The sequence below is a fragment of the Thalassophryne amazonica genome, chromosome 23 (genome assembly GCF_902500255.1).
Source record: "Thalassophryne amazonica chromosome 23, fThaAma1.1, whole genome shotgun sequence".
Lineage (NCBI taxonomy): Eukaryota > Metazoa > Chordata > Actinopteri > Batrachoidiformes > Batrachoididae > Thalassophryne > Thalassophryne amazonica.
Genome location: NC_047125.1, coordinates 9367268 through 9425524, shown reverse-complemented (window position 1 = coordinate 9425524; position 58257 = coordinate 9367268). Strand labels below are relative to the sequence as shown.

Below are 58257 nucleotides of genomic sequence, written 5' to 3'. Positions count from 1 at the left end.
ACAAACTGAAAAAGAAACAGTGCAGGACTAAATAATGACACAAACGACAGGTGGTGTGATTAGGAAATGTGGAGTAGCTGTGTAGGGGAGACCGGTAACAATGACATGCCTACAAACACCGAAAATGACCAAGACAGAAGTGTCACAAACCTCAAGGAACCCCGGGGGGGTTAGTAGAAACTAAAACTTGCCACAATTTTTAGCTTGGGATTCCAACGAGGGCGGTCGCATCTCCTCCACTCTCCCTTATCTCTCTGCCTTTAACCTTCAAGTCCCTACTTCACCAGACTGTGAATTCCTCAAAACTATATTGGATTCTGGATCTGTTGGACTACTTTTGGATTAACCATGGAATTGATCAGCTGGTCTCTGAATGCTATTGACACCATTTTTTCTATAAGAAGATCAGGACCAAGGGATCCTACCTGCCCAGATGGAACATATCCTGCGGGCTATGTCCTAGACTCCTGGGGGTCTTGGCGTGTTGCATGCTTGGCACCTTTCTCCATTGAGGACATCGAGGATTTATTTATTTTTGGTCTCATGGCAGCAGGGCTGGTACTTTTTGGCTTATGTGCTGCCCTGATCTACCGGAAAATTGGCAAGACAGCAGCATCAAGAACCACGGGCCCTCGCTTGTCCGTCATGATTAATGAGGTTGGCAAGGCAGTGCATTCTCAGACTGCGTTGACTCTTGAACTCAGATGCAAATTGGATGACACCTTGGAGCTGATGCGTGCCTTGCAGTTGAAGCTGAAGGTTTCGGAAGCCGGTGAATATTCTTAATTCATAATTGGGATTTGGTTGTTCAAGTGGAACTGTTAAAAAGTGTTTTTCACTGCTCAGCTACAACACTCCAGGCTTATCTAGCCTCAAGGACAAATTGCCCACTGTTTACCTCCAGAGGAATTTATTCAGGCCTTGGTGAGATTATTTGGCTCCATTCTTATCTCAATCCACAAAGACAATAAACTGACTTACACATGGACTGAAGCATGCTCCTGCTTTTCCCTTACCTCCCTTCCTGCCCCCCCTGCGGCAGGCCCCCGTTCTTACCAAGCTGGCAGGCGGCGCTACTCCAGTTGCAGCGGCTACCACACACTCACATCGCCTCAATTTGGAAAATGGACTGTTTCAGGTTTAGTGCACATAAACAATGTCAAATGCATATGTGTTGTTTTAATTCTGATGTGTGCCATTACTATGGTAAACAAGTAATAATTGTGGATTAATTGCTGTTTGTCTGTGGAATGTGAGTGTGGCAATCTCATTGTTGTAATTCAATTCAAATCAACTTTTTTTTTTTATATAGCGCCAAATCACAACAAACAGTTGCCCCAAGGCGCTTTATATTGTAAGGCAAGGCCATACAATAATTATGTAAAACCCCAACGGTCAAAACGACCCCCTATGAGCAAGCACTTGGCTACAGTGGGAAGGAAAAACTCCCTTTTAACAGGAAGAAACCTCCAGCAGAACCAGGCTCAGGGAGGGGCAGTCTTCTGCTGGGACTGGTTGGGGCTGAGGGAGAGAACCAGGAAAAAGACATGCTGTGGAGGGGAGCAGAGATTGATCACTAATGATTAAATGCAGAGTGGTGCATACAGAGCAAAAAGAGAAAGAAACAGTGCATCATGGGAACCCCCCAGCAGTCTACGTCTATAGCAGCATAACTAAGGGATGGTTCAGGGTCACCTGATCCAGCCCTAACTATAAGCTTTAGCAAAAAGGAAAGTTTTAAGCCTAATCTTAAAAGTAGAGAGGGTGTCTGTCTCCCTGATCTGAATTGGGAGCTGGTTCCATAGGAGAGGAGCCTGAAAGCTGAAGGCTCTGCCTCCCATTCTACTCTTACAAACCCTAGGAACTACAAGTAAGCCTGCAGTCTGAGAGCGAAGCGCTCTATTGGGGTGATATGGTACTACGAGGTCCCTAAGATAAGATGGGACCTGATTATTCAAAACCTTATAAGTAAGAAGAAGAATTTTAAATTCTATTCTAGAATTAACAGGAAGCCAATGAAGAGAGGCCAATATGGGTGAGATATGCTCTCTCCTTCTAGTCCCCATTAGTACTCTAGCTGCAGCATTTTGAATTAACTGAAGGCTTTTTAGGGAACTTTTAGGACAACCTGATAATAATGAATTACAATAGTCCAGCCTAGAGGAAATAAATGCATGAATTAGTTTTTCAGCATCACTCTGAGACAAGACCTTTCTAATTTTAGAGATATTGCGTAAATGCAAAAAAGCAGTCCTACATATTTGTTTAATATGCGCTTTGAATGACATATCCTGATCAAAAATGACTCCAAGATTTCTCACAGTATTACTAGAGGTCAGGGTAATGCCATCCAGAGTAAGGATCTGGTTAGACACCATGTTTCTAAGATTTGTGGGGCCAAGTACAATAACTTCAGTTTTAGCTGAGTTTAAAAGCAGGAAATTAGAGGTCATCCATGTCTTTATGTCTGTAAGACAATCCTGCAGTTTAGCTAATTGGTGTGTGTCCTCTGGCTTCATGGATAGATAAAGCTGGGTATCATCTGCGTAACAATGAAAATTTGAGCAATACCGTCTAATAATACTGCCTAAGGGAAGCATGTATAAAGTGAATAAAATTGGTCCTAGCACAGAACCTTGTGGAACTCCATAATTAACTTTAGTCTGTGAAGAAGATTCCCCATTTACATGAACAAATTGTAATCTATTAGACAAATATGATTCAAACAACCGCAGCGCAGTGCCTTTAATACCTATGGCATGCTCTAATCTCTGTAATAAAATTTTATGGTCAACAGTATCAAAAGCAGCACTGAGGTCTAACAGAACAAGCACAGAGATGAGTCCACTGTCTGAGGCCATAAGAAGATCATTTGTAACCTTCACTAATGCTGTTTCTGTACTATGATGAATTCTAAAACCTGACTGAAACTCTTCAAATAGACCATTCCTCTGCAGATGATCAGTTAGCTGTTTTACAACTACCCTTTCAAGAATTTTTGAGAGAAAAGGAAGGTTGGAGATTGGCCTATAATTAGCTAAGATAGCTGGGTCAAGTGATGGCTTTTTAAGTAATGGTTTAATTACTGCCACCTTAAAAGCCTGTGGTACATAGCCAACTAACAAAGATAGATTGATCATATTTAAGATCGAAGCTGTTGTGTGGGCCGCTGAAGAGGAGGTACTGCTGGCCCACCACCACCAGAGGGCGCTCTGCCTGGAGTGCGGGCTCCAGGCACCAGAGGGCGCTGTCGCCTCACAGGAGCAGCCAGGGTGACAGCTGTCACCCATCACCTGAGACATCTGACAGCAATCATCAGAGGGGTATATCAGCAGGACGGCATCTCCACCTCATTGCCGAGATATCGTTTCTACCGAGGAGGTAACGTATCCAGCCGACTATATCAACCTTGAATACTTTTTGCCTTTATACAGAGACAGAGAAGAGCAGCAGGAGACAGTGTTGGATAAGTACTCACACTCCTGCACTTCAGTGTTTACTTGACGAGAGGGGGAGGTGGTGTTACCACCGTCCGTGTTGCTGGGTGCAGCGCACCCACCTCTGACTGTTTTTGTTCCTCGCCAGCAGTACCAGATCCGACAAGCGGAGGCAGTGGTCACCTGGGAGTTCGGGACTTGGCGGCTCCAGTATTCCCGGGGTTCGGTGGCGGTGGAAATCGAGTGGTTCCGGTTCGACTTGGACAGACGTCTCCTACCTTCGAGCCTGCCCACACGACACCATTGGAATTCGGCTTGTTCCCGAAATTGTTATCTGTTGTGTTTGTTGTGCGAGTTTCACAACAGTAAAGCTTTGTTATTTGACTTACTCCATTGTCCGTTCATTTGCGCCCCCTGTTGTGGGTCCGTGTTCCTACACTTTCACAACAGAAGCATTAAATAATGGTAGGGCTTCCTTGAGCAGCCTGGTAGGAATGGGGTCTAATAAACATGTTGATGGTTTGGATGAAGTAACTAATGAAAATAACTCAGACAGAACAATCGGAGAGAAAGAGTCTAACCAAATACCGGCATCACTGAAAGCAGCCAAAGATAACGATATGTCTTTGGGATGGTTATGAGTAATTTTTTCTCTAATAGTTAAAATTTTGTTAGCAAAGAAAGTCATGAAGTCATTACTAGTTAAAGTTAATGGAATACTCAACTCAACAGAGCTCTGACTCTTTGTCAGCCTGGCTACAGTGCTGAAAAGAAACCTGGGGTTGTTCTTATTTTCTTCAATTAGTGATGAGTAGAAAGATGTCCTAGCTTTACGGAGGGCTTTTTTATAGAGCAACAGACTCTTTTTCCAGCCTAAGTGAAGATCTTCTAAATTAGTGAGATGCCATTTCCTCTCCAACTTACGGGTTATCTGCTTTAAGCTACGAGTTTGTGAGTTATACCACGGAGTCAGGCACTTCTGATTTAAAGCTCTCTTTTTCAGAGGAGCTACAGCATCCAAAGTTGTCTTCAATGAGGATGTAAAACTATTGACGAGATACTCTATCTCACTTACAGAGTTTAGGTAGCTACTCTGCACTGTGTTGGTATATGTCATTAGAGAACATAAAGAAGGAATCATATCCTTAAACCTAGTTACAGCGCTTTCTGAAAGACTTCTAGTGTAATGAAACTTATTCCCCACTGCTGGGTAGTCCATCAGAGTAAATGTAAATGTTATTAAGAAATGATCAGACAGAAGGGAGTTTTCAGGGAATACTGTTAAGTCTTCTATTTCCATACCATAAGTCAGAACAAGATCTAAGATATGATTAAAGTGGTGGGTGGACTCATTTACATTTTGAGCAAAGCCAATAGAGTCTAATAATAGATTAAATGCAGTGTTGAGGCTGTCATTCTCAGCATCTGTGTGGATGTTAAAATCGCCCACTATAATTATCTTATCTGAGCTAAGCACTAAGTCAGACAAAAGGTCTGAAAATTCAGAGAAACTCACAGTAACGACCAGGTGGACGATAGATAATAACAAATAAAACTGTTTTTTGGGACTTCCAATTTGGATGGACAAGACTAAGAGTCAAGCTTTCAAATGAATTAAAGCTCTGTCTGGGTTTTTGATTAATTAATAAGCTGGAATGGAAGATTGCTGCTAATCCTCCGCCCCGGCCCGTGCTACGAGCATTCTGACAGTTAGTGTGACTCGGGGGTGTTGACTCATTTAAACTAACATATTCATCCTGCTGTAACCAGGTTTCTGTAAGGCAGAATAAATCAATATGTTGATCAATTATTATATCATTTACCAACAGGGACTTAGAAGAGAGAGACCTAATGTTTAATAGACCACATTTAACTGTTTTAGTCTGTGGTGGTGTAGTTGAAGGTGCTGTATTATTTTTTCTTTTTGAATTTTTATGCTTAAATACATTTTTGCTGGTTATTGGTGGTCTGGGAGCAGGCACCGTCTCTACGGGGATGGGGTAATGAGGGGATGGCGGGGGAGAGAAGCTGCAGAGAGGTGTGTAAGACTACAACTCTGCTTCCTGGTCCCAACCCTGGATAGTCACGGTTTGGAGGATTTAAGAAAATTGGCCAGATTTCTAGAAATGAGAGCTGCTCCATCCAAAGTGGGATGGATGCCGTCTCTCCTAACAAGACCAGGTTTTCCCCAGAAGCTTTGCCAATTATCTATGAAGCCCACCTCATTTTTTGGACACCACTCAGACAGCTAGCAATTCAAGGAGAACATGCGGCTAAACATGTCACTCCCGGTCCGATTGGGGAGGGGCCCAGAGAAAACTACAGAGTCCGACATTGTTTTTGCAAAGTTACACACCGATTTAATGTTAATTTTAGTGACCTCCGATTGGCGTAACCGGGTGTCATTACTGCCGACGTGAATTACAATCTTACCAAATTTACGCTTAGCCTTAGCCAGCAGTTTCAAATTTCCTTCAATGTCGCCTGCTCTGGCCCCCGGAAGACAATTGACTATGGTTGCTGGTGTCGCTAACTTCACATTTCTCAAAACAGAGTCGCCAATAACCAGAGTTTGATCCTCAGCGGGTGTGTCGCCGAGTGGGGAAAAACGGTTAGAAATGTGAACGGGTTGACGCTTCCTCCTCACAGTCACCCAGTCGGCCTGCTTTCCCGGCTGCTCGGGATCTGCCGGAGGGAAACTAACGGCGGCTAAGCTACCTTGGTCCGCACCAACTACAGGGGCCTGGCTAGCTGTAGAATTTTCCATGGTGCGGAGCCGAGTCTCCAATTCGCCCAGCCTGGCCTCCAAAGCTATGAATAAGCTACACTTATTACAAGTACCGTTACTGCTAAAGGAGGCCGAGGAATAACTAAACATTTCACACCCAGAGCAGAAAAGTGCGGGAGAGACAGGAGAAGCCGCCATGCTAAATCGGCTAAGAGCTAGTAGCTGCGCTAAGCTAGCGGATTCCTAAAAACACGCAAAGTGAATAATGTGTAAATAATTTAGAGGTGATTCAGCAGAAGGAGTGCTTTAGTTTAAGGCAGGTGAAGATTACACTGTGAAACAAATCGTTATCTAGATAACTAGATCAATCTAACTGCGCAGATTAAACAGCTAACAGATACAGCAAAACACCGCTGTGCTCCGGAACAGGAAGTGATACAATACCGCAGTGAGAGCCAACCACCAGTAGAGCAGTAATGACAATGATAATAAAGCTATCCATCCATCCAATAATAATAATAATAATAATAATAATCAAACTAAAAGCAGAACCACAAAATAACCAAATACAAAACCAAGGAAGAAAAGGCAGAAAGCTAACATGGAACTCAAAGCTGTAAAAGCATAAGGACACAGACAGGGGACAGACCACAGCAACTCTACCAATTCTGCCAAGAACAGTGGTCAAATATCCATCCAGAATTATCCCAGAAGTTTGTTGAAGGGAATCAAAAGCATCTGACTGAGGCGCAACTTGCAGACATTTAACCAAATATTAGTGGGGAGTACATGTCTATATTTTAGCCTGCATGTAATTTTGACCCTGTGTAGAAAAAAAGATCCACAATGAAGTCAAACTTCCCCAGTTCTTGTTTTTAAGTCATTAATGATGTATGATGTACAATTATTCCACCCTGGCAGAACAAGAGTTCAAAGGCATCATTAAAAGCCCAAAATTACAATGTACGAGGTCTGTCCATAAAGTATAGGTCCTTTTTATTTTTTTCAAAAACTATATGGATTTCATTCATATGTTTGTACGTCAGACATGCTTGAACCCTCGTGCACATGCAGGAGTTTTTCCACGCCTGTCGGTGACGTCATTCGCCTGTGAGCACTCCTTGGGAAGGACTGGTCCCGCCCCCTTGTCGGAATTCCTTTGTCTGAGAAGTTGTTGAGAGACTGGCGCTTTGTTTGATCAAACTTTTTTCTAAACCTGTGAGACACATCGAAGTGGACACGGTTCGAAAAATTCAGCTGGTTTTCGGTGAAAATTTATCGGCTGATGAGAGATTTTGAGGTGATACTGTCGCTTTAAGGACTTGCCACGGAGCGGGATGTCACGCAGCGCTCCCAGGCGCCGTCGTCAGCCTGTTTCAAGCTGAAAACCTCCACATTTAAGCCTCTGTTGACCCGGGACGTCCTGAGAGAGCAGAGAACTTTCAGAAGAAGTCGGTTTCAGCATTTTATCTGGATATTCCACTGTTAAAGGAGATTTTTTTTTAATGAAAGACGTGAGTAATTAAATATAAAGAAAAAAAACCCCAGTACATTCATGTTGTCCAGGCAAGTCGGGATGGAGAGAAGACAAAGCAACAGTTTGTGTTACTACATTTTTTTTTTTTTTTTTTTTTTTTGGAAATAATACACTGTATGAAATTACACAATGCCATTTTTGGACCTGTAGGTGAAAGAACTTTTTTTTTTTTAAGAAATTGCTTTTAATGCTGGCACACGGAACATTCCTGGTGTTATTTATGACTATTACACAACATTTAGCAATGACAGCAATGCTGATGAACTTCAAGAGCACAAGAGTATACAGTGCATTCGGAAAGTATTCACAGCACTTCACTTTTTCCACATTTTATGTTACAGCCTTATTCCAAAATGTGGTAAATTCATTTTCCCCCTCAAAATTCATTTCCCCCCCTTAAAATGTTTTTTTTTTTTTTTTTATTAGTTTGCAAAAATCACAAAAACCTTTTTCATATTGTCGTTTAAGGGTATTGTGTGTACAATTTTTAGGGGAAAAATAATTTCATACATTTTGAAATACAGTTGTAACATAAACAATGTTGAAAAAGTACAGGGCTGTGAATACTTTCTGGATGCACTCTATATAGTTTCATATGAATACATCTTGTGCTCTGAATGTGTGCTCTGGGCATCTGGTATTTTTTTGGAGGGGGAAGCGCAGGTTTTGCACAGGATTTGAGTGGCTTTTTGGCTAATTTTGTCACAGAGATCTGGCAGCCCTGTTGGCATACTTCACAGTGCATGCATCTGTGCAACACTGCCAAAACTTGGAATTTTTAAAATGCAACGCCCATCACCAAGCATCAAGAGACAGACAAGAGAGATAGGGACAGAAAAAAACCCAAGCAGGAAAAAGACCAGCAAGATAACACACATGCAACAAAACCAATCAAACAAAATTACTGAACATAACAAAACAGACCAAACATAATGCAAACAATCCAAACCCTGACAAGATATAAGGATGAGGAAGACAGCACTGTAATTGCTGATAAATGATCTTTGCAAATATGCAAAAATTTAAAAAAAAAAAATCAATGCTATGGTAACCATTTTTATGCCATAAAATGTTGAGAATATTCATGTAGACAGGTAGCATGATTTGAACCCAGATAACATATTTTTGTAGCCATAGCAGGATTTGAACACCAGATTGTTTATACTGGAGCCCAGTACTCTATGAGGTCAGCCAATTTGGGCCTGAAAGTGGCGTTGTAGAACATTGTGAGCAATATAAAAAGTTGTAGACTTGCTTCAAAAATTTGTGACACCGGGAAACATTGTGATCCACAAAAACAAATATTCAGATGCAATTTGAGGAGATAGGGTTATCGTAGCTTAGCTGACATTAGCTCCACTTTACACTAACGTTCCTGAGGTAAACTGCTCATAAATTTTTTATACCCCACCAAAGACACCCATCAAGAAAACCACCACCCAGTCCATAAAAATATTAACACAAAATTCAACGTTGGGCCTGTTAGCTTCTTTCAGTAACTTTGAGATGGGGGTGTGTTGGTCCCACCTTGATCAAGCGGGGTATTGTCCACAGACCACCTCTGTATCCACTTATGGGTTGGACACACAGTTATTTTTGCCTATATATTAGTGTTTTATGTATGAGAAACAGCCTTACATTTTCACTTTTTCAACCTGTTAATGTTCAGTTAAATTAATTTAAAATGAATCACGAGGAGCAATAATGAATAACTAAACCCTATCATGTATGTTCACCCTCCAAAACCTTTGAACAGGCAATACAGAAAAGCTATCTTCATCAGATTACTGGACATTGTACAAGGGAGTTGCCGGGTTAAAGTTTCACAGATTCATTCATTTGTATCGTCACACAAAGCTTCTCAAGGTGAGATATTTCCATGCTCAAAGTTGCAGTGCATGTGTAAGAGGCTTTGGAGCTTTTCCTCTGAGTTTCTATTGTTGTTATGTCATTTGCACTGATGATAAGGTAAATATTTGACTTAGTTTTGGTTGATTTCATTAATTTCTGGAGGAATCACCTCCATGAAACCATCATAGGAACTGAATTGTTACTTAGGATACTAGCAAGATAGAATCTGTTGGCAAGACTAGGTGTCCGTGCTGTATATCCGGACCATAAGTCTGGTGTCACTCCACTTGGTTGTGGCGTCTTTATGCTATGGTCATATTAGCTACATATTCCGGCAACATGCCCGCAGCGGACACACTAGTATCTCGGTAAGATGTCTTGGAAATCACTTCAGATGTGTTAAAAAACAGTGTTTTTAGTTTTAGAAGTGGTTGTTTCTCACTTTTACAAAATATATGAGAAACATATTGGATACATGTTTTATACAGAAACACAGCTGTTTAGGAGCGTTTTTCACCGTCTTGGATTATTTAGTTCAAGCGAACAACCAGCTGATGTTACGCTGTCTATTCAGTCCAACAGGCAGTCGGCATGCAGAGTTTCTCAGCATTGGCATAAAATAGACTTCCGGTCTATTTTGGCCCTGCCTAGCTGGCGGCAGAGCAACTGTTGTCTCCTGCCGCTGCACAACATTCTACTCTGACTGAAAATGAGTCGTCGCTTTGCCTCTGTTGGTTGTAGCTAATGTGACTGAACCTTCAGAATGGTGTTAGCTTCTTTTATCACGGTGAGACCTCCAAAAAGAATTGGACAGGAAAAGGACATTTTGGATGTGTGTCAGACATTTTGTGTTATGCATCATGGAACACTCTTACAATGGTAGTCTTGATTGTAAAGCTGCTGACTCACTGGTAATACAACAGACAAAAGTTGCACAACAGCTGGGGCTTGTCACAGCGGCCACTGGGTGAGAGATGGGGTACACCCTGGACAGGACGCCACTCTGTCATAGCTAGCTTTTCACTTTCACTAGCAGTTATTGAAGCTAACGTTTAGGATAGCTTTGGCCCCAACTGGGTGAAAGTATCAACTATACAAAATGGATGTATGGACAGATGTTTCATTCAATCAGCTGTCAAGATGTACTGAAACCTTTCAGTCAGTCAGTGTCAGGGATGTCAGGCTTCTTTGAGTTCCAGTGCAAACAGGGCTTTAAGGAAAAGGGCTTTGACAAAAGCAAATGTGGAAATGCAAATTGATATTGGTAAAGGAATGATTAAATGTTGACTGTGGGATATAATCAATCAAATGTGGTGAAAATGTTGGGACAGAGAATGAAAAAGGAAGCATTTGTATCAAGTCCAAAGGAGTGTCAGGACGACCAGGGTAGGTGGTGCCTATCCATGTTGACACGGTTGCAGTCTGGGTCTTGTGCATTGAATAAAACACAGATATGGCAGATATGGGCAAGTTTAAAATGGTTAAGTTACTTACTACACAGTAGTGGCTGGCTAGGGTGCACTTTAATTACAATCCAAACGGGTCAGCGTGTTGTGTGGGCCGCTGAAGAGTAGGTACTGCTGGCCCACCACCACCAGATGGCGCCCTGCTTGGAGTGCGGGCTTCAAGCACAAGAGGGCGTCGGAACTACTGGGAGTGACAGCTGTCACTCATCATCAACACCAGCTGTCACTCATCAACCACATCCTCCATAAAAGCCGGACTGCAACTTCACCTCCCCGCCGAGAAATCAGCTACCACTCAGGTAACTTCTCTGCTGCATCCTTAACAAATAAAAGTCTGATCTCATTTACAGCCGTTTTCCTGCGACGTGTCCTTATCTGCTGCATTGGCGTTTGGTGTGGACTGCGACGGCCTCGCCTCACACCCCAACCAGATAAGTGGTTTTCAAGGAGCTGTACGAGTGTGTTACTGGAGGTGGAGGTTTTCCCTCCTGGAGGAATTAAGCACTGAAAGATTGCTGTTAACTTTCTGTTTCTGCCAGCAGTACCGGGTCTGACTGCTGAAGACAGTGGCCACCTGGGGCGCAGGGCTTGGCGGCTCCGGTGTTCTTCAGATCCGTTGGCGGTAGAAGCTTCTCTTGCCAGACGTCTTCTATCTTCGAGCCTGCCCACACGTCACCTTGTGTATGATTGACGATCCACATTCTGTCATTGTCTGTATTTCGTTGTGCGATTCACAACATTAAATTGTTACTTTTTGGCTTATCCATTGTCCGTTCATTAACGCCCCTGTTGTGGGTCCGTGTCACTACACCTTCCCAACACAGCGCATGCAAGTCAAGGCGCGTGTTTTTTTTTTTTTTCAGTTAAAATGTACCTGCATCATTCACTTGAGTCTCATGAAGCAGGGGTGGTGGCCAAGTAGCTAATGCCCTTGGTTTCAGTCCAGAAGGCTCCGAGTTCAAATCCCACCCCTGCCACATTACTCCATGTAATGTGGAGTTGCGTCAGGAAGGGCATCCGGCGTAAAACCTGTGCCAAATCAACATGCAGATCCACCTTGGATTTGCTGTGGCGACCCCAAGTGCAAACAAGGGAGCAGCCGAAGGGACTTGAGTCTCATGAATGTCACAAATTGCTCTTTGAAAATTGATGACAACATACACACAATGGAATGCAACTTACTACATCTTATCTAAAGTGATATTAAATATACAATGACGTGGCTAAAACTATTCTCTATTACCTGTGCGTACAACGGGTAACAGCTAATGATTTTTTTTTTGGAAACACCCTGTATTTTATCTTGTTTGTAATAACTTTTTAGAGCATCAAGAGTCAGGAGTGTAACACAATTCACAATCCTGATTATTTTTCTTGCAGAACTTGTGGTTTTCTGTCTGTTTGGAAAATATTTGTCTTTTTTGAGTAAAGGGAAGTGGATCGTGATTTTCCTGTCTGATATACACTCCGGAGCAGGAGGTGGCGACATTGCACCACAGAAGAAGGAGCTTGTTCTAGGATTGCGGTCTCTGTCTCTCTCTGGTTTCCGGGTTTAGTTGAGCTAACTTGGGCTCGAGCCACTGTTTATTTTGTTCACTTTCGATTGCTTTTCTGTTCACTTTTGGACAGTTAAGTGCGCGTTTCGTGTCTTCTGTCGCCTACTCATGATTAGGTAAATATATTTTTGTCGTGTTTCACGATATAATTAAGTGAAAAGTGTTTATTTGTAGTTTGTGTACTTCGGGAATCGATTCTGGCCGAATACGAGTGGGATTTTTGGAATCTGGGGCAGAGAAGACATTGTATTTTTTTAAATTATCATTAGTATTATTCGATTTATTGTGTGAATAAGGTTGTGGTGGTGTTTGCGAAGGAATCTGGGAACACAGACGTGTTCGTGATCTCATAAGGTTGCATGGCGTCTGGCCCTTTTATTGAGAGAGAGGTGTTTGCTGACGTCTTTCAGACAGTTTGGAAGAGAAACAATCTGTCTCATTCCTTCGCTTAGTGTTCCCAGTATGACTTGCAAATACTTTTGTAAAAGCTCTTTTTTTTTTTTTTTTTTTTTTATAGATTCTTGAATATTTTTGAATTAGTTGATTATCTTTTTGGACCTTAAATTCTACCCGCAACTTTCAACCTTGAATTTAAGTGGTTAATAGTTTGGTGTGGAAAAAAAAAAACCCCAAACTATTTTATAAGTTTTTAAAAGAAATTCCAAAATATAAAGGCTATAAAGTGCCAAAAATTAAAAAAGCATGAATTAAAAACATAGAAGAAAATCTCTGGTGCAGATTTGCCTTTTCTTGATATGGAAAAAGGCAAAGACAAAAAAATAAACTAACATATCAGGGCTGCAACTGACAATCTGTTTATTTTTTTGTGATTAATTCATAGGTCTACAATCATAACTGATTCATTGGTTAATTATTTTCTTGATTAATTGATTATTTAAGTCTATAAAATGTAAAAACACAAAGATATAACAGTGAGTAAAATACATCAGAAAATATTTAATTTCAAAATTTAAAATCAAAGAATTTGGATTTTGTTTTAAGCAGATGTCCTCAAAATGATTAACGGACTGTCAAAATAGTTGTAGAATAATTTAATAGTTGATCGATTAATTTATTGCAGTTCTATTCATCCTTTGTTTGCTCCATAAGAATGTCAGAAAATGGTCAGTGTTTGTCAAAGCCCAAGATGACATTGTCAAATGTCTTGTTTTATCCACAACCCAAACATACTCTGTTTACAGATACAGATTCTATATATTGTCATTCTAACAGGTACAACAAAAGGGCAAGGTGCAACCCTTCCATTGCCTTCATGAAGCTGTATAACTGGGGATACAAAATGCAAAACATGCACTATGCACAATTTCTCCAGTCACAGCCACAGAAGCCTGTAACTTCTTCTGGGTTGTCTGGTGTCTTAGTGGCTTTCCTCAATCTTCTCCTTGCAGACTCACTCAGTTTTTGAGAACTGTCTTCTCCACACAGATTTAACACAGAATGCCATACTGTTTGCATTTCTTCATAACTGATGTAAATAAAGTTCAAGACATATTCAGTGACTTGGAAATGTTCATGTATCCATCCCCTGACTTGTCTGAAGAAAACTAGCAATTTAACTGATTATTTACAAGTATTATACCAAAGGGCTGATTACTTATCAAACCAGTCATCTTTGCTTTTATATTTTTAATTAATTTATGTCAAGTTGTTGAGAATTGCTTTCAGGTAGAGTCCAAGGAAGGTAATTTTAGAATTTTTTATATTGAGAAGCCCAATTTACTTCTTGTATTTGAAACACCATAAACAAATTCAAATGTGTGACATGCCAAGGAGCTGGATACTTTTGCAAGACATTGAATCTGAACCCGCCTGCAGCCTCAATTCATCCATTTTATTAGAGAGGGATCTTACATTGGCGAGGTAGAGGCTGGGAAGCATTGGTTTGTGTGACCACTTCCATAGCCTGGCTAGCCGGCCGGCCCTGCGTCCCCACTTCTGCTTGTGCTCGTTGTACCACATCCGCTTCCTTCTCATTGGGATGGTGATCCACGGTGAGCCAGGGTCTCTTGCTGTTTGTACCGGGATGTTGTATGAACGAGAAGACTCCGCCGTAATACTCATCTTGCACGAAACTCCAATTTTTAACAGATTGTGTTGACTGTAGGTGGTGTTACCTCTACAGAAAGTTGCTAAAATGATTAGGATGTATACAACAAACAGTAAAACAAAGCACTGAAAGTGAGAGCACAGTGTGCTGCAATCTTACTACCAATTTTCCAACAGAGAGGAGTAAAGGAGGCTGAAAATACTCAGAAATTTGAGAATTTGGAAGTTAAAAAGGAAGACTCTATAATGGCGAATCAGTGACTAAAATAGTTGATTAATTTAATAATCAATTAGTAATTCGTGAATTGTTCAGTGACAAAGGTTTTCCATAAATTACTGTAAATCCGTGTTTTTACTCACGTTGTGAACATTTCCGGGTTATGTTTGATAATATGTCAGAATCCATTCATTCAGTTCCATACGCAAACAGTTGGTGGCGGTAATGCTCTCTGGTGGTTTGCAAGCCGCCAATAATCTCCAAAGAAGGGGGTTATTTTTGTTTTGGTTTAAGGAGGTTAAGTCATATTTTTTGGCACTGCGCAGTGGTTCTCCTGACGGTTCATTTGTTAGCATTAGCATTTTCTTCTAGTAATCATACATTCAATGAAGCTAATAGGTGAAGCTAAAAATGCTAACGCTGTTAGCATACAGACGAGAGTTTAACTTTCAGTCTGAGAGTCATAACCACAAAAGTAATGAGTTTGAGCAACAAGCTTCTGCAAATTTGTTGGAGGCGAGTGAGTATTTTAAAAAATATGTGATGTTAGTGCTCTGCTGAAGTTCATCAGCTAACATTTGCTTTTAGCTGCAGGATGTTGAATCAATCTCTGCTGAGCTGGGTGAATGTTTTATATTCTTATATTGTTCAACCTATTTATGTTTTTACCTAATAAAAATACACAGTTTTTAATTTTTTAATTATCGAATAATCAAAATAGCACAGTGCTGTTTCATATTTCTTTATATTTTAAGAAATATATTCTACATCAGAAACATTTTGGACTAAAAATAAATGCCCATGGTTACTTGTAATGTTAACTAAAAAATTATCTCAACAATGGATAAATTATGGTTTTAATTTACAGATGAACATCAAAGATTTCTAAAGATTTTTTTAAAAAAGTAAAACTGTTTTAATTACATACATTACATAGTTTTTTAAACTTAAATGTACAGTAATCAGAAATTAATCTGCAAGTAAAACACATTTGTAAGGATTTTAAGGTGGCCAAGAATTTGAAACGAGAGATCATCAGTAGCTCCAAAGCTCCTGCCAAAACTAGAAAAACTCAGAAATGAGTGAAGGTTGAACAAGTTGATCTATTAATGTGCCATAAATAATCCTATTGTTCCATTTGTATTGGTACTGAGAATTATTATTTTTGAGTTCTTTGAATTGTCATTTCCTTTACTGTGTACAATGATTTTTTTTTTTTTTTTTAAGACCAGTAGCACAATGCAAGTTGTGTGAAAAGACTTGGGTGGCAAAATTGACCTGACCCAACAAAAAAATTACATTTTTTGGAGATTTTCTTTGGTGGGTAAATAGACCTGAAAATGCACCAGAATGGATAACCCCCAGACCCCTGCCGGGGACTTCAGGCCATCATCCCTAGCCAAAACTTTTCTTTTTTTTTTTTCTTTTTTTTTTTTTTCCCCATGGCCCGCTTTCATCACTCATTGCATCTCTATCCCACATGCCTTTTGAAGAGCAAGCAGCTCTTTAACTTTCTTTCTGTCACACTCAATAATCTTTTAGTATTAGCTCATTTTATCCCCCCCCACCCCGCAACACAGAATGACATGTTCTGACATGTCTACCTGACACTCCTCACACACACCCTGTTGCATTCTTGCATTATTTGAAGAACAGTACTCCATTTTTTCCCATCATGACTTGACCACTTCTTGTCTTCTTCATGCTCACACTGTTCTGGTAAAAATTCCTCTTGTCACAGTTATTGTGTGTGTTTGTTTTTTTTGCTTCATTTGGTTGTAAAACAACATGGGGGTTTTGTGTTTCCAAGAAGGTTGGAAGCTGATATCTCAGCTGCTTAGCAACCTTGCAAACTACTTTCTCTTCAGTGGTTTGGGGTTAGGAAGAGAAGAGATAAGGGTGCAGTCGCGCTGTGATGGATTGGAATAATGTGTCAGGTGGCAAAAATTTAACAATCCGTCGGTCTCTGGTGGATTTGGGGCTCTGAAGGGACACATGGGCAACCACTGAATGTGGGTGTGCAGCACTTCCAGACATGAACAGAAGACAGATACACAGATAAAACTAACTCCTACTGGATGTCTACTGGCAAGTTAATGAACAAGTCTGACAAAACAGTAATCAGATGTGGATATTTGTGGATATTAAATTAAATCCAGCGGTTTTTTTTTTTTCCATCACTTGAAACGCCGCGTCATTGAGTCTTGCTCCTGTTGTGCTGTGCCATTCTACGCCATCTTGTCACTCCCTCTCCTATTCTCTCAAAACTTGAACAATACTTATGGATCGCTGCAGCAGCTTTACACACTTCCTATGTCTGATGTGGTCTGGGTCAAATTTACTTCTGCCACAGCTTGATATTAGCTGTTGTCAAATTGCGCGATGCAAGTAGGAACTCTCTGGGGACAAGCTAATGCTGTGTATGATTTGTGCAGCTAGACAAGCCCTAAATTGTTTTCACTCAGACATTATGATTAAATGTACAAACAATGCATCACTTAGACTTGTGTTGTGATTGCTGTCAATCCATAACATCGTCAGCATTTAATTAACTTTGGGTCCGCTCAGCCCATCACTTTTGCCCGCTTTCGGTAATGATCATAAGATGGGCAGAGTGCATGTGGACAGCAATGGGGTGAATTTATGTTTTTATATTATTAAAAGACATTAAATGCCAAGGAAATGCATAATTCAATTTTATTTGGCCTGTGAAGCACAACTGTGATAAAGGTTTTGCTGAGCACCAGTTACACCATTGCATCGATGTCCTCCATTATTTATGTGTTTGTGTTGTGTATAAAATGACATCATGGCAGATTTTGTAGATGCTATGGCTACCCCGTTCATGTAGAGATGCACCAATCCAAACTTTTTCACTTCCGATCCGATCCCGATGCTATTCCGATACCAGAGCTCTGTTTGCTTTAACATTGTTGATTTTATATGAGGATATTTTGTATCCCCAGTTATCCAGCTTCATGATGAAGTGGTATAGAGAAGAATTTTCTCCAAATGACGTGAAAGTTCAGCTACAATTTGCCAGAAGGAACCTCTAAGCTGCAAGCCTAGATTTGATGTTTTGGTGAAAGAATTAAGTACATTTATTTATTTTTGGGTCAGTGGCTGAAGTTTCATCTCTTAAACACCTGCTGGCGTACCTGCTCAGAGTACATGAAGTGTTTTTGGGATGGTCACGGTGCGCATTTCCTCATTTCCAAAACGCAAGAAGAAACCACCAAAAAAATAAATAAAAGTACTTAATTTACTCATATCAGTCAGTCTGGGTAAATTGTTGTACCCTAGCTTATTTTGTCTTTGTGCTCATAGTTAAAAAAAAAAAAAAAACTCCTCGCATTATTTAATGTGGCTCTTTCTCAAATGTTTGAATCAGGTCGCAACACAGTATCCTCCTCTTGGTGCAACGGCTTTGTAAACATTGCGCATTGCTGTCTTGGCTGTGCGGTGTTTAGCGGACATGTCGGCGATAGAAGTCCTCAGTGCTTGCCTGTTAGCTGGCTGCTAACTGCGGAAGAGACCTCGAACAGATGTCTCACATTACAGCGCTATTTGTCTCAGTGAGAGACACACCTCAGTTCAGAACACTCCCTCCCTTTCTCGCACTCTGCAGCAAACAGAAGAGCAAAGCAGCACTTGTGATTCACAGATGTTTTCCTGGATTGGAAAACTCTGCAGGTTATATCGGAAATTTCTGATCCGTGAATTACATTGGTATAGGAAGCCGATACGATATTGGATCGGATTAGCCCCATCACTGCACTTACGTTGAGGTACTACGGAGTACCCAGTTATAATGGAAAACCACATGCCTGGTAAATACAGTGTTCACAAACAAAAGATAAGGTGCTAATAAATGTTATTGTACTTGGCAAAAAGATCTCATAGTAAACTGCTTCTTGTTGCCACTAAACAGACAAGAACATCACTAGAAGTATCCAGAGGCTCATTTTCTAAGATCCTACCACCTCCTCATTCAGATCAGTGTACAGGAGCAGCATTCAGTTGTCACCTCTGTAAACTGTGTAAACATTTTGTGATTGTAGATGTAGATGCAGTACCTTTTTGACATAGAATTCACTTGAAATTATTAGGGATTGACTGATTATTCAACATTTTTATGATTACTGGTGTCAGTCATTTTAAAAGCCAATTTGCTGATTAGACAACTGCAGTCACTACAGCCTTTTTCTTCTGAGATTTTAATCATTAACATGTGCTGATCCTATTTGACCCTGCTGTCACCATCGTCTGTGCATGTGTGTTTACAGCCACTGGCAGCAGGAGGATACAACATGAAGCTTATTACAAAAGTGTAATATAAACTTTTGGTGGCCCAGTTTTGTACGGATTAAAGAAAATGTTTGACAGCCAAAATGGTGCTGCTTAAGTTAAACTGTTCAGGATCATTTATCTGTCTGAACTTTGCTCTTTGTTGTGTTTCATTCTGCAGGCTGATGCTGTGGGAACCCATGAAGAAGATTTGCACAACAGCATAGAAGCCAAAAGAGTCACAGGCGACACATATTTCCTGGATCACAAGATGCCGCTGCAGTTTTTTGGGGCAAAATATTAGCAACAAAAGAAAACTGAAATTTCATCAGCAACTTAACAACATGAGAGAAACTTCTTTGGCAATGTCTGAAAAAGGGAAACGAAAAATGGAACGGGGGAAAAGGCTGAGGCAGAACAGTGGTAAGTGTTAGAAATACAAACAGTTTAATCATTTAATGTAACTGTTCTTTATGTAGTGGTAAGTGTTAGAAATACAAACAGTTTAATCATTTAATGTAACTGTTCTTTATGTATATTGAACTACTAATTCACATTTGGTGTTTCCACAACAGTATTATAGACCTGGTGAGTTTTCAGACTAACAAGAACCCTCACCAGTCCAGAAATATTTTGTTAATGACGCCAATGAAAAATTTGGCCTAATACCGTGCATCCAGAAAGTCTTCCCAGCGCTTCACTTTTCCCACATTGATAATATACGAGGTCTATTAGAAAAGTATCCGACCTTATTATTTTTTTCAAAAACCATATGGATTTGAATCACGTGTGATTACATCAGACATGCTTGAACCCTCGTGGGCATGCAAGAGTTTTTTCACGCCTGTCGGTTACGTCATTCGCCTGTGGGCAGTCTTTGAGTGAGGAGTCGCCCACCCTCTCGTCGTTTTTTTCATTGTTTAGGAATGGCTCAGAGACTGCTGCTTTGTTTGATCAAAATTTTTTCAAAACTGTAAGGCACAACTGAGTGGACACCATTCGAGAAATTCAGCTGGTTTTCAGTAAAAATTTTAACGGCTGATGAGAGATTTTGGTCTGGTAGTGTCGCCGTAAGGATGGCCCACGGTGCCTGACGGCGATCTGCGCTTCGAGGCGGCAGCGTCTCGCCGTTTCAAGTTGAAAACTTCCACATTTCAGGCTCTGTTGACCCAGTAAGTCGTCAGAGAACAGAGAACTTTCAGAAGAAGTCGGCATGAGGAGTTTATTTGGACATTCCATTGTTAACGGACATTTTGTAATGAAAGAACGTGCGGGCAGAGTCGCACGTCGGGCCGGACCTGACCGCGGGGGTCGCGACAGGAAAAACACCTCCATTGGAAACCTTAACAGGCAAGTTGGAACATGTCCAACTGTTAAACAATTTCTCAGTTACTCACTTGTTGAAAGCCATCAAAAGCCGCCTGAATTTTACAAATGGTTTTCAACACGGAGGTGTTTTTCCTGTCGCAGCGCGCACAGATTTGCCGAGTCGTCACGGAAACAACTCGGCGAATTTGCGCGCACGTCTTTCATTACAAAATGTCCTTAAACAGTGGAATGTCCACATAAAGTCCTCATGCCGGCCTCTTCTGAATCTTCTCTGTTCTCTCACGACGTCCTGGGTGAATTAAGCCTTAAATTAGGATGTTTTCAGGTCGAAACAGGCCGACGACGGCGCCTGGAAGCGCTGCGCGACGTCCCGCTCCGTGGGAAGTCCTTACACCGACAGAAACACCCTATAATCTCTCATCAGCCGTTAAACTTTTCACCGAAAACCAGCTTAATTTCTCGAATAGTGTCCACTCGGATATTCCTCACAGGTCCAGAAAAAATTTTGATAAAGCAACGCGCGCCGTCTCGAGCAGCGTGTGAAACAAAGGAATTCAGCCGAGAGGGCGGGACCACATCTCACTCAAGGCCTGCCCACAGGGAAGTGACGTCACCGACACGCGTGAAAAAACTCACGCATGCGCACGAGGGTTCAAGCATGATTGGTGTAATCGCACGTCATTCAAATCCATATAGTTAAAAAAAATAAATAAATAAAAGGGTCGGTTTATTACCTAATAGACCTCGTACTTACAAATGATATTGATACAAAAACATTAAGTGGCCTATTAATCAATGATATTAGTGACCATTTACCAATTTTTACCAACTGAGCTTAATTTAAATAAAAATGTACTAAGAAAATACAATACTGTAAGCAAATGCAATCAGAAGAAGCTATCTCTGCCTTTAAAATGATTTACTTTTACATGATTGGAATCCCATATATGAAAAGCAAGATGCTAATCTAGCATATTCCAAATTTGTAAACATATTTATCAGTATATACAACAAAAATTGTCCTATTATACAGTATTTTAAAAATTATAAATATAAAGCTAACCCATGGATAACAAAATGTCTTCAAAAGACTTGTAAGAAGAAAAATATGCTATATAGAGAATTCCTTAAAAGGAAATCAAGAGGCAAAGATTAAATATAAGAGCTATAAAAACAAATTCCAACTATTATGCGGAACTGTAAAAAAAATCATTCTTTGAAAAAATACTAAACGATAATAAAAACAACATAAAGGAAACATGGAAAATACTGAATAAACCCAGTATCAAATAAACCCAAATCAAATAACTATCCTAAATACTTATAACAACAAAGATGAATATAACCTTTTGGTTTACCTTTTGGGAAACTTCAGGTGGGCTGCTATGTGCCTTTTACTAAGGAGTGGCTTCCATCTGGCCACTCTACCATACAGGCCTGATTGGTGGATTGCTGCAGAGATGGTTGTCCTTTTGGAAGATTCTCCTTTTTCCACAGATGAATGCTGAACTCTGACAGAGTGACTATCGGGTTCTTGGTCACCTCCCTGACTAAGGTCCTTCTCCCCTGATTGCTCAGTTTAGATGTGCAGACAGCTCTAGGAAGAGTCCTGGTGGATCCAAACGTCTTCCATTTACAGATGATTGAGGCCACTGTGCTCAGTGGGATCTTCAAAGCAGCAAAAATGCTTCTGCATCCTTCCTCAGATTTGCGCCTTGGGACAATCCTGTCTGAGGTCTACAAACAATTCCTTTCACTTCATTGTTGGTTTGTGCTCTGACATACACTGTCAACGGTGGGACCTTATATGGAGACAGGTGCGTGCCTTTCGAAATCATGTCCAGTCAACTGAATTTACTCCAGGTGGACTCCAAATAAGCTGTAGAAACATCTCATTGATGATCAGTGGAAACAGGATGCACCTGAGCTCAATTTAGTGCTTCATGGCAAAGGCTGTGAATACTTATGTACATGTGATTTCTTAGTTTTTATTTTTTAATAAATTTGCAAAAATCTCAAACTTTTTTCACATTGTCATTATGGGGTATTGTGTTTAGAATTTTGAGGAAAAAATGAATTTCATCCGTTTTGGAATAACAAAACAAACAAAACATAACAAAATGTGGAAAAAAAGCGCTGTGAATACTTTCTGGATGCACTGTAGATAGGTGGTTTTAGCAGGTGGGATGGAGGGCAACAGCCCCTCTGGGTTCTAGTGTTAAGAATCAGTGAATGAAAGCCACACAGGTGAAAATATTGTCCAGGAGGAACAAGAGCATTCAGAGATTTCTGACGTCCACCAATTCGGATCCGGATCACCTCCAAAATTCAGTAGAGTCTTTCATGCCGTAATATGTACGTGGTGCAAATTTGGTGAGAATCCGTGAAGTAGTTTTGACATAATTCTTCAAAGCCTATATAAAGTGAAATCTTGATCCAGATTCCGGATTACCTCCAAAATTTAGTGGACTCATCCATGGCCTAATATATATCGGTGGTGAAAATTTGGTGAGAATCCGTGAAGTAGTTCTCATGTAATCCCGCAAAGCCTATATGAAGTGTAACTTGATCCAGGATCTGGATCACCACCAAAATTTAATGGAGTCTTCATGGCCTAATATGTATCTGTGTTGAAAATTTCATGAAAGTCTGTGCAGTAGTTTAGACGTAATCCTGCTAACAGACAGGTAGACAGACAAAGAAAATAACCAGTGATTTTATTATGTCCTTAGTTGACGTAATGACAAAGTGTCATGCCTGTGACATGCCCCTCTGTCTTGTGTTGGACAGGAATTGTTTCTCTGAGTGGCACAAATAATTTGTGTGGCATCTTATTGTTTTGTAAGTAGCTGTACAAGAAACACCTGAAGCATTTCCTGAATTTTAATGTAAATAGTTGTGTATAACTTTGTTGTTTGCTACATTTGTACATATGTTTTTGAATTCTACAGTTTATATTTGCATTCTAAGTTACAAAAAATGGTTTGTACATGTTTGTGGTTTTCACAGTAAAAACAAAAAAACAAATGCTTTTGTACAAGTACTTGGATTTTATGTTTTTGTGTGAATTTAGGTCTGTTGTGTCTATACAGTATGTCAGAATGAAAGAAAAACTAAAAAATCACACAGGTGAGGATGTGCTGAAAAAATGAGACCAAACAAGGTAAACAGTTTTTTAAGGTAAATTATGAAGGTAACACCAAAATTACTCAAAAACAGCCAATTATACCCTGGACCCCAGAGGGTTTGCACGACGCTTTATCTAACAGCATTAGAGGCTTCACAGTGAGTAACAGTCTGGAAAGATTTGATTGCGAAGCACATTGAGGAGGTGGTGAGTTGATCAAAGTGACATGTAAAAATTAAAAACACTTTAGATAGACCTCTGTGTTGAGATATAGTCCAAAATGTGATACTTTCTATTCCAGGCCAAGGCTGGAACTGGTACTGTATTTTGTGTAATTATGTGATGAAATCAGCATGTGTAAACCTCATCTTAGGTAGCTGGATGTTGACATTGATTTAACTGCAGATATTAAATTGATATTGCTAATAATCACTGAATGGTAAATGTCAGCTAAGAAGTGATCAGTAAAAAACAATTAACATTTGTTAATTGAAAACTCAATGAATATAACTAGTTCTAGTTCTAAGTTCTAATTAGGAGAAAAAGTGGACCTGAACTTTGTTGGTAACTTTGATTACACTATGTAACAAATTTTTATTTTTGTTTTGTTCCTGGGTACACATTGTGTTTTCCTAACCTGTTATGCCTTAAATAAATAGAAAATAGCTGTTATTCCACAGAAACTTTGCTTCTGTGATCAGGACACTGATATTTTGAAATTTGTCTGTTTTCAAGAATATTCTCGATTCACCTTCGGTACTACTGAGTAGTCTTCTAGAATATTCTTTAACTGCTAGAACTGTCCAGAATTTTCTAGAAGTTTCCAGAATGATCTAGAACTTTCTAGAATGTTTAAAAAAAAAAAAAATCAAAGTTTGTGCTGAATGTAGTCATTTTTCCATAGACTTTAGACATAAGCAGTTGAAATATAACACTTAGAAGCCAGGAACAAAAACTGTGTTACATAGTGTTATTCAGAGCTCCGGTTTGATATCTGGAGTTAGTGCACAGAGATATTTGGAATTACCAGCTTAGCTCATAAAAACTCAGGAATAGATTCATTTAGAGAAGATTCTCCACACAAGTCAAAGGACCATTTATACTAATTGACATAATTACACATCTAAAGTTAAAACTCCTGACAGTCTATTTTCTGCCTTGTAAGTGCTAAAATGGTGACGCATCAGCCTGTCAGTGGAGTGATGTTTGTCACGTAACAGTGGAATGATGGAAAATCCTGTTCTACAACATGGGTTTTTCTTTTGTGTGTGTGAAGGTATGGAGTCTGCTATGACTCAGTGTGAGCACAGAGAGGAAGGAGCCTCTAAAACCGGTCGGTGTGGGTGCTGTGACAAACATACCGAAGCTCAGAGGTGAGATGATTGGCTCTCTAACTGTCCAACATTTTTTAGCTGTACATGCATTGATTTTTACAGAGTTACTGACATAAATTCTGCAGATCCACTCACTGGCTCCGCTATACATATTCTACCAAGGATAGCTGCAGGGAAAGTTGTAAGTTGTAATAAGACAAGCAATGGTGGCCCCCCCGGACAATCCTCCACAATAAACCGGAGAGCCCAGTGTATCTTTATTTTATTTTGCCTGTTATAAAATGGCAGCACTGCTCAAAATAAGGCTTTCACTGGTCCTCACCTGTATACGCCCACTAGTTAACAGAACTTGTGACGTAACAGACCATACTTAACATAATTTCCGGACTATAGAGGCACCTGTATATTAGCCGCATCCACCAATGTCAAAAAGAAAAAAGAAATTGTACATAAATAAGTCGCATTTGTCTGTAAGCCGCGGGTCTCCACGTTGTAACATATTTACACAGAAAGATGTTAGAAAGACTTTTTGAATTAAATGCGTACAATAAATGCTTTTTTCCCCCCTGAAGTGTTGCACATAAATATTGCCGTGCACGTCATCCAGCGTGCACGCACAATGTCTCTGCTCCACACGGATAACTGAGTAATTTTAACTTTTTCGTGAGATTTCATCGCGTGCAGCCAGGATCAGATGGAGTCTGTGGTAAATGAGACGTTAATGAGGAGCTGTGACTTTTTCGGCTTGTTGCGCCAAGACAGAGAACCGGTTTGTAAGGGTGGGGGGAGGCTCCGCTCTACTAACTGATCTGACGGCGCGACTCTGGCGCAAAGTGCCCGAGAGGCTCGTTTCTTCACTAAAGCGAACTGGTAAGACCTTATATTTACACTGTGTGTGAATTTACAACACATGAGGAGCGCCTGTAAAAATCCATAAATTAGCCGCATCATTGTAAAAGCCGCAGTGTTCAAAGCGTGTGAAAAAAGTAGCGGCTTATAGTCCGGAAAATACGGTAATACATGGTCCATGTGGCAGACAAGCATCTCAAAAATAATCTGTCACAGCAAAGTGAAATGTGGGTGTTCTCTTGGTGTTCTCCAGCACTGGGGTCGTCAATACGTGCACAGAGAAACGTGCCACATCGCCAAAATGTTGACGCTGATGGTCTCTCACAATGCAAGTGATACTCTTTATCTTAATCTCCCTAAAGGGGCTTTTACAGTGGCGTATTCGTAGAGCTGCTCATTGTAGCGTTGTTTCATTTAAATATGCCCGAAATACGTGCTTACTCTGCCTTTAACAGTGTTCGTTCATACTTGCAGCTGCGTGTGTTCGCGTTTTAATATGTACACACAGTCGCGTGTGCCATGCCGCACCAGTTTCAGTGCTATTTTCTGCCTCTGTGGAAGTGCGCTCTGTTCTCTACTGCATGGTGTGGTGCGGCTCAAAAAGTCATTTAACATTATTATTATTATTATTTTTTATGCAGCGAGTGTGAGTTTAGAGTCACAGCTCTTTTCAGCTTTGATCAGACTGATCGATAAGGGCGTTTGATGAGCGCACCGACATGTGGCGAGTGCGCGTTTATTTTAAAGACTCAAAGCTCTGATTAGACACACACAGAGAGAGAGAGAGAGAGAGAGAGAGAGAGAGTGTGTGCGCGTGAGAGAGCGGTTTTATTTTACAACCCCTGGCAAAAATTATGGAATCACCGGCCTCAGAGGATGTTCATTCAGATGTTTAGTTTTGTAGAAAAAAAGCAGATCACAGACATGACACAAAACTAAAGTCATTTCAAATGGCAACTTTCTGGCTTTAAGAAACACTATAAGAAATCAAGAAAAAAGATTGTGGCAGTCAGTAACGGTTACTTTTTTAGACCAAGCAGAGGAAAAAAATATGGAATCACTCAATTCTGAGGAAAAAAATTATGGAATCACCCTGTAAATTTTCATCCCCCAAATTAACACCTGCATCAAATCAGATCTGCTCATTGACATTGACCCTATGCCATGACATTGACCCTATGTGTCTTTTTGCAAGGAATGTTTTTGCAGTTTTTGCTCTATGGCAAGATGCATTATCATCTTGAAAAATGATTTCATCATCCCCAAACATCCTTTCAATTGTCCAAAATATCAACATAAACTTGTGCATTTATTGATGATGTAATGACAGCCATCTCCCCAGTGCCTTTACCTGACATGCAGCCCCATATCATCAATGACTGTGGAAATTTACATGTTCTCTTCAGGCAGTCATCTTTATAAATCTCATTGGAAAGGCACCAAACAAAAGTTCCAGCATCATCACCTTGCCCAATGCAGATTCGAGATTCATCACTGAATATGACTTTCATCCAGTCATCCACAGTCCACAATTGCTTTTCCTTAGCCCATTGTAACCTTGTTTTTTTCTGTTTAGGTGTTAATGATGCCTTTCGTTTAGCTTTTCTGTATGTAAATCCCATTTCCTTTAGGCGGTTTCTTACAGTTCGGTCACGGACGTTGACTCCAGTTTCCTCCCATTCGTTCCTCATTTGTTTTGTTGTACATTTTTCGATTTTTGAGACATATTGCTTTAAGTTTTCTGTCTTGACGCTTTGTCTTCCTTGGTCTACCAGTATGTTTGCCTTTAACAACCTTCCCATGTTGTTTGTATTTGGTCCAGAGTTTAGACACAGCTGACTGTGAACAACCAACATCTTTTGCAACATTGCGTGATGATTTACCCTCTTTTAAGAGTTTGATAATCCTCTCCTTTGTTTCAATTGACATCTCTCGTGTTGGAGCCATGATTCATGTCAGTCCACTTGGTGCAACAGCTCTCCAAGGTGTGTTCACTCCTTTTTAGATGCAGACTAACGAGCAGATCTGATATGATGCCACTGTGAAAGCCCCTTAAGTAATCTCCTGTTTGATACAAAGTCATTCCAGTGTTACCTAAGAATCCTCCACAGAGACCTACTACCAAAGACATCCAGCCGTCACCTTAGGTCACTGGTTAGCGTCCAAATCTCACAACCGTACAGCAAAACCGATACCAGGACCCGGAAGACTTCTCCCGCAAAAATATTGGTATTAGCAAACACCTTATCTCTACCAACCTCATAAGCTCCATAAATCACAGCCAAAAATTTCAGAGGTGAATATTAATGATGGCCAAATGAGGCTTCATGAATCTTCATTGGGGGATCAGCACAGGCACATATGGACCTCAGGGCGAATTTTAGGTCGTTCTTTTTTCTGAAAATGGAAGACTTGTGTAAAAATAACTGTAAGACCCACTTGATTAAGTTGATATTTTGCAAATGGTGCAATATCAACTTTTACAAAGAAAACATCTTTATATGAAGCTTGAGAGAAAATGTTCTGGCCTTCCTATGGAATCTTGTACCCTATGATTCCCCAAGACCACAACCTTCTCCAATTTGCTAATGTCACAACCATGTGAGTCTCCTGGAAAATTAATTGAATGAAAGTTGGGTTACAATCCTGAGTTAATTTATCGGTACTTGCAAATGTTTATAAAGCAGAAAAAGACAGTTATAATTTCATACAATTTTTGGTGCGTTTTGTGTCTTAAGCAGGGGTGGGTGGAAATCTTATTTTTGGGATTTCACTGTTTTTGTTGGGGTGGCCCATCCTTCCTACCCTGTGTACAGAGAAACACTGCACAGGATTTTCTGACATCTTTCCCAAAAAGTCAGTGTGAGTTCCTGAGTGTACTGATAATCATCCTGACTGTTTGTTTGTCAGTGGGATCAGCCAGGACCAACATAAATACAGTGATCACATCAGTGATGTGTGTTATCACCATGTTGAAACTGTTTGTGTTCAGACGTGTAAACTGTTTCTGATTGGTTCACAGAGGGAGGCAACGAAGCTCAGAGGTTGAAGGTGCTCCAGCTGCTCGGCGGCCAATCAGGCTGAAAGACATAGCTATGGTCTGTTGGCTTCCATTTGACATTGTCATTGATCAGGTTGCTCATAATGTTTCCATGTTATACACTTTGATGTTTATTCTCTCATTTACTTCCCTGAATGTGCAAATTATTTCTACTGTGAGGGGCCTGAAAATCCTGCTGTTGTTGTTGGGTAATTCTACCATAACGGGATTACAGTCAGAGCAAATTGTTAATGGTGAGCTTCTATGAAACTGCCTTGGCTCCTGATGATCAGTCACCCAGGCAGTCCACTGGTTGACCCCTGTCTCCTTAAAGCAGCCATCAGGCCATAATTGAAGTTCCCTCTCATTGCATGGCATATGCCCTTTCTCGGTCTCCTCAATCCCCCCTTTGTTGTCAACTTTGAAAGAATGGCCTCATCACTACAGTCACATTTCATGATTATTGGCTCTGTGCCCAGTACAGGGGTGCACAGTGACGTGTGCTGTTTGCACAGAGCAGAGGCTTCCTGTACAAAGATTTGCATGGATTTCCTACTGAAACATGGCGTACGCTAAAAACCAGAAACTGGCTTAAGCACAAAAATATCCGCTGTGGAATTGAGCGCATACACACCAAACTCTGCCCTGGCCACGCTCCTATATGAATATGCAAATCATGTAAATAGGCCCTGGAATTGGGATTCCCCACGCCGTCACATCAGTCAACATGAACACAAAAGAAATTATACTGAATGTGTGCTACAGATGACTGGAAATTACGTGGAGACACGCAGGGATAATTTATTTACCCTGTTACGATCCCAATTCCATTGAAGTTGGGACGTTGTGTAAAATGTAAATAAAAACAGAATACAGTGATTTGCAAATCCTCTTCAACTTATATTCAATTGAATACACCACAAAGACGAGATATTTAATGTTCAAACTGATAAATATTGTTTTGTGCAAATATTTTCTCATTTTGAAATGGTTACCTGCAATACGTTTCAAAAAAGCTGGGACAGTGGTATGTTTACCACTGTGTTACATCACGTTTCCTTCTAACAACACTCAGTAAGAGTTTGGGAATTGAGGACACTAATTGTTGAAGGTTTGTAGGTGGAATTCTTTCCCTTTATTGCTTGATGTACGACTTCAGTTGTTCAACAGTCCGGGGTCTCTGTTGTCGGATTTTGCGCTTCATAATGCGCCACACATTTTCAATGGGTGACAGGTCTGGACTGCAGGCAGGCCAGTCTAGTACCCGCACTATTTTACTACGAAGCCACACTGTTGTAACACGTGCAGAATGTGGCTTGGCATTGTCTTGCTGAAATAAGCAGGGACGTCCCCGAAAAAGACGTTGCTTGGATCGCAGCATTTGTTGCTCCAAAACCTGGATGTACCTTTCAGCATTGATGGTGGCATCACAGATAGTAGTAAGATCCTTTACACAATGATGTCGGGTTTTTAATGCAGTGCCGCCTGAGGGATCGAAGGTCACGGGGATTCAATGTTGGTTTTCGGCCTTGCTGCTTACGTGTAGAACATTTCCGCATTCTCTGAATCTTCTGATTATATTATGAAATGTAGATGATGGAATCCCAAAATTCCTTGCAATTGAATGTTGAGAAACATTGTTCTTAAACTGATGGACTATTTTTTCACGCAGTTGTTCACAAAGTGGTGATCCTCACCCCATCTTTGCTTGTGAATGGCTAAGCCTTTTGGGGATGCTCCTTTTATACTCAATCATGACACTCACCTTTTTCCAATTAGGCGTTCTTTGAGCATTCATCAACTTTCCCAGGCTTTTGTTGCCCTGTCCCACTTTTTTTGAAACATGTTGCAGGCATCCATTTCAAAATGAGCAAATATTTACACACAAACAATAAAGTTTATTAGTTTGAACATTAAATATCTTGTCTTTGTGGTGTATTCAATTGAATATAGGTTGAAGAGGATTTGCAAATTGCTGTATTCTGTTTTTATTTACATTTTACACAGCATCCCAACTTCATTAGATTTGGGGTTGTAAATGGTATAATCATGAAACTGGAACAGTGTTCGTGGGAGTCAGTGCATCTCAGAGCCGCACTGATGCACAGTGTGGCCATCTGGGGTCTAACAGCCATGAAATCATGATATTACAGATACATCCTCTGACACATGAGGTGAACTGACAATAGATCTGTGATATCATGCTCATTCTGGATGTTACACTGCAGTCACAGGTGCTGCTCATCAGCGTGTCTCTGTCACGTACTGACGTGCAGTGCGGCCATATGGATGGGGTCTAACGGCCATGAAAACATTACAGATACGTTATTAACCTCGCTTGCTCTGTTAACAATCCTTTAATATTAACTAGTTAAGCAAGTAAACTGAGAAAAAAGTGACAAATAATTATGAACAAATAAATAAATGTAATGAAATAAAAGTGATGAGACAACATGACTAGGAGTAAAAATAACCAATATTATGGAATAAAAAAATCTTTAACAACTGATTTTAAATGTTCCATAAACAAGCACCAGTGTAAGCAAAAAGAAGACTGTCCAAAAGATTTAACAGAAGAAATGAAGAAAGACGGGACCTGAATGAGTACTACGAGAGGAAGAGTTGAGCTGGAAGGCACAGGCTCGCAAGGCAGGGGCCGAACCATGTACGATGTTGTGTATGTGGTTACGTTTAACATATTGACTTGCTGGAATTCAGTGAACCCTATGTGGGTTCTTGGAGGGGCGTTTAGGATATATCGGCCCACTTTCTTCTTTGTGGTCTGCAGAAGATACTTATATTTCTTGGTTAGACCAGAGTACCAAGATACACTCACGTAGTCAACGTGACAATGGACCAAGGATGTGATTAACAGCTTCTTTAGTTTGACATCCACATTTCTGGTCTACCTATAAATGAATTTATGTTTTGCCAATAATGTTTTCGGCTATGATAGATCCAGAAAGTGATCGGTCGATTTCAACACCCAGGCACTTAACACAGGATTTACAGGAAAGGATTTGACTACAGAATGTGTGGAAAAATTTTAAACAAACAAAAAAACAAATGCAAGAAAGATGACCTCATATTCTTGCACAACTTGTGTTTGCAGGAAGAAAGGGACAAAATAACACCTGTAATGCTTCACTGATTGGTATCCCCAGTGCCAAACATCTTTTAAGTTGTGAGAAGGAATGGTAGTATTAGAAAGTGGTAAATACTTTCCCATCCCAACTTTTTTTTAGAATACATTGCAAACCTGAAATGAAGGGATGGCTGTATGTTAACCAATGAAATGAGGTTGACTCAACAAATCATGAAGTATCTTGGGTTTGTCTGCAATGAAATAAAAGTAAATGTAAAAGTAAATGTAAGAATCAGTTTTTTTTTTGGGGGGGGGGGGGGGGGATCTTTTATATGATCCTAAATTGTCTGACTTGGGGTTGTATTTTCTACTTTTTGATTGTGTTTACATTGTGTTCCCGTGTTGTTTATATTCTATTCTAGCTTCGAGAAGACAAGCTTCTCTCATATGTTAAAAGTGAGCTGAAGAGGATCCGCAAGGTACTACTGACAAATGAACCAGTCTTCTTGGAGAGTCAGAGTACAGATGATGAAGGGGGGGACGGCAGCGAGGAATATGAGGATTTGAAGATGGACAGCAGAAGGGCTTTTGCCAACCTCGCAATGAGTTTCCTGAAGAATATGAATCAGGAGGAATTGGCTGAGTGTCTACAGAACAGTAAGAATATTTCTGGCAACATTTAACACAGATGCTAAATGACACGTGATCTTTGTACATTTCAAATACACAGTGAAGTACATAAGTATTTTTTCAATGACACCTCTTTAGCTCACCTGGACTGAAGGTCTGATGGGTTTATGCTGTGGGTCGTCTATCCGTTGTTGGCGGCGTGTGTAAACATCTTCTGCAAAACCACTGGACCAGTGATGCTGAAATTTTGGTGTGCATGTTCCTACCCATGAGGACAACAAAATTAGTTCAAGGCATTCCACTGTGGTGGCCATCTTGAAAATATCATATATAGCTATTTATGCAGCAGTTGAGATGAAATTTGCTACATGGGTAGCAATCAGCAAGCTCAAAAACAGATGGCTTTTGGGAAATTTTCAGTTTTGACCTTGATGTGACCCCCGGATTGTGACCACCCACTTTTCCAGTTGTCACTTTAAACAACTTCTTCTCAGAAACCACTCAGTCAGTGGAACTGAAATTTAGTGTGCTTAAAACATTTTAAATGCTGAAATGTACTACATGGGTAGCAGTCAGCAAAACCAAAAATGAAATCTGATAGTATTTGCAAAATATTAGCTCACCTGGACCACAGGTCCGGAGAGCTTATGTTGTGGGTTACCTGTCTGTCGGCATTAGCGGTAGCGCGTGTAAACATCTGTCTGCCTGAAGCCAGTGAAGTTGAAACTTGGCATAAATGGTCCATACTATAAGGACACCAATGTTTGATTGAGGCATTCCAATCCGATGTCAAACATGGTTGCCATGGTGGCCGTATTGAAAATGCCACCTAGAACCATTGGTCAGGAGTTTTTAAAGATATTAAGCTTAAACCTGGTTCAAGGGTAGTTAGTAGGTAGCACCAAAGTATATCGGAAGAATCTTTAAGTTTTTTTTTATTATTATTTTGACCTTGATACAACCTTTGAAGTTTGGCCATGTCCACCTTTCGAGCTGAAACTGTGACTCTTGTATCATCCAGGTGAGCTACAGTGCCCATGGCACTATTTTTTTTTTTTTTTTGTCTTTTATCTTCGTATACTACCACAATAAAATTTAAATAACACAGTCAAGATGTGGCTGAAGTTTAGACATGCAGCCTTAATTTGTGGAAACTTGACCAAGTACGACTTGGTTTTCTTATCATGCCAGTCTGATGTTCTCCCTTCTTTGATCAATCTGGTCAAGTGGAAACTGTAAGAAGATCCAAAATGTTCCCTCTGTGGCAGTAGAGCATCCTTTCAACAGCTGTATGTCTGATGGGTCTTCTCGGTGCGGTTGTTTTGATTTTTGTTTTTGGTCATTTCCTGTTGCTCCCCCCCTCTTTTTTGTCTTTTTGTTTCTCTTTGTTTTGGGCGGGGGGGGGGGGGGGCGGTAGGGTGCCCCTAATTGAGAGAGTGGCGACATGACGAGTCGGAACAAAACGGTCATGTGACTTGTGATGCCATCTTGGGTTCAAAATAGCGTTGGCTGTTAATCTGTGTGCATGTAAATTCAGCTATTTTATTTATTTATTCACTGAAAATGCCAGGTTGCTGTGCATTTGGATGCACAAATGGACACAACAAGGGCTTCAAGATTCCCTTCAGATCCGAACAGAATAAAAATTTGGGAAAATAAAGTCAGCAGTATGTAATTGAAGCCGACATCATCGTCAAAGTTTTGAGAGGTAAATTTAGTGTTCAGTCCCATGTACAGTAAAACTCACCTAAACCGTCATCGTATAAACCGGATGTTTGCAGTCACCGGCCAAAAAAAGTCCCAATGTTTTTGTATTGTTTTCCAAGTTAAAAAATGTATATAAGGGATTTTGTACAATGGATTTTAACTCACATGGGATAAAATGTCCTGTCCGATTGCAATATATTTCCATTAAAAACTCCGAGCAGTCTGGATGTGCACAGTAACAGAGGCACAAATTAAGGTTCAGCTCTGACACTTGCCGATTTGAGGAAAGTGGGACCAGAGTCATTTCTGTGATTAAAAGCCAGACCGTTTATTTTTTCACACTGTGCTCAGACTCAGACCCACAACCTGACATGCACCTGTTAAATCAGACACAAAAGGCTGTGATTTGACACTTTTCTGCTTTCACTCTTTCATATTTTAATAGTTTTTACAGTGCGCACGCTGATTACAAATGGATTAGAAAAGTCTGCAACTTTACAACACCGAGTGGAAAAAGAGGAAAGTGTTCAGCTTACCTTTGAATAGGAGGTGATGAATGTAGAAAGAAAAGCTTGTTGAGGGTCAGATTAGTCCAGAATAAAGCATAATCCAGAGATGGAGAACTTTAAAACTGTCACGCACGTCAATGCATGACACAGAGTTACAGAGCTGCAGAAGCATAAAATCAGGCTTTAAATTCACTAAATGAATCATCATAAATTTAGATAAATTTGATAGCTTAACTATTTTTCTATTTATTTTGATAGCACCTGTACCTGGATGTGTTGCTGTATGTGGTTATATGATTTTAAAAAAATGTTGAAAACATAAAAGGCTCATTCAGTAGTTAAGCACAGTTGGACCCAAAAATGGTGCCATGTTCTGAGTTGACACTCTAGGGGGTGGCTTCACTTTCATTTTCTGTTTGTATGTACTGTAAGTATTTGATAAATGTCCACTAATGCCACTAACTGGATGTCCTCTTACTGACTCCTCCACAAGGTTTTGTGAGCTGGAATGTTAGTAGGAGGAGAACTATTAAGAGATTGAGAGTATTTGCTCATTTGAAATGACTTGTCATAGTGTTTTTGCAGGAAACCCACTAGAGACCAAGTCAAGCTAAAATGTCCATGGGTTTCTGAGGTGTTTCTTTTCCTCAAATTTAATCTTTAAAGCCAGAGGGGTTGCCATTTTAATTAGCAAGTCAGTTTTTTCACTTTTACCTGATAAGAATGCAGATATTTAATCCTTTCAGGCACACAGTCCCATGTTCCTGTATTATTCGTTAATATTTATGCCCCCAATTTTGACAACCTACGTGCATTTTATGTATTACCTGTTTGAATGCCTCCCAATGTTGAGCAACAATTTCCTTATATTTGGAGGAGACATGAATTGTGTAATTGATCCTAAGATAGACGGTTGTAATCCATAAAGTTTGACTCCCATCATTAATGTCTTCACTTTCTGATTTCATGTCTAAGAATAGTTGCATTGATCCCTGGAGATTCTATAACTTGCACAGCGGTGAATATTCCTTTTCACAGATGCACAAAACTTTCTCTCAGATTGATTATTTTTCATTGATGCCAACTTAATATCAATGTTGAAAGTTTTCCAGTAATTCCCAGAAATCCAGGTAGTTATTTTTGTTTTCCTGGCCCTCGTCGGATTTAGTCTGTGGGCTATTAAATCTGACTTTTAAACGTCCTGAGACGTGACTGAAGGATTAATGTTGTGTGCCGCCGCTCAGCCACACAGCATCAAATGAGAGGCACCGTTACAGATTTTACTGTGAGTTCCGCGCCATGCTGAAACTACAAAGCAAATGGATGAAATGTTGTTCTGCTGGAGGGAGATGATTTCAAGTTCATCAGGAGTAAATTCAGATGGGGCTGGTTCAAGCAAAAAGGATCAAACGGCAACCTGACTTTTTTTAAATCATTGTTTATACAGAAAAGCTAACACTCCTAGTAAGTCCTTGATTTTGCAATGCAATGTGAGTCTATGTAATGAATGATCCAGCTGTTGTCATCGTCACATTGTTATGCCTTAAGGCCCAGTCACACGGCACTAACGAAGGACACCGAATCCAAAACGAAACAAGAAATCTGGACTTGCGTTGACTTTCGGAGACATCGTTTAACCGTCGTCCAGCTTCGTTCCTGTAGCTGGTGCTTCATCAGAATTTTCAAACTGTCGAAAAATGTGAACGAATCCTGATGACGACCTCAATTTGTCCCTATTCTGTTTTGCTTTCTGTCTTGACGGTTCCTCATCGTTTACATAGTTCCCGTACCGTTAGCATTCCGTTTGATTGTTGTCCAACTTTTGGAATTGATCGGGATGATGCATAGTAATAATTTTGTTACGTGATATGAGACGAGATATGACATGGTGGTCATAGATTAGTGATTTTGGGGGGAAAACTTTGAGCATATCCTTCTATGGAAAATTTAGAATCCAGTTATACCAGTCACCATCCATAGCCAACCATGATTCAGTTTTTCCCAGATGTGTTACCAAGGGTTTAAATGATTACTACAAAATATTATTTTCATAATTTCTGTGTTTTTACGAACTTTGATTTCAGACTTTGATTGCAATTACTATGGCACTTTTTATGTCATAGATTGTGAAGAACTGTGAGTTAGTGAGTCACACGGGTTTCTACCAGCTATTTATTATATCATGTTTCAAAATCTGTCTTTTGGAAGAATTTACTTCAAATTGTCTCCATGCAAAACGCTAAAACTGCTAAATCTGCATTTTATGGTTCTTCTGTTACTTGGATGTGAAATTGACTATCGACTATGAAATTGGGCTATTAGTAAAAAAAGTAGAAAAGGGGGTGTTCACAATAATAGTAGTGTGGCATTCAGTCAGAGTTCATCAATTTTGTGGAACAAACAGGTGTGAATCAGGTGTCCCCTATTTAAGGATGAAGCCAGCACCTGTTGAACATGCTTTTCTCTTTAAAAGCCTGAGGAAAATGGGACGTTCAAGACATTGTTCAGAAGAACAGCATAGTTTTATTAAAAAGTTGAATGGAGAGGGGAAAACTTATACGCAGGTGCAAAACATTATAGGCTGTTCATCTACAATGATCTCCAGTGCTTTAAAATGGACAAAAAAACGCGTGGAAGAAAATGAAAAACAACCATCAAAATGGATAGAAGAATAACCAGAATGGCAAAGGCTCACCCATTGATCAGCTCCAGGATGATCAACGACAGTCTGGATTTACCTGTAAGTGCTGTGACAGTTAGAAGATGCGTGTGTGAAGCTAATTTATTTGCAAGAATCCCCCGCAAAGTCCCTCTGTTAAATAAAGGACATGTGCAGAAGAGGTTACAATTTGCCAAAGAACCCATCAACTGGCCTAAAGAGAAATGGGGGAATATTTTGTGGACTGATGAGAGTAAAATTGTTATTTTTGAGTCCAAGGGCCGAAGACAGTTTGTGAGACGACCCCCAAACTCTGATTTCAAGCCACAGTTCACAGTGAAGACAGTGAAGCATGGTGGTGCAAGCATCATGATATGGGCATGTTTCTCCTACTATGGTGTTGGGCCTATATATCGCATACCAGGTATCATGGATCAGTTTGGATATGTCAAAATACTTGAAGAGGTCATGTTGCCTTATGCTGAAGAGGACATGCCCTTGAAATGGGTGTTTCAACAAGACAATGACCCCAAGCACACTAGTAAACCAGCAAAATCTTGGTTCCAAACCAACAAAATTAATTCCTCACAGATGTGAAGAAATCATGAAAAACTGTGGTTATACAACTAAATACTAGTTTAGTGATTCACAGGATTGCTACAAAAGCAGTTTGAACATAATAGTTTTGAGTTTGTAGCGTCAACTGAATCTACTGGTACCTTGTTTCCCATGTAACAATAAGAAATATACTCAAAACTTGGATTAATCTTTTTAGTCACATAGCACTACTGTTATTCTGAACACTATTGTAAATTATCAGTTTACCAGAAATAACGAATCCTTGTTATTGCGTTTCCTATTTATGTAAGTGTATAAGAATTGAATTTAAACCCAAATCAGTGTTCCTGAGAACTAAAAGTGATATTGTTAATTTAATGAACAGTAAGTGCAGCTTTACTTGTATCAATTTTTATTTTTGTTCATGTTAAGACTGTCAGTTATTATAAAACCACAAATTGCTGAATCAAATGTTTAGATAAATGTGTAGAGGGAATAGTAACAGTCCAATGCAAATATGTGACTTTTAGGGAATAGTAGTAACACCGGGCTCTCATCCATGTGACAAACTGTGTATAATAGTTTTGTCATCTTGCCGATATGGGAAAATATGGTTTTATGACAAACATGGGACTGAGAAATAGCTCTTTTAGATTATAAATTGCACCAAATTGCATGAAGTATTTCCACCAGACCCCCACAAGCTCAGTTCCCCCCCCCACAGGCCACTTTCACCAAGATGTAAATGGTAAAGGGACTGCATTTATGTAACGCTTTTCCATCTGCATCAGACGCTCAAAGCGCTTTACAGATAATGCCTCACATTCACCCCGATGTGAGGGTGCTGCCACACAAGGTACTCACTACACACCGGGAGCAATAGGGGATTACAAACCTTGCCCAAGGGCCCTTAGTGATTTTTTTTTTTTTTTTTCCAGCCAGGCTGGGATTTGAACAGAGTTTTTTCTGGTCCCAACGCCGTAAGCACTTGACCATCACCTCTCCTGTGTCAACAGTTAAATATAATTCCATTGTTATTTCTGATCATGCACCTCTCTTCTTGAATATTTTGTTGTATCCCCAACCCCGGTTCTCAGCGCTTTAGAGGTTCAGTACTCTGCTTCTGTCAGATAATAAATTCAGTGAATTTATTTCAGCCTCAGTTGATGACTTCATTACTGTTAACCAGAATGAATCTTTAAAAGCATACCTGTGGGGTGAGATCATCTTTTACTTGCCATATGTGAATAAAACCCATAAAGCCAAGTTGCAAGAGCTCTCCATTAATATCAGTAAAGTGGATCAACAACTAGCTGCTGGCCCATCTCCTGATTTATTCAAACAGTGCGCTGAGTGACAGACTGAATTTGATCTCACCACAACCACTGAAGCGTTTGTGTTTCATCCCTCAGATAAAAGACTGATCAGCCACTTTGTACACTGACCCTATCATTGTTGAATCTGTTTTTCACTTATTTTGTTCTTTTCAATACACAATCAAATAAACAAACAAAAAAAAACTTGCAACATTGCAACTTTTGTTGAAAATGTATGAGAAAAATGTTAATCCCTCAGAATCACCCTCTGACTCCATGGCAATGAATTCTTTCCTAGATGGTCTCAATTTCAGGGTCAGGCCCAGATGTTGCTAAACTTAACACACCACTAATGGTGGAGGAAATCATCCTTGCTATGTAAAGTATGCAAAATAATAAAGCCCCTTGCCCTGATGGGTTTCCTGTCAAATTCTTTAAAAGATTTAGGACTAAATTAGCACCACTATTACTATGTTTATTTTGAATCTCTGAAACATGGATCTCTCCCTCCTACCTTAAGACAAGCCTCCATAAGTCTGTTTTAAAAAAAAAAGACAAAGATCTGAATCACTGCAGCTCATAAAGATCTATTCCTTAATGAATGTGGGTGCGAAAATCCATGCTGAGTCTTTGGCACATCTCTTGGAGAGTATTCTTCCTACTATAATTTCATACAAAAACTGGATGTATAAAGGGGCATCAGTTATTCTATAATGTCCATACACTATTGGATATTTTCTCTTCTAAAAATATTGCAGCCACCCCTGAGGTGGTGATCTCCAAGTGTCAAGTGTTTGACAGGGTTGAATGTGACTATTTGTGTACTGTATAGGATGAAATTGTTCTGGGAAATGTATTTAGCTTAGGGAATGACCCTGTTGTGTCTGATTTGCCGATGTTCATGCTAGTTACACTGTTGCAAATTGAGCTTTAAAAAGGAGTTTTATTGTGACACCTTAGCGGAGCTGAAAAACAGCTATTAGCGACCGTATAACAGCATGAACGTCTGCAAATCATCAGACACAAGGGGTTATTTTCATTCTAATCCAATTCCATTGTTTGCACGGTTAATTTTTCTGTAGGCAATTCGATTGGCGAGGCTAACTGTGACGCAGTGTTGCTGCTATAGCAGTCGGTGCATGGAGTAATCCATCAAATGTGAAACAGTAATTCTGTATCAGAATCCACATCAACACTTTAGTATGGTAGCTTAAATTCACGTATTTCAGTGGCGGCGGTTGTACGCGACTTTCTCTCGCTCTCACCTAACAGCACTAACAGCTAGAAGCATGCGCAGCCGGTGTTCTGTCGAATTGTGCGTCTCGTCTCATAAATTGACAGTTCCGCATCCCGACAATATTGTGGCATTTAATGTTGGTTTTCGGCCTTGCCGCTTACGTGTAGAAAGTTCTCCACATTCTCTGAATCTTCTGATTATATTATGGACTGTAGATGATGGAATCCCTAAATTCTTTGCAATTGAACATTGAGAAGCATTGTTCTTAAACTGTTGGACTATTTTTTTCATGCAGTTCACAAAGTGGTGATCTTCACCCCATCTTTGCTTGTGAACGGCTGAGCCTTTTGGGGATGCTCCTTTTATGCCCAATCATGACACTCACCTGTTTCCAGTTAACCTGTTCACCTATGGAATGTTTCAAACAGGTGTTCATTGAGCATTCAACAACTTTCTGAGCCTTTTGTTGCCCCTGTCCCAGCTTTTTTGAAATATGTTGCAGGCATCCATTTCAAAATGAGCAAATATTTGCACAAAAACAATAAAGTTTATCAGTTTGAACGTTAAATATCTTGTCTTTGTGGTGTATTCAATTGAATATAGGTTGAAGAGGATTTGCAAATCATTGTATTCTGTTTTTATTTACATTTTACACAACGTCCCAACTTCATTGGAATTGGGTTTGTTGATCGTCTCAATTTCCCTGTCATGAACTCTACATATTGCCCTTAAAATCAAGGGATGATGGATAAAAATGGTTGTAATTCCTAAATGGTTCTGCAGTATTCTTATCTGCAAAATTAAAGCTTAAAGATTGGCACATACAGACTGTTTCATTGAATGGTGTTCCAAGGCAATATTACAAAAATTGTTACTGTCCAACCTTTTGTGGACCCAAATGAGTGTACCTGACTATATTCATGTATGAATTCTATTGTGTGAATCTAAAATGATCTGATGTGTGTTCTTGTTCACTTAGGAACTCGTGCTGAGCTTTGCCGGCATAGACTTAAAAGTAACTTGAAGCACATGTTTCAGTGTGTGTCTGAGGGGCTCTCCAACACCGGACAGGCGACTCATCTGGATGACCTCTACACACCGCTCTACATCACAGAGGGCGGGGCTTCAGACGTCACTGATGAACATGAGGCCAGACTGATTGAAACAGCACCCAGGAAAACCGAAACAAAAGAAACAACTTTCACATATGACAACATCTTCAAAGCCTCAGCTCATACACGGCAACCAATCAGAACAATATTGACAAAGGGCGTGGCCGGCATCGGGAAAACTGTCTTAACACAGAAGTTCATTCTGGACTGGGCTGCAGGTCATATTAACAAGGATATCCACTTCTTATTCCCATTGTCTTTCAGAGAGCTGAATGTGCTGAAAGACAAAAAGTTCAGCTTGGTGGAACTTCTTCATCACTTCTTTCCTGAAACTAAAGAAGCAGGATTCTGCATTTTGCAAGAATTTAAGGTCACTTTTATCTTGGATGGTCTGGATGAGTGTCGCCTCCCTCTGGACTTCCACAGCAGTGACATCCTGACTGATATCACAGAGTCGAGTTCAGTGGATGTTCTGCTGACAAACCTCATCAGGAGGAACCTGTTACCCTCTGCTCGCCTCTGGATAACTACACGACCTGCAGCAGCCAATCAGATCCCTCCTGAGTGTGTCGACATGGTGACAGAGGTCAGAGGCTTCACAGACCATCAGAAGGAGGAGTACTTCAGGAAGAGATTCAAAGACAGAAAACAGTCCAGAAGAATCATTTCCCACATCAAGATGTCACATGGTCTCCACATCATGTGTCACATCCCAGTCTTCTGCTGGATCACGGCTACAGTTCTGGAGGACATGTTGGAAAGCAGTGATGGACCAGATTTCCCCAAACGCCAACTGAGATGTACATCCACTTCTTGGTGGTTCAGTCCAAACTTAAGGAGATGAAGCATGATGGAGGGCCTGAGACAGATCCTCGCTGGAACAAAAAAGGCAGGAAGATGATTGTGTCTCTGGGAAAACTGGCTTTTGAGCAGCTGCAGAAAGGGAACCTGATCTTCTATGAATCAGACCTGACAGAATGTGGCATCGATATCAAAACAGCCTCAGTCTACTCAGGAGTGTTCACACTGATCTTTAAAGAGGAGACAGTTCTTTACCAGGACCAAGCATTCAGCTTCACCCACCTGAGTGTTCAGGAGTTTCTGGCTGCTTTTTATGTCCATCTGACCTTCAACGAGTCTTCCGTCAATCTGCTGTCAAAAGACCAAACAACATCCAGAAGGTCTAAAAAATTGAAAGATAAACCTCTGCTCACACTTCTTCACCAGAGTGCTGTGGATGAGGCCTTACAGAGTCCAAATGGACACCTCGACCTGTTCCTGCGCTTCCTTCTGGGTCTTTCCGTGAAGACACATCAAATTCTCTTGCGAGGTCTGATGACACAGTCAGACAGGATCTCAGAGAACAATCAGAAGACAATTGACTACATCAAGAAGAAACTCAGTGAAGATCTCTCTGCAGAGAAAAACATAATTCTGTTCCACTGTCTGAATGAACTGAAGGATTCTTCAGTGGTAGATCAGATCCAACAGTACCTGATGTCAGGAAGCCTCTCCAGAAAAAAACTGTCTCCCACTCATTGGTCAGCTTTGGTCTTCATCTTGCTGTCTTCAGAAAAATGTCTGGAGGTTTTTGACCTCAAGAAATACTCTGCTTCACATGAGACTCTTCTGAAGCTGCTGCCAGTGATCAAAGCATCTAAAAAAGCTTTGTAAGGACACGGATACTTTGATATTTTTAATCACTTCAGTGCTATCATTTTGTCAAAAAAGAAAATTCATAGGGTTTTTTTTTTCCCTCTCTGCAGTTTATCTATCTGTAAACTATCAGAGAAAAGCTGTGAAGTTCTGTCATCAGTTCTCAGCTCTCAGTCCTCCAGTCTCAGAGAACTGGACTTGAGTCACAACGAGCTGCAGGATTCAGGAGTGACACTGCTTTGTGGCGGACTGGGAAGTCCACACTGTAAACTGGAAACTCTCAGGTCAGCTTTTATCTTTTATGCAGAATTATTCAAGTTGTTTGCCTTAAATTGTTATTAGGAATAAGATTGAAAGAGTGGATAAAAGTGTACGAGGTGTATTCTCAAAAAGTGCTGCATGATACAAAGTCCACGTGAATCAGTATCTATATAAAAAAATACGTAGAAATAATAATAGCTCAACAATGTGAATTAAGAACACGATGTTTCAACACACTTCAGACTTGCGAAAACAAAAGCGTGAAACCACATAGTCCAGATAGTTAAAAGCATGTGGACAATTGGCTAGAGGTGAGTTGGGGGAAAATTTGCTAATCCTTCATCTTCTTCTAATTCTTTTTCATCTTCGAATTCTTTCTCTTTTAATTGTAATTCTTCTTCCTACAATTGCTCCTGTTAGGGGTTGCCACAGCAGAACATCTTGCGTGTCCTCCATCACCTCATCCATAAACCTCCTCTTTGACCTTCTGAATGCAAGAATCTTTGAGAGAATTATTTGCATGTAAAGCTGAGTGTAATCAGCATAATGGTGAAAAGTAATTCCATAGTGTCACCGTATCTGTCCAGGAGGTGTTATGTAAAGAGAGATGAAGAGAGGGCCTAATACAGACTCTTGTAGTACTCCATATTTTACTAGACCAAGTTCTTAAGTAATGTTGTAAATAGTAAGTGCTGTCTCTGTGGAGGGATAAGTTCTAAACGGCAATTATAGCAGTTCAAGGAGATCCATATTGGAGAATGGGCCAGAACCGGAAACCTTCACTACTAGAAAAAAGTGCACTTAACCGCTTGGTCACCACCTCTGCACAAAGGGCTCTTAGTACTGACCTGATTTGCAAAAAAGAAAAAAAAAAAAAATCACACAAGCATAATCTCAAATTTTATTTTAACACTGTGCCAATGTTATTCAAGGGCAGCCACCCATACGCCGTTTGCCATTTACAGTCTGACATTTCATGGAATACTTTGAAAAGGCAATACAGAAGATTTGGTCAAAAATGTCCCAGAAACTGTAATCAGACTGAGTGAATCCTATAAGTAATTCTGATAGGAAAATTAATGTTTACAGGTTTTGATACAATATTAAAATTGTTATGCTGTCGCAAATTGAGGATAATGCTAAAAACACACGACTCTGATTCATTTCAACAAAAAATTGTTTCAGGTGATTCAGGTGGTCTTTACTTGGACCCACTATGCTGAAAATTATCGTGCCACGAACAGCCATTTCCTGCTTCTGCCTGAAATTTCAGTAAGGTATATCTTCTATTATACATTCCAAATCTATGGGGGGGACTCTACTAGTGTATACTAAGGTACTCCTAAATATTAAAAAAAAGACTAAGAAGAAGGAACAGAGCCACCTAGGTGCCTGGGCTTGAGAACCAGGGATGGTAGGTTTAAAAGCTTTGTTTTATCCCATGGGAACTCTCCCTACTCACCCAAACTGCCCAAGAATATGGACAGAACATATATAAGTGACATTTACACAAACAGGGCAGTAAACAACATATACAAGAAATATCATAACTACATAATATTATAGATGTTAGTACCTGAAACCTAAATGTTCCTACAGAAAAAGATTGAAATAAACATCTACCTAGTCTGTAGACTTGTTGTAAAACAAAGTTATGGCTAATAGGCTAAGATATAAATCTGGTTATGTTATTATAGAAACAAAAACTATGATATGTATTAGGTTCCTATCTAAAGTTCACCCTGCTAGCTACGTTATGGATAGTTACTATAGAAATTCCATACTCTACATGCTTTCTAATGGAAACCCCAAACTTATATACTATCTATTGACATCTATTCAAGAACTGTGTAAACTAAAGCCTATAACTAGCCTAGCACACTTTGCTAACCAAAAAAAGCTACATAAAGCCGATAACTAGAGTATAAAGCACGATAGTGTCGCTACACCTTACAATAATGATCGTAACAATACATATAACAACAAATGTAAACAAGTGTCTATTAACGTTAACTTAAACAGAACTGGCTATGTTGTTAGCTATGACAGACGGTGCTGCAGCTGGCTCGACATGTACAAATTAAATGTGCAGTGATTAGACCTGTTCTTAAAAAGCCCAACCAAGATCAGAGTTCACTGGTATAGAATCTACCTTTCTGCTAATTTGTTTTGTTTTTTTTTTGTTTTTTTTTTTAGAAATGATTGTTTTACAGCAGCTTGTGGTTTAATGATCTCCTTGAACCGCTTCAGTTGCTGTTTGAATCACTCCATGGAGACAGCAGTTACTATTTATAACAACATTACTTCACAACTTGCTCTGGTAAAATAGTAGTAGTGTAATTTGTTCATCTAAAATACGGCCTTAATTGATATTTAAATGTCTTAAATCAGACTTTCAAAAGTCAGAAAAATATCAAGGCATGGGGAGTAGGATTTTAGTCATGGTTATTTTTTTCTGACATTACAATTCAAAATTTCAAAATGAGAGCACCGCACTCAAAGCACAAACCTTCATGAGTTTGTAATTACACAAATTGTTACATTGGAAAACATTTTCAAGGTCAAAGTCCTGTTAGAGGTGGCTTTTTATAAGCTAAAATATAATACAAAATATACAGATCAAAAGGACTTTTCAATGTTAAAAGAATCAAATATCCGCTAAATCCACAATATTGGTCAGATGCGTATCAAACTATTCAACTCTATTCTTTGAGAGTGCCAGTTTGCACCTCATTGTCACAAATGAGTGTTTGAGGCACTTTTGATTGAGATATAATGCAAAATGCACACCAAATGTCTTTTCAATATTAAATTCAAATGTTCACAAAATCTATAATCTGGATCAAACTTTGTCAGGTGATAGTGAGTACCAGTCTGCACTTCACTTTCAAATATGAGAGTGATTGGGGCATTTTGTTTAAGGTATAATGTAAAATATATATTAAATTGGGTTTTCAATGTTAAATTTAAATCTGTAATCCGGATCAGATCCAGATAAAACTTTGTCAGTTGATAAAGGATACCATCCTACAGAATGCTATCAAATGTGAAAAAAAAGATCTTTTTTGACAAAGTTAGGAATTTTTGAAAATTTGTTCAATGTTAAACGACAGGGATTTTTCCAATTTTCCAAGATTTTTTCTGACTTTGACCTTCACTTTGACCTCAGTTCTTGCTTATTGGGATATGAATCCTCTGTAAAAAAAAAAAAAAAAAAAAAAAAATTCATAAGTACCAGTGGGTTGCAGGCTGTTCACAAACAGGTGAAACATAACCTCGGTCCAACTTCGTTGGCGGAAATGGCAAAATCATTTTTAAGAACTGATGGATACAGGATAGTCTTTTTCCCTTTCATACATTTTCTACTTTCACCGTAGTGGCTGTCCTGCCTTAATTTCCACACTAAACCACTGGATTCCACACCCACCTTGAGAGTAAACCTGGCAGGCTCTCTAATCATCTGCTCCAAGGCCTGCTGTAATTTCCTAGTATCACCTTTCTTTTAAAATGCTTATTCTTGTTCCCAGTATGGGGAAGGCTGCCCGACATCAGCAACCGACAGTGACCCCAGAAAGAGGGCCAGTTCATTTATTTTCAGTAGCTTGTCTCCAGGTCATTGCAGCAATACACTAAACAGAGATCAAACGAAATCCCTGTCTTCTGCATAACTTTGCCAGTCACCTATTTAGGGACACAAGCCCACTGTAGACCTCCTCGCTTCATTGGGTGGGTACCCCAGAGACAATTGAATGCAAGAAAGAGATGAGGTCACAAGTCCTGACGTTATTGATGCCAACAAGGACAATAATGTTGCTATAACTGGTGTCATGTTCGTGAGTCGGTAGTTTAACATTACGTGATGCCAGCACCCAAAAATGAGACACTTCAATGTCGGATGCTATGGCCTTAGATTAACATTTAACATCAGCCAATCTAACTTTGCAGGTAATGAGTCGCCTATCGCTAATATACGGCATTTGGACCTGTGGACAGGTGCGGAGGATACCCATATCCCAACAGAGCTATCACACTTCCTCATTCACGGTCTCAACACCACCCATCCTTTTCTGCATTTCATTTTCTTCATTCCTCAGCTCCTCAAAGTACCACTTCAACTTTCACAACCTGCTCTTCACCTGTCAGTACAACTTCATGTACAGCTTGTTACATGTCTTCACCTTGCCCCATATTTTTGTCTCCTTTCTTCAGCTTGCAGACTAACCAATTTGTTTTTCCTGTGTTTTTTTTTTTTTTGGCCAACTTCCTAGTCCTCAAACTTTACAGTACTTCCTCATTCAGCCACCAGGTCTGGTCTAGCTGTCACACCCATTATCTTCGCAGCCGTCTCCCTCCCCACTTGTGTCTCTGTAACAGCTGTGACTTAGAATTCACGTGTTTCTGCTGCAGGCACCACCCGTGCTGGTCGTAGATGTAGCAGTTACAAACAGTGCTTCATTGTTTTCAGGCTGAGTGTCTGTGATCTGTCAGAGAGGAGCTGTGAAGTTCTGTCATCAGTTCTGCAAACTCAGTCCTCTAAACTGAGAGAACTGGACCTGAGTAACAACCAGCTGCTGGATTCAGGACTGAAGCTGCTGTCTGCTGGACTGCAGAGTCCACATTGTAAACTCGAAAGTCTCAGGTCAGAACAAACTACAGTTTATCCAAATGATTTCAGGTATTTCTGAAAATTTTAGATTTCATGATTTATCAGCATCTCTGAGATGAAGATTGTGTACTAATTTCCATAGCAAGATCATTATTTCTGAATCAATTTTTGTTTTCCTCTCAATTAATATATCAACTATTTTCCTTTTTAAAAAAGAAAAAAAATTAAATTGTAATATAATTTTCAATACTTAAAAAGCAGCCCAGTTCTAAGGAAAAGGCCAAAAAACAAAAGTCTCAAAATAATTCACAAAGTCAGGAAAGTTTCAGACTTACTTATTGTGTTGTGGGAGCCTGTTGCCAGATCTGTGGAGTAGGGAGGAGTGACAATTGTGCTGGTGATTGAACCCTAAATTTCAGGTTTGTTTGCTTGTGTGAGTGTTGTGTACAGTGCACAGGCACACAAGGTTTTTGTTTTTTTTTTTAAGACCAGTGATGACTTGTATTTCATATTTTTTATGGGGTTAACTAACTAAAAAACATTTTAAGGTTGACCTAGTGGAAAAAAAATGCAGTTTGGTTGGGACCATTCTCTCTAATTGTTGGTCAAAAGATTTATGGTTATTTAAATTGTTCATGTAAGATAATTGTTCAGGGATTAATGCTGCATCGATCGTCTTACTCGAGAACTTGTATTTTGTAATTTCCCTCTGTTCCACCACAGTGTGATGTTACACTGGCATGTCGGGCTGCCACAAACGATTATTTTGCTAATCAACTAGTCCCCGATTAGTCGAGGAATGGGATTGTAGTAAATTGCGGCTTAATGTTCCAGCATGCAGCTGCTCCTATATAACCATCATTAGCTTCAAGGTAGTGGTAACTGAAAAATAAAAACAATGAAACCTTCCTCACCAAGCCTATGGACAGGGGGTTCATGTCAGTCAGCGACATGTTCACGGTTGCTTCAGTCAGGATATTTGCTTGCTGAGGTGTGCATGTTGTTGGTTGGTAACAAAGACGTCCATTGAAGAGGAACGTAATTTGTTTATCACTGTAATGTAGCATTATAAAACATTATAAAAACATTAACACGTTAGAAACACGTTGTCGTCCTGCGTCTTCGTCTGTGTGATTATTGTTTTTCTGTGCTGATGGGGTTTTTTTTCCTCATTGCTGCTGTGTAATGCAGCGGCTATGAGGAGTTTTTTTTTTTCTCCTTTTTCCCTCATGTGTGCTTTTTTTAATATGTGTTTATGTACCGGCCGGCCTATGTGTGTTGTGTGTCGTTTGTTATGGGTCGGTCTGATTTGCTCAGCCCTGCTGTTGGACCAAGGCAGGGATGTACATCTGGAGCTGGTCCCCGGGCGCCTAATGGCGACTTCTGCTCCTACTGGCAATTAAATAAAATTCTTTTGAATCCTTGAATCTTTGAAAACAGCATAAAACATTTACTATTCTGACATGATGTTATAACATGCTGTTATAACGTTGCAGCAAGCACATAATGTGGGCTAAGGTGAATGAAATCGTCATTGTTAATAATAACGTTTACAGCTATCAATATAAGTAAGTAGCTAATGTTAGTTAGCGGCTAACTAGCAATTAGCCTTACAGAGAGGACTGTCCGTTTTCATCAGAATCAGCCGCAATGTGTTCCTTCTCAGATGCTCCAGTGTCGCCGTTGTACTGCTGCAGAAGGCAAGTTCTGCCTTGCACATTTTTCATTGCACATTTTCTCTTTAATTTGAATTAAAATGCTCCCAAACGTTTGAGCTCCGTTGGCGGCTAGCCATGATATTGTTTGGACATAACTTTTCCGGTGACATCACGACTGACCCGTATTTCAGCTACTGCACATGTGCATCAAGGACAGAAAGGCAGCAGAAGGTACAGCGGCAGCTGTGAGAAAAAACAAAGCTTAGACAAAAAATAAAGATGAGGTCAATTATTAAATTAGTGGCCGACGATTTTGATAGTCGATGTAATCGTGGCAGCCCGACTGACATGTAACAGTCAAGATATGCTTTAGTTCAAACTTTATTTTTGTTTAATCCTTTGAATTAAATCCTAATTACATTTTCAGAGCCCCTCAGTAATTGGACATACTAAACATGCGGTTTAGGTTTCGTGCAATTCCAAGTCACTGAATATGTCTTGGACCTCATTTACATCACTCAACATCAGTGTTTTAATGCTAACATTACATACCTACATTGTCCAAATACGTAGTATGTACATGATGTCAGTTAGTACATACAACCCTATCATTACTGTCATACATACTAGAAGTTAGCAAGCAAGTAGTAGGGACACAATTCAGGGGTACTATGAAATCATACCTGTCCTTTGACCAAACATGTTAACAGATTACACATATGCGCTTACTCACACATACTGCAAAAATGTCTATTTTGCAATGGCAGACTTTTTTTTAAACAAATCCAGATTATATCTTTGTACAAAGCCATGACCTCTCAGACTCCAAATGTTTTCATGCATATCCCTCATATTTTTTTGGAATTTTCCAGGACATTCTTTTCTTACCATGTACCAGCTGCTTTGTGGGATAGCGTAGCGTAGTCTAACATTAGAAATTAGCTAACATTGACTACATAGCTACTTACTTTAACCTACAACAGTGTCCTTTGGCTTTCTCCACACATCAGACTATAGATTAAAACATCCCATTACAATGAAAAGAGTGAGGTATGCAGATAAGACTTCAGATAGGGATTAGAAATGGTATCATCCATTTTACCGGTGTCTGAATTATGACTTGGCTTTTTTCAGGCATGATATAGGAAATAAATTGTAATCTTAACAATTAGGGTAAAAAAGTTATATAAATGCTTTGCCTTGTCCCAGACTATTCTCTTTTATTGGTAGGGTCAGGTGTGGGTGGTTTGCGGGTCCAAGTGTTAGGTGGTCAAGCCCCATCAAGGACCTCCCATGATTTGAACCATACTGGTTGTATTTCTTAATGATGGCATAAATGAAGTCCAAGATTATTCAGTGACTTGGAGATGGTTTATGTATCCATCGCCTGACATACCAAAGTAAAACTGGCTGTAAATTTGTTAATTTGTATATATAAAAAAAAAGATTCTTATATTTAGTTTGTCCAATTACTTATGGGCTCTGAAGATGGAGGGACAATGTATACAAATGGCTGTAATTGAACAGTTTTGTCCTTGTTTATTTTCTGTTCAGGCTGAGTTTGTGTGATCTGTCAGAGACAAGCTGTGAGTTCTGGGCCTCAGTTCTCAGCTCTCAGTCCTCTCGTCTGAAAGAACTGGACCTGAGTAACAACGATCTGCAGGATTCAGGAGTGAAGCTGCTGTCTGCTGGACTGGAGAGTCCACACTGTAAACTGAAAACATTCAGGTCTGGACTCATCAGCGTGCAACAGTTCCATGAATCAGACCTCCTGACTCTGTCCTTACAGTCTGTGTGTGTTGTTTTGTGTGTCTGCAGGATGTCGGGCTGTCTGATCACACGTGAAGGCTGTGCTTCTCTGGCCTCAGCTCTGATCTCCAACCCCTCCTGTCTGAGAGAGCTGGACCTGAGCTACAACCATCCAGGAGACACAGTGAAGCTGCTGTCTGCTGGACTGGAGGATCCACTCTGGACTCTGGACTCTCTCAGGTAGTGAGATTCTTCAGGCAGAGACTTGGTCTGATAGAGGAGCTCCATGTGGAAACATTTAATCCCACAGTTGTTATGGACCTGAAAAAACCAAGTTGTGGTACTTGACTCTTGGAATGTGGAAACGTCTCTGGTGAAGAAAGGAGCAGGGCCTTGTGTGGGAGGTAGCACAAAACCAGCAAGAGAGATAGTTGTGCTCACCTCCTCTCATAGTGTGGACTCTGGAACCAAAGTTCTGTAGAACCTGAACTCTTAATTTCTCTGGACTTGTCCAAGGTGAGAGGTGCCAGGCAGGTGTGGATATCCTCACAATTCCCAGGCTGAGTGCCATTATTTTGGAGTTTTCGATGCAACTCAACTCAATGCAGAGGAGAGTCTGACTGTTTGTGCCTATGTACCAAACAGCAGCCTTCTTGAAGGCTCTTAGTGGGATCTTGTTAGGGACTCCTCAGTGCTCCTGGGAGCCTTCAATGGCCACATTGATGCAAAACTTGAAAACTTGACTTCTGTGTTGGTCAGGGATTGTCCATCACAAACACGTTGTTCGAACACAAGGGGATTCATAAGTGGGTGATTCTTAGACTACGGGCACTTATGTCCTTTGATCGTATTGTATGAAAAACAGAAAAAAGGGGAAATTTCACACTTTTTATAGTTATCTTTACAATGAACGTGTGTTAAGAAATTTGTTCTAGTAGTCTATGATGACTTTTTCACCTTTTTTCAGCATCATTATATGCAAATATTGCCGTTTTGTGCTTGTCCCACACCCAGACTTTTGATCTTCAGTGATAAAAATGAATGGTAAAGAAACATTTTTTCTAATGTTTTAAAATATCTCAATAAAATATCAGTAAAATAATCAAAACAATAATTGGGGTATTCCATGTCATGCAACTGTTGTAAATTTTTTAAACAAAATGTAGTTGTCCACACTATTGCCGTAATTCCACCACAAGACTGTAATGTCCCTTTAAACAGTTTGTATGAAAGATTGTTGGGTAGTTTCTATGGAGATAAACATTGACATCAGAGCACATGTATATAGCGCCAAATCACAACAAACAGTTGCCCCAAGGCGTTTATATTGTAAGGCAATGGTGTGGTGGAAATTACATTTACAAGGCCAATAGTGCCCGTAGTTAAAGAATCACCCAAGTACACTTGGTACCACTCAGATAAGTCACTAAATTGACCTGGAAGATCTAAAAAAAAAAGTTGTGGGGGTTTTCTGGGAAAGTGTTCCATTAGTTTATGAGTCTGATCTTAGTTTAATAACTCACAGGGTGCTAATTTTTTTTGTCTGAGCATAAGATTCTCTGCCGTTCTCAGGCTGCTTGGAGCATTTGTGATCAGACTGACTGACTGATTTCAGTCGTGTTGTCACTGTGCGTATCCTCCTCCTGAGGTCTCCTGGTTAAAGATGTGCAATATGTTAAGTCAAGTCTGGGAAGACGGTCTGGTACTACACTTTACCACATCCACAACAACGTGGAATGGCCTTGGTTTTGGATAGCAACTATCCAGGCAGATAGCCGGTCCATCCCCACATGTCTAAAATAACCAGCCATCTACCACAGCCGGGTGAATCTTGGGCATCCCCTTGGCCTTCTCCAGCTACTGGGATTCTCAACACCCAGGCACCTGTGCATTGGATCGTGCCACTTGGCCATAATGTGAAGCTGATGCTCCCTCAGAATACAAGTGGTACTCCTCATCTTAGTCTAAGTAATCGCTCCAATGAGATTGAATACGAAAATCCTTCAGTCATCACCTTACATCACTTGTTAGCATTCAAGTTTCACACCATACAATAAGAAAGGTAGTACCAGTAACGTAGAGACAAAGCTATCCACATTGCTAACCATCTCTGTCCCCAACATCATGACTCTGTAAGCTCTTTCTTGTCATCTTTCAGTTTCAATGGATGAGAGCTCAAAGACATGAATGTCACTCCCGAAAATTTCGTCAACTCCAGGAAGTCATTGAAAGCCTGGATCTTTGCCTTGATCCAGGACAATCACAAACCCAGACACTCTGATTTCTCACTGAGACAAAGTATGCAACCGCCGAGGTCACAGCAACGTCCATGAAGTCAAAGTCAACACACCTTTTCTTGCTAACAAAAGCACCTAAGTCGCTGGTTTCCACAACCCTACCCAGCTCCCAGTCCACGCAAGCAGTGGACAGAGTAGGAGCCAGAACAAATCCTCGATGAACACCAGTTTCACTGGGAAAAATTGAGTCTCTGCCTCCGCTCTCTGCCTTCACTCACAGTATGTATATAGGTTGGCTAGGATGTCCAGCAGCTTGTTGGGGATCGCCATACGATATGAAAAGCACTGCCAATAGTCACGCTTGAATTCTGAGTACTCGCAGATCTAGAATGTGGTCCGTGGTTGACTTCTTGGGTGTTGAAGCCCAAATGTTTTGGTTGCTGACCAGCAGCTAGCTGAAACTGAAAGCTATTAAGAATAATCCTTACAAGCACATTCCCAAGACCAGAGAGCAGCGTGATACCTCAAAAGTTGTTATAGTCTGTACGGACACAGTTTGTGCAGTATGGACAAAAAAATCTCTATTTTTGTAACTTAACAATAATGATAATAAGACAACATTCTTCAAAAATTTGTTTGCGTATGTCTTAGTATTATGAGGGAATTGTTGCTTACCATTGACATCAAAGGACATGTCGCCCTGAAATCAGAGCAATTTAGATTCAGGCTGTTTACTGACCATCCGATGATCCACCGGGATTACTTTGTACACTTCCATGATCGGTTTCAAAGTACTACTCCATAGCTATTTGTTGATGTCATATGATGTCGTGTTATAATGACTTTTTTTTTTTTAAGTGATAACTTAATTTTGATGCAGTCACGGTAAAACAGAAGCCGTGAGAAGATGTAGTGCACCTGCACGGCCATTAGTCATAGACGCAGCTTGTAAAAACAAAAATGCTGACAAGTGTTGTCTTTAACTGTGAAAAATGTTGGAGACATTAAACATCCACGTTCAAAACGACAGAAAAACAGCTGAGACATCTGCATTAAAAACAGTGTGCTCTGCCCCACACACACACACATCAGGATCCAAATTCCCAGTCTCTCTCAAAGTAAAATAAAAAATAAAGCCTACCAGCTTCACAAAGGAAAACACTACAAAACAGGGAAAAAAACTGAACATGCCACTATGCCACTTGTAAAGATTTCAGAATGTAAAGTCCACACCAATAAGCCCCCACACATGCATTGCTTGCACAATCGCCAGCCAGAGAACACGTCCAGGTACACAAGTCCTCAGGTATGGCTCACGCGTGTGATCACCTGCCAGAGAATAATGTCCGACAGCAGCTCTGCCTTCAGCTCAAGTTCTGTCACAATTGTGGCACATTAGACAGAAAGTACATTATCTCCTGAAAATAATGTATCTTTATGTATGTACCTTTATCCAATGTAAGAAATACATTTGCGTGTCCAGGCAGCCTGTGAAAAATGGTGCGTTAGGTTCCAAAATCCAATAGACTGAAAACGTTAGTTTCTGGGTCAAGTGTGTCGTCTTCTCTGTAAATCCGAGCCATCACTTTCAAATGAAAGCGCAGAAGCTTAATTATCAGACATAACCGCATTCGTTTCACTCTGTCCGTTGGCCGTCGGGATGTTTTTGCTCATTCTAAAATGTACGTCACACGTCAGGAAATGCAGAGAATCACTGAGTAAAACTTTTATCGGAAATGCACCTGCTAAATCGCTCAGGGAGAGAAATATTTAGCAATAAAATACATCAGAGACCACTACTAGCGCATGTGCGCAGATAGACTTAGCAAGCCAACATCGAAGTATTCATGACTAACTGGGACATTAAAAAATGTGCGACGTGTCCTTTAACAGACACAGTGTTAAAGGAAAACAGCTAATTTATGTCCTTAAAATTTTTGTATTAAAGTATAAACAATATAAAACATTTGTTATTTATAGCAAATAAAGTTTTAAATCTGACTTGCCCCGTCCTCCTTTCAGGGTGGATCCTGGTGGAGTCCAGTGGTTGAGACCAGGTCTGAGGAAATGTAAGTGTGTTTTTAGTTTAATTCAGTGATTAAGAATTCATCTGTCTTAATGTTAACCACAAACTCTGACGTGAAACTACATTCTGCTGACATGAGTGGAAACAACCACTGACATCATGTCACATCAGAGATCAAAAAAATCAGTAAATTAAATAATTGATAACTCCAGTTGTGCTTTTTGTTGTGTCCAACAGATTTCTGTGAACTCACACTGGATGAAAGCGCAATGAACCGAAATCTAAAGCTGTCTGACAACAATACAAAGGCGGAACACGTGGAAGAGTCTCCATCAGGCCCTGATCAGCCAAAGACATTTGACCTTTGCCTTCAAGTCCTGTGTACAACTGGTCTGACTGGTCGCTGTTACTGGGAGGTGGAGTGGAGAGGAAACGTTGATATTGTGGTGACCTACGCAGCAAACGGCAGCAGAGGAGACAGTGATTACTGTAGGTTTGGACTAAATGATCAGTCCTGGAGTCTATCCTGTTGTGATGCCTATCGCTACTCCGTCTGTCACAACAACAAAGAGATATTCCTTCGCCGATCCTCTTCGCCCACTCACAGAGTTGCGGCGTTCGTGGACTGTCCTGCTGGTATGCTGTCCTTCTATGAAGTGGCTGCCGATTCTCTGATCCACATCCACACCTTCTGCTGCACCTTCACCGAACCTCTCTACGCTGGCTTTGGGCTGTGGTTTGGTTCTGGCTCCTCTGTGTCTCTGTGTCGCCTGTAGGATGAAATGTCTGGTTTGATTTTGATTTCTCAACTTCTCTGTAAATGCAGCGTGTAAGCTGACATGATTTTCAGGATTGAGGGTTTTGTTTGGTGAAAGGAAAAATAAGCAGTCCAGCTGTTGTTTGTGTCCCTTTAATTAATTTACATAGTATCAAACCAACCAAAGTTCTCAAACTGGTCTTCAAGAACCACCTATCTTATCCATTTTTCAGCTCATCACTTTTCTACCACAAGCTGAAGAGCTCCTTCAGATGTCTGTTAGTACTTGATTGGTTGCGCACGTGAGTGAGCTAATCAGCTTCTTCCAGTAAAGGGAGAGATAGACAATGGGTAGGAGAGGTGGGCTTTGGGAACCTTACCCACCCCATCAGCAAGCACAGTGGTGACTGCAGTTAGAGAAAACTCCCTAATCAATCAATTTTATTTATATAGCGCCAAATCACAACAAACAGTTGCTCCAAGGCGCTTTATATTGTAAGGCAAGGCCATACAATAATTACGTAAAAACCCCAACGGTCAAAACGACCCCTGTGAGCAAGCACTTGGCGACAGTGGGAAGGAAAAACTCCCTTTTAACAGGAAGAAACCTCCAGCAGAACCAGGCTCAGGGAGGGGCAGTCTTCTGCTGGGACTGGTTGGGGCTGAGGGAGAGAACCAGGAAAAAGACATGCTGAGGAAGAGAGCAGAGATCAATCACTAATGATTAAATGCAGAGTGGTGCATACAGAGCAAAAAGAGAAAGAAACACTCAGTGCATCATGGAACCCCCCAGCAGTCGAAGTCTATAGCAGCATAACTAAGGGATGGTTCAGGGTCACCTGATCCAGCCCTAACTATAAGCTTTAGCAAAAAGGAAAGTTTTAAGCCTAATCTTAAAAGTAGAGAGGGTGTCTGTCTCCCTGATCTGAATTGGGAGCTGGTTCCAGAGGAGAGGAGCCTGAAAGCTGAAGGCTCTGCCTCCCATTCTACTCTTACAAACCCTAGGAACTACAAGTAAGCCTGCAGTCTGAGAGCGAAGCGCTCTATTGGGGTGATATGGTACTATGAGGTCCCTAAGATAAGATGGGACCTGATTATTCAAAACCTTATAAGTAAGAAGAAAAATTTTAAATTCTATTCTAGAATTAACAGGAAGCCAATGAAGAGAGGCCAATATGGGTGAGATATGCTCTCTCCTTCTAGTCCCCGTCAGTACTCTAGCTGCAGCATTTTGAATTAACTGAAGGCTTTTCAGGGAACTTTTAGGACAACCTGATAATAATGAATTACAATAGTCCAGCCTAGAGGAAATAAATGCATGAATTAGGTCTTGTCTGAGTGATGCTGAAAAACTTTCTAATTTTAGAGATATTGCGTAAATGCAAAAAAGCAGTCCTACATATTTGTTAATATGCGCTTTGAATGACATATCCTGATCAAAAATGACTCCAAGATTTCTCACAGTATTACTAGAGGTCAGGGTAATGCCATCCAGAGTAAGGATCTGGTTAGACACCATGTTTCTAAGATTTGTGGGACCAAGTACAATAACTTCAGTTTATCTGAGTTTAAAAGCAGGAAATTAGAGGTCATCCATGTCTTTATGTCTGTAAGACAATCCTGCAGTTTAGTTAATTGGTGTGTGTCCTCTGGCTTCATGGATAAAGCT

General features: G+C 40.1%; 1 protein-coding gene across 1 annotated transcript; it reads left to right on the top strand.

Moving 5' to 3' along the window:
• Positions 1-12556: 12556 nt before the first annotated feature.
• Positions 12557-56729, top strand: LOC117505042 (NLR family CARD domain-containing protein 3-like). The gene is given in 13 exon segments (XM_034164572.1): positions 12557-12691; positions 19328-19569; positions 24879-24975; positions 28808-28883; positions 32333-32567; positions 41506-42426; positions 42429-43308; positions 43405-43578; positions 48021-48194; positions 51374-51547; positions 51638-51808; positions 55828-55874; positions 56069-56729. Coding segments are annotated over 12 exon segments (3567 nt in total). The 5' UTR covers positions 12557-12691; positions 19328-19490; the 3' UTR covers positions 56608-56729.
• Positions 56730-58257: the final 1528 nt, after the last annotated feature.